General features: G+C 42.5%; 1 protein-coding gene and 1 pseudogene across 1 annotated transcript; one reads left to right on the top strand and one right to left on the bottom strand.

Annotated features, from left to right (window-relative positions):
- Window positions 1-12400: 12400 nt before the first annotated feature.
- Window positions 12401-14168, bottom strand: LOC147450454 (uncharacterized; annotated as a pseudogene).
- Window positions 14169-14657: 489 nt separating this feature from the next.
- LOC147450453 (putative phospholipid hydroperoxide glutathione peroxidase) lies at window positions 14658-36724 on the top strand. Its single transcript, XM_086519686.1, has 6 exons — window positions 14658-14836; window positions 16425-16501; window positions 16574-16635; window positions 16754-16872; window positions 17693-17863; window positions 36478-36724. The coding sequence occupies exons 1-6, from the start codon at window positions 14771-14773 to the stop codon at window positions 36505-36507; spliced, it is 525 nt and encodes a 174-aa protein (XP_086375812.1). The 5' UTR covers window positions 14658-14770; the 3' UTR covers window positions 36508-36724.
- The last annotated feature ends 35365 nt before the right edge of the window (window positions 36725-72089 follow it).

Raw genomic sequence — 72089 nt, 5'->3', positions numbered from 1 at the left:
ACCAAAAGATTTTATTTTTTAATTTTTATTTTTCTTACAAGAAGGCATGTATACCCTTTCTATACTAGAACATAGATTAAAATCTCAAATGGTACATTGCCTTGTACCAAAGGTAGGACAAATGGCTGATCTGGTGCCATAACCTCAAAGAAGCGCTCCCCTCCCAGCATAGTGTTGATGATGTGCTAGTAGTGAGCCTTCCAATCCAGTATTACCTTGATTGATCGTACTCGTATCAGAATGTGTGATCAACCTTGAGGTAGGTTGTACTGATTCATGTGAAGCTTAGAAGTACTTAGTCGTCGTCCAAGCTTGTGGGAGAGAATGGTGCCCTTTCCTGAAATAGACTTAGTAGATCCCTAGTCTCTCTAGTGAGAGCATGAGCATGTGCTTCCGTTTATCTGTGCTGCAACATCAGGTGCGACTTGGAAAGTGACTATGATAATTACCTCGGTGACTTGAGTTACCCGATTCTTGAAGTAGAGTAGTGTTGACTCTCTACTGTGCAGAGCTCCCTCCATCTTGTTGTTGCGGGTTGGTCGTAGGTTGCGGACATGGTCTCAACCTCCTTCTTCTTCTCCTTGGCACACATGCTATGTATATCCACTGAGTCTGACGTGTTGTTTGTCTTTCCCACTGCAAATCTATCACCGTTACGCCTGGCACTCGAGCCTCAATGGAGATGCGAAGTTCGTCCAGCTGTGCTTGGAGCTCTTCTTCTTATGTCGTCCAGTTAGCAAACCCTGCTAACCATTCATCCATCCACAAAAGGTTAGGGTTTACAGTCTTGTAAACTAAAGGCTTTCATGAAAGGATCATGCATGGGGACGCCAAGAAAATGATATTCGGAAATGACGTGCCAGGTGGGGTGGCCTTGTTACCATATACATGTAGTAGTGATGTGTGTGAACACGCTAGGACCACCGGGGCATTTTTTCCTTCTTTAGGAGGTTTTTTCCCCCCGTGCATTGTATATACGCCCATCACTCTAGGGCTATCTATCTTTCCATTGCACACTAAGTAACAAACTCTCTATTGTGTGCCTTGAGTTTCCTTTGTCTTCTCCAAGTTGTGTCTTCTCGGGCTTAGTCACTAGCAGCTCCAGCTCACACCTACCACTTTCTCCAATTTTTGTGAGCTTTGGCGTGCATTCGTAGGTTGACAAAAATTTCGGGAGGGCTCGTAGAGCTTAGTCTGCTGAGATTTTTGATTTGGGCTCACTTCGGCCTCCGTTTCCACTATAGCCAAGTCTGTGCAGACAATTTCGTCATTTTGTACAGAATTTTTGTCAGTGCCAAATACTGCATAACAGGTCCCATACAGTCTATTGCGGGTTGTGCTATATAGCATGTGCTGGTCTCACTCAATTTTTTCTTATTTCGGGCAGTTTTCACATCAGGTGCAGGCATTTTCCATGGCTGACAACAACATAGATGTGTTCAAGATGTTTGCTGATGAGGATAGATTGGATGGGGACAATTACCTTATGTGGGCTTACATCATGCACATGTTCTTGTGTTAAAGGGCGTCTAGAATATTGTGCAGGCGATGTTGGTGATGTTGCATGCGATGTTGGCGATATTGGTAGGGTTCTGAGGATGTAGGCGATGTTGAGGATGTTGTAGGTCTTGCTACAAGGATTGCTACTATTAGAGTTGTTTTGCCTACGGCTAAACAAGCTCATTGGGATGTAAAGGATGCACAGACTCATGCATTGATTGCGTTCTCTGTGAAGCGACCATTACTCCTCTCATTCGTTCAACGAAATCTGCAAAACAGGCTTGGGATATTCTAGCAGGTCTTTATGCAAGCCGCAATGAGGCTAAAATTGCTTTGCTGCGTAAAGAGATGGAATCGAAGATTATGCATGAGGAAGATGATATGGACACTTTCCTTGTTGGTGTCAATGATATCAATGAGTAGCTTATTTTTGCAGGTGAAGTCATTTCAGACAGTTCCCTTGTGTAGAATGTTCTTGATGCCTTACCAAATTCTTACCAGACTTTTGCTAGTACTTGGAGGCTTATGACCCAAGGAAATCCTGAAGTTGTCAAGCTTGATGCATTATGTACATTGCTATTGCAAGAGTCACTTTCCATTAAAAAAAGGACTAGGCAGCATTTATTGCTTCTTAATGAAAGGGTGCTAACAGCAATGCAACCACTTCTTATGGTTCTGCTGCGAGTGGCAAAACTTCTGTTCCTAATTCTTTTGCTGGCAGCAATTTGTCTATAAATTTTGGTGATAAGGGCAACAAGAAGATGCGTTGCCATTATTGTAAATCTAATGATCACTTGATCAAGTAGTGTCCTAAGTTGAAGGCCAAAGAGGCGAAGAAGAAAGAGGGTGGTTCCACTACAAATGTTGGTTCCACTACAAATGCAACCATTGTTGAGTCTTTTGTGAAAGGAGACTGTGTTGCTGATGTTGATACAGAATGGGCTTTTAGTGCAAAGTACACTTACAATCTTGCTATCCATGATGCATACACGTCAGTTTGCTGCAGATTCACATGTGTGGTATTTCGACAGTGGTGCTACAAAGCACATTACCTCACATCGTGAATCGTTAACCTCTCTCGAGTCTGTCCCTCATGGGAATTCAGTCACTTGTGCCAACAATGCCTCTTATCCGGTTCAGGGAGTTGGAAAGATTGTGCTTACTGCTGCAAATGGTAGTTCTTTCACACTTGTTGATGCACTTTATGTACCTGGGATCAAGAAGAATCTTTTGTCTGTATCTGCACTTGCTAGACTTGGACTTTGTAGTCAAATTTGTGGATGACAAATGTACAATTCATGATCTCAGTTTTAGTGATGAAATTGTTACATCTGGCCTTTTGTGTCGTGGGCTATATAAGCTCATGTTGTATGACAAGTGTGGACAAAATTTTGCAAATGCGGTTGCAGAGGGATGTTTCAGATAAAAAAAAGTGGCATGTAGGTTTTGGGCATCTGAATTTTGCCAATTTGTTGCGTTTGCAAAAATCTGATATGGTTGCTTCTTTGTCGCCTCTTGAAGCACCTGTCAAACATGTTTGTGAAGGCTGTATTTTGGGTAAAATGCAGCGTTCTAAGTTTCCAAAGGATGGTTCAGTTAGGGCCACATGCAGGTTGCAGCTTGTGCATAATGATGTTTGTGGGCCCTTGCAAACTCCGTCCTTGGGCAATTACCTATATTGCGTGACTTTCATTGATGATTACTCCAGGCACGCATGGGTATTTCCGCTTAAAGCGAAGTCCAAAGTTTTTATGTGCTTCAAATTTTTTTTGTCTATGGCTGAAAATGTATCGAAATGTACTATGAGCACCCTCCATTCCGCTCGAGGGGGGGAGTATATGTCTCATGAATTTAATGCATTTATGGCTAGTCGTGCGATAAAACACCAATGTACAGCGCCTTATACACCTCAGCAAAATGGTGTTGCTGAGAGGAAAAACAGGTCACTTATGGAAATGGCACGATGTATGGTCAAAAGTCAAGCTTTGCCGCATTCTTTTTGGCTTGAGGCCATCATGTTTCCACTTATGTACTAAACAGGTGTCCTATGAAAGCTATGCAGTCTATTACTCCATATGAAGCATGGCATGATAGAAAGCCTTTTGTTGAGCACATGCGTGTTTTTGGTTGTTTGGCATATGCTTTGGTGCCACAAACATGACGCAGAAAATTGGAGAATAAGGCTATCAAATATATTTTTGTTGGTTATAGTGCTAAAATCAAAGGTTACAAGTTGTATCATCCGCAAACAAAGCGTATTCTGGTTTCACAGGATGTAGTGTTTGTGGAAGATTCTGTTCAACCCTTGCTGTCATGTACTAGAGACAGTAATGTAAGCTCACAGGACATTTATAACAATTTGTTGCCTCTTTTCAGTGGTGGAAGTTCGAATGTAAATTCCAATGAGTCAAATGTACAGCCTATGGGGGTTTCTGAAAATGTTACATATCAGCCTATTGCTAATGCAGATATACATGATGTACTTGATGAGGAAAGGCCTGAAAATGAGCAGGCTAGAGACATGCCAAAATGACTGGTGCATACATTGCGTGACAGTAAATTGGATGCACCTTTGTCTAGTCGTACTCGTTCAGGCTCTGGCCATGCATTTTATGCATCAGATTGTTATGCTTTGGCTGTGTCTAGCTTACATGATGTTGAGGAACTTCTGTCTTTTGATGAAGCACATAATTGAAAAAATTGGATGGCTGCCATGCAATCAGAATATGATGCACTTATAGAAAATGACACATGGACTTTATGTGATTTGCCTCCTGGCAAAAAGACCATTGGTACAAAGTGGGTCAACAAGTTGAAATGCAAGACAGACGGTGAGATTGATTGCCATAAGGCTCGACTTGTTCCAAAGGGTTATGCACAGCAAAAAGGCATAGATTATGAAGAGACTTTTGCTCCCACTTGTCGTATGACTACTGTGCGTTTACTATGTGCCTTGATAGCTCATTTTGGTTGGAATGTACATCAATCAGACATTGTTACTTCTTTCTTGAATGGTGACATATTTGAGGAATTTTATGTAACGTAGCCTCGCGGTTTTGTCAAGAAAGGAGAAGAGGACAAAGTGTGCATATGTAAGAAGGCTTTGTATGGGTTGAAGCAATCTCCTCGTGCTTGGTATGAGAAAGCTGACACTCATTTGGTTAAACGAGGCTCTCGTAACAATCCAATAGAAAGCACATTGTATGTAAAGCGTGTGGGTGGTATACTTCTCATCGTGGTTCTTTATGTAGATGATTTGGTGATCATTGGACCAAATGAGAGACATATTGCTGAATTTAAGGCTGATTTGAATGCTACTTTCAAGATGAAAGATTTAGGGCCGTTGCATCATTACTTGGGTATACAGTTTAAGCAGTGTGATGGTGGTATTGCCTTGTGCCAGAAAAGTTACATAGAGACATTGCTATGTAATGGACTTGAGGATTGCAAACCTATTGCCACTCCCATGGAAATAGGTTTAAAATTGAGTCTTCATGATGTTGGCAATCCTGCATATGTCACTCTTTACCAAACTGATGTTGGATGCCTCATTTATGTATGCAACACCAGGCCGGATATTCAGTTTACAGTCTCACAGGTTAGTAGATTTATGCATAGCCCAGGGTCTAAGCATTGGCAAGCTGTCAAGAGGATTTTATGCTACCTTAGTGGCACTCCACATCTTGGCTTGTTTTATCCCAAGGGGAGAACTTTCCACCAGACTTACATGCTTTTTCGGACTCAGATTGGGATGGTTGTTTTGACACGCGAGTGTCCGCAAGTGGTTTTTGTTTCATGCTTGGCAGTTCATGTATATCATGGTTGAGCAAGAAACAACCTACTGTGATCACTTCCAGTTGTGAAGATGAGTACATGGCAATCTTCACAGCTACGGTTGAATGTGTATGGCTCAGATGCCTTATGGCTGATTTGGGTGTTGGACAGGATACTGCCAACACTATCTACACTGAAGGTCAGAGTGCATTGGCAGTTACGAAGAACCTATTTTTTCATGCTCGCACAAAGCACATCAAGGTGAATTACCACTATGTCAGGGAGAGTCTCTCAGCAGGAGAGATTAGCTTGGATTATGTGCCAACACAGGACAACCTTGCAGATCTTTTCACAAAGGCATTGTCTCATTAGAAGTTCAAAGCTTTCCGCAAAGATTTGGGCTTACTCCCCTTTGTGGATTGATCATGTCCTCAGGGCATGGCACTTCCCTTTACTCATGTGCCAGCTCTCGTTCAACGCATCACTCCAGGGGGGATTTGTTACCATATACATGTGGTAGTGATGTGTGTGAACACACTAGGACCGTCGGGGCATTTTTTCCCTCTTTAGGAGGTTTTTTTTCCCGTGCATTGTATATACGCCAATCACTCTAGGGCTATCTATCTTTCTATTGCACACTAAGTAACACACTCTCTATTGTGTGTCTTGAGCTTCCTTCGTCTTCTCCAAGCTGTGTGTGTTTCTCTGCAACCCTAATTCCAACAGGCCTCTACACAACACCTAGCTTGATATCCCCAAGCATCATCTCAGAGGGGGGGGGTAGCACCTAAGGTGTGTTATCCTATAACTCTAAAGGGGCACCACCTAGCATAAGCACGGCTAGGATGCTATCATAGCCTCAGATTTGTCACTCTAGCACAACACACCCAAATCACATTCTTCTGAATCCTTGCTATGAGAGAGAGTGTGTGTGTGGAGGGGGGGGGGGGGGGGGAGAGATAGAGAGATTTCCCTTTTCTTATCGTTCCCTACTGTGAGAAGTCCCAAATGGATATACAACCATACCACCCACACCTACGAGTCGCCTTGAATTGTGACCGTTGGATTTTTGGACCGTTGTCATGGAAGGTTAGATGTGAAAACCACACCCAAGGGTTTCCATAGAGAAGAAGCTATCATCTAGGGGGTGAATGCTTACACCCGACTTCTGCCACACAATGCAACACCAATACACAGGTCTTGATGGCGAAGAGGTCCTTTCTATTGATGTAGTTCCGCAACAAGATTACAAGCTACTTGAGCTTCAAGATGCATTTTGGGCTAATCAAGAGATTTCTCATGAGCTAGATGTGTGCCTAAACCCATATTCCATGGTGCTAGCATCGAGTGCTCCTAATTCCGTATGCTTAGAGTGCCAACCTTCCCAAAACTACCACTTGTCTATCATGCTTGTGTAGTGTGTGCATAATGGCTATGGTGATGTTGTGCTTCTTTGTATTGGTGTTCTCCCTATGTTTGAGTGGAGAGCTCACCCTCCTTATATAGGATTTTGGGAGCGGTTACCTCTCTTACAAGTGGGGTGAGTGAGAGTGTGAGTGTGCCATGTGATTGCGGGACGTGCTCCAATGGAGCCTCTTCTTATTTTATTGAGTAGGAGAGAGGAGGTGAACAGAGTAGAGAGAGGGAATGAGACATAGGGAGTGGGATAGGGGTAGGTGAATTTACAAGTGCTAGCCATAGCTAGACTTAGGGTAACTTAATTTAAGGCTTTTTTTACAAGGGTGTTGCAGGGGGGGGAGTCGTAGAAAAGGGATGGAGTATGCTTCTGCCGTTGCCGGTGTTTTGTTGATGTCGAGATTGTTAAGTATGGAGCCTAATTTACCCTTGTAATTTTCTGTGGTAAAAGCGCACATTTGTAAGGCCCCCATTATGAGGAGAAGCCATCGTGCGTGAAGGAAAATCACTCACCGGAAACCAAAATTTTCACGGACAAGAATCAAGGGCAACTTTAAAGGCCTTGGGGGCGGAGGCCCCCGAGACTTTTTTCACCGGAATATTCTTTTTCGCCGGAATATTATGGCCGGACGGCGGCCGGAAAGTGGTCGGAAAACAACCGGTCGGTTGGCCAGTGGCCGGTAGTCAATGGCCGATGGTCGGTGGTCGGAAGTCAATGGCCGGTGGCCGGTGGTCGGAAGTCAATGGCTGGTGGCCGGTGGCCGAATTCAAAAGCGGACTTGTCTTCTCAAGGGCGGCCACACATGGGCGAATTGGAGGGTCCGATTTGGACTTATTCGCACAAGGGCGGCTACACATGGTTGTCTCTCATAAGAGAGGGCAGCCCTTTTGGCCTATAAAAGGAGGCCATTTCTACACACATTTCATAGTGTGAAGTTGATGCAACAAGGTGAGTGTGAGGTGGTGAGAGTGAAGCAAGGCGGGAGCTCCATTAAGGGTATAATCCCTTTGTAAACTACTTCTTGTTTTGAAGTACTAAAGCCATTGAGTGGCTGCTTTCCCGTGGACGTAGCCCACATTGGGTGAACCACGTATATCATGTGTACTCTCTCTCTCTCTCTCTACTCTATAATCTCGTGTATATAAATCTGTCTCTCTCCATTAAGTAATCTACTCAATTATCTATTTAGCTACGTCTTATTTCCTAACAACTGGTATCAGAGCAAGGTTTGCTCGTAGCTAAATTATCTCAAGGAAAGGATTCCTTGAATTGAGTGGGAGTTATGGCGGAGGAAGGGAAGCTCAAGATTGAGAAGTTCAACGGCAAAAACTACCAACATTGGAAGATGCAGATTGAAGACTATCTCTACCAGAAGGACCTCTATTTGCCACTAGGCGGTCTTGCGAAGAAGCCCGCAACAATGGCAGATGAAGCATGGATTGTCCTTGATCGAAAGGCACTGGGAACAATCCGGTTAAGCTTGGCGTCAACGGTGGCCTTCAATGTTTCGGAGATGAAGACCACGGAGGACTTGATGAAGTCACTTGACGACTTCTACGAGAAACCATCGGCATCCAATAAGGTATTTCTTATGAAGCGCTTGTTCAATCTAAAGATGGCAGAGAATGGTTCAGTTGCAGAACACCTAAATGACTTTAACACAAACATAAGTCAACTTCGATCAGTGAAAATCAATTTCGATGACGAAGTGCGAGCTCTCCTTATACTATCATCTCTACCGGATAGTTGGGACAGCCTTGTGATGGCTGTAAGTAATTCTATCTCTGGCACAAATACTCTTAAGTTTGATGATGTTGTGGGTGTTCTCCTAAGCGAGGAAATGCGAAGGAGAAGCACACGAGAATCATCAAGTGTTGCACTATCAGTGGAAACAAGAGGAAGGCCTAAGGAGAGGTTCAAAAACCAAAAGGGTCGTGATCGCTCAAGACGGAGCAAGTCACGAACAAAGTCAGTTCTTGAATGTTGGAACTGCGGCAAGAAGGGCCACGTCAAGAATCGGCATTCAAGGATAAGAAGCTAGAATGGAAAGCAGTCACAGGTTTGGTTTGGAGATCAGTCTCCAAGTGGGAGATTGTTAAGTATGGAGCCTGATTTACCCTTGTAATTTTCTGTGGTAAAAGCGCACATTTGTAAGGCCCCCATTATGAGGAGAAGCCATCGTGCGTGAAGGAAAATCACTCACCGGAAACCAAAATTTTCACGGACAAGAATCAGGGGCAACTTTAAAGGCCTCGGGGGCGGAGGCCCCTGAGACTTTTTTTCGCCGAAATATTCTTTTTCGCCGGAATATTATGGCCGGCCGGCGGCCGGAAAGTGGTCGGAAAACAACCGGTCGGTTGGCCAGTGGCCGGTAGTCAATGGCCGATGGCCGGTGGTTGGAAGTCAATGGCCGGTGGCCGGTGGTCGGAAGTCAATGGCCGGTGGCCGAATTCAAAAGCGGACTTGTCTTCTCAAGGGCGGCCACACATGGGTGAATTGGAGGGTCCGATTTGGACTTATTTGCACAAGGGCGGCTACACATGGCTGTCTCTCATAAGAGAGGGCAGCCCTTTTGGCCTATAAAAGGAGGCCATTTCTACACACATTTCATAGTGTGAAGTTGATGCAACAAGGTGAGTGTGAGGTGGTGAGAGTGAAGCAAGGCGGGAGCTCCATTAAGGGTATAATCCCTTTGTAAACTACTTCTTGTTTTGAAGTACTAAAGCCATTGAGTGGCTGCTTTCCCGTGGACGTAGCCCACATTGGGTGAACCACGTATATCGTGTGTACTCTCTCTCTCTCTCTACTCTATAATCTCGTGTATATAAATCTGTCTCTCTCCATTAAGTAATCTACTCAATTATCTATTTAGCTACGTCTTATTTCCTAACAGAGATGCCATGCGTTCGTCACTTTCGGGGCCGACCAGGGTGAGCTAGAGTGCTGTACGGCTATCCTTGTGTCAATTCTAAGTTTCCAAAGGATGGTTCATTTAGGGCCACATGCAGGTTGCAACTTGTGTATTGATGTTTGTGGGCCCATGCAAACTCCATCCTTGGGCAATTACCTTTACTTCGTGACTTTCATTGGTGATTACTCCAAGCATGCGTGGGTATGTTTACTTAAAGCGAAGTCCGAAGTATTTGTGTGCTTCAAAGAATATCTTGCTATGGTTGAAAATGTCTCGAAATGTACTATGGGCACCCTTCGTTCCGATCGACGGCGGGAGTATATGTCTCATGAATTTAATGCATTTCTAGCTAGTCATGGGATAAAACACCAATGTACAGTGCCTTGTACACCTAAACAAAATGGTGTTGCTGAGAGGAAAAACAAGTCACTTATAGAAATGGCACGATGTATGGTCAAAACTCAAGCTTTACCGCATTCTTTTTGTCTTGAGGCCATCATGTGTGCCACTTATGTACTAAACAGGTGTTCTACGAAAGCTTTGCAATCTATTACTCCATATGAAGCATGGCATGATAGAAAGCCTTCTATTGAGCACATGGGTGTTTTTGGTTGTTTGACATATGCTTTGGTGCTACAAACACAGCACAGAATATTGGATGATAAGGCTATCAAATGTATTTTTGTTGGTTATAGTGCTGAAAGCAAAGGTTACAGATTGTATCATCCGCAAACAAAGCATATCTTGGTCTCACAGGATGTTGTGTTTGTGGAAGATTCTGTTCAGCCCTTGTTGTCATGTACTAGAGACAGGTGCAAACTTATCCGCGACACCGTGATCCATAAACTTAACACACATGCACATTTCAATAAACGTGATAGCTTAGCGGTTAGAGTCAATTCCAAGGGGGGGGGAGAGGGAGCAAGTTCAACCCCGGATCTGAAAATGTGGGAATCTTTTGCATTCCCTAGGCAATTCAATGGTCACAATAGACCGGCCTCCCCTTTAAGTGCCACGGGGTCATATAAAGCATGGAATCAATGGCGCTCATTCAAAAAGAGGGATGCACGCAATCTGGCTCGTTGATCTTTAAAAACTAAACTTGGGATCCCGAGTTTAGTTTTGGGAAGAGGGATTACGGATGGCGGCGCTCTTAATGACTTGAATGATGTCATAGATTTTTAAGGATATTATGCTCCAAAAAAAAAGATCTTTCCCATAAAGTTACAAAAGTGGGAGTTAATGTCATCATAAATATGACGGCACCACCTACCAAACTAAACTCGAGAGGTAATTCTAATCTCGGGATCCCAAGATTAGTTTTTAGCAGTGACAGGGCGAGTTGGATTCACATTACTTTTCATGGCTAATCAAGCAACCCAAAATCTATATGCATGATATGGAGCATGAGTCTACAGAAAATGGAACCCCTTTTTGGAGAAGAAGCTAGTGATTATTCCTCTTCTTCTTCCAGCTATGAATCAATTGAATCCTCAAGTGATGATGGGTTGCACCGGGGGTCTTTGCGACCCTTTCAAAGTCTTGAAGCTAGCCATTCTACTTCTCAAAGAGGTACTCTTGATCCATTCTCATACGTGCCACATGTTTATTTCTACTTCAACAAAGACACATACGACCTTATGATTGAAGCATTTCAAGGAGATCTATGTGTAACATTGGAACATCTCAAAAGTTGTACCCATTTGGTGGATTTAAAGAAATGGAGAAGAATAAAGGATAATTTAAAGCTTGCAAGGAAAGAAGGTAACGTTCTTTGCCTTTGTCTTAAGATAGCTCCCAATCTTCGGATTGCATGCATTGAAGATTGGGAAAGTATTGTCCAACAAGCCCATCTTGATGAGACTCAAGGTAGACATCGTGATGTTAATGACACGATAGAGGAGGTGAAGTCAAAATGGTATGTTGGTATTCAAAAGCATGGCATTTCCCTTACTTACATTAGGGACTTTGTCAATGCATGCGAGTGCAATCAATGCATGTGACTTTGTCAATGCATGCGAGTCAAAACCATAACCATAACCGGAAACGCAAACCATAATCGGAGTCAAAAACACTTACCATAACCATAACCGACAACCATAACTATAAATGCAAACCATAACCGGATATGTAACTCAACACCATACCGGAAACGTAAACCATAACCGGAGTCAAAACCATAACCATAACCGAAAACGCAAACCATAATCGGAGTCGAAAACACTTACCATAACCATAACCGACAACCATAACCATAAACATCTTAACCGGATATGTAACTCAAAATCATACCGAAAACGTAAATCATAACCAGAATCACTTACCATAACCATAATTGAAAACCATAACCATAACGAAAACAAAAAACGCAATCCATAAGCGGAGTCGGAAATACTCACCATAACCATAACCGGCGACCATAACTAGAAACGCAAACCATAACCGGATATGTAACTCAAAACCATACCGCAAATGTAAACCATAACCGGAGTCACTCACCACAGCCATAGTCGGCAACACATAACCGGGAATCATGATCATAAACTACATAAGAAACCATGACCATAAACCATAACTAGATACGATGACCATAAATCGTAACTAGAGACCACACCAAAAAACATAACCATGATCATAAACCATAACAGAAAACCATGACCATAAACCATACTAAGGTTTTGTATCAAAATTAACTCCAAAGAGTTGTTAGCCAAGTCGTGTTTGAAGAGCATACATAGAGCAAGTCATACCATCACTACACGAGTCTAAAAGCTACATGTATAGAAAAAATCTATAGTCTATTCCTTTTGCAATGGCACCTCTCCAAGTGCTTGGGCCAACCATTCTCTAAGATCTTCTTTCAATATCTCCACATCTTCATGTTGAAACCATTTTCTAGAAAGCTGCCATAAATACAAGTAGTCAAAAGCTTCTATAAACAACTACATATAACTACATACAAAACAAACACCATAATGGATTACCCAAGAACGTGGCGGACAACCGACCAAGCCACCCTTGATAAGCATGCGCATACATTTCATCACATACCATCCACAATCATGAGCATTTGGCTGTTGTGGAATTTACACCAAGAAACAAAACAAATTACATTTGAATGCCAAAAGATACATTGAGATTTTGTAAATTACTCACCTCAATAGTTTCATATCCTATCGACTTTATTGAATCCAATAGCTCTGACTGTACAACTTGATCCGTACAATATTTTCCAAAATGTTCACATGCTCTAAAACAAGGAAAACAAGAAGCTTATGCAATGAGACTAAAATTATTTAGCATACATAACTTTTGCAAGTATACCTTTGTAGAACATCCCAATATTCGTGAGCTGAGCATAGAATGGACAAGGAATCGAACATTAAAAAGCATGACCTTTTTCGAGGAAGTCCATCGAGACGTAGACGATGCGGGTTGTACAAAACGATAAGAGTCCAATGGGATCTGAACATAGGTAGGGTGTCATAAATTTTAATAACATACCAATTACAACAAAAAGATGATGAATCCTATTATTACCTATCAACAATTGGAAAGAAGGTGAAACTATGGCTTCCAAGATCTGGAGAACCAAAGAAGTTCTTCATGGCCAACTTCTCTCGTGTTTAGATGCGTGAGTCCCATGATGCTAGCTCATCTTTGACAAATTCATCTATCCATGACTCCTTTGTTATTTTTCCTTTTTTCTTATGTGCACAAAGCGTCCATCCCCGCTCTCCCTGTTCTCTTTTGCTTTTCTCGTATGCCTTTCTAGCATTCTTAAGCTTTTGCTCAACATTGAAAAATCGAGACTTGCTTTGAATGCGTGACCTGGAAGAAGTGGGTTTGTGAATTTTTGCGTTTCCCTTTGGCCGACCTATTGGAAGCGGTGGTACGACTACATTTTCACATTGATGCTTTCTTTCAAGGTGGCGTTTCATATCCACTCTCTTCTCAAAACGCTGACGTTTTCTTATACATGCTTCAGAAGCTAAACAATACCGCCACCACCTCCCGAATTCATCTTGGTTACATTTGAAATAGTTATTTTCCTTCACAATAAACAAACTCTAGATAATCAGCAGAAAGTCTCTTTCTCTCTCTCCACACACACACACACACCCTCTCTCTCACACACAGAAGTGCTTTCTATCTCTATCTCTCTCTCCAATACTCATATACACACCTTTACTCTCTCTCTCTCACACACACAATCTCCCTCTCTCTCTCTCTCTCTCTCTCTCTCTCTCTCTCTCTCACTCACACACACACACACACACACACCTGGGGCGGATCGATATGTGAAGAAGGTGAGTTATCCTCCTCCATTTCTTGCACCGGATTCAATCTTGGGTTGCTGCTTTGCCGAAATCCATCCTCGGGATCCTCTTTCACCCTGCTTGCATAGCGGTTTGAGCGCCTACTATACGCCATGAGAGTAAGCGAGTCGTCTTCCTCCATTTCTTCCACTAGATTCAATGGAGAGTTACTGCTTTGCCGGAAGCCATCCACAGGATTCTCTTTCAGCGTGCTTGCATAGCGGTTTGAGCGCCTAGTAAATACCATGGGATCCCTCTTTTTTTACCTGAGAAGACTCTCCCTCCTCCCTCCCTCTCTCTCTCTCTCTCTCTCAACTTGAGGCTCCTCTCTGTGTGCTCACGTTTCTGCTTTTGATAAACGAACTCTCTAATTCAAAGACCCTCTCCAATTTTTGAATTAGGTGCAATCTGCTGAAAACTAAACTCGAGATCCCAATTTTAGTTTTTAAAGATCGACGGACCAAATTGCATGCGCCCCCTCTTTTTGAATGAGCGTCGTTGATCCCATGCTTATGACTCCGTGGCACTTAAAGGGGAGGATAGACCGATGATCGTAGCCATTATCCCAAAAGGAGGTGTCAATTAGTGACATGTGAATGTGGGAAGGGTTGCAAATTTCGACGTTGGATGCTGGTCCCATGCTGCCTTTGAAAATTTGTGGATCCCCTGATTAATGATCGCGGGATTTTTTGAGATTTATTCACTAGGCAGCTTTTCGAGGTCGTCACTTCCGACACGAAATGCAGTGCATTGACAGCTCCTTACCAAACATTTCAAGGACACCGCTTTTACTTCAGCAAGGGAATGCAAGCCTCATAGGAGTATTGGACTCCGGACCTTCTCGTTACAATGGGCGCTGGCTATTCTTCTGCCGAGATACCCCAGAAGAAGAGTATTCATGAGTTCACAGTCAAGGTATCTCCCCCTCTTTCTCCCGCTCTCTTTCTGTAATTCCGCGCGTGCGTGCGTGTGCGTGTGAGAGAGAGAGAGAGAGAGAGAGAGAGAGAGAGAGAGATTCTCTGAAGTCCTTGCTTCGTCAAACAAGCTATTATAACCACAGAAGGAACTCATTCACAACTGACGAGGCTTCTATTAGGCTGGAAGGCACATGAGCTCTCAAGGCTCTACCAGTCTTCTGTTTTGATATCATAGGAGAAGAGCATATAGGAACATGGGCCATGTCAGATGATGGTCACTCGACTTGTGAGGTAGCAGGACCTCGGTACCTAACCGTGCTACACAACGTATGTTGAAATTTAAGCAGAAGCATTGATATTGAAGGTCCAGGAAATTTTTGCTTCATTCTGGCCCGCAATTATTATTCACATGGGATGTGTGGGACTAGACAGGCTGTAAATGATCAGACTTGTGTTTGTACCACGGGAAGAAGGAAAGTATTTGACAGCAACGCTCATACAGGGATTAGAAAATGGCATAAGAAATTGATTTTGCATGGACTAGGGAAACAAGAACATAGTGTTTGAATGTATTGACCTGGAGCTCTTGCAGTGAGCGGCAGCATTTGTAAGTTTCTCTTTGGGAAAAGTGAACTGCTCTATTGCGTTAAGGAGCAGGAGGATGAATGTTTTAATTCTTTGATAAAGTAATTCTTTATCAAGGACTAAACTCCATACAAACATGCACCGAATCTTTGGCATTGGTGGGGTGAGGAGGGATGTTGTACCTATTGTCCAAGCTAAGCATGACAAAGGTGTCAGGTGATGATTACTCTTTATTGTTTGGACAAGCAATGGAGGCGCTTAGTCGTTTTTTCTCAAGTCGTTTGTTTTGCATAGTTCATCCTAAATCTTTCATGTTTTGGGTTTGTGCTTTATTTCTTGTCTAAGGGAGAACGGCGTTCCATTTTATCTTATGTTGGTGTTGTTTTAAGAGTTTGAAGTGTAGGCATCAATTCTTTGCTTCTTTATGATGTTCTTGGTGCAATGAATACAACTTTAAAAGCTTTTCTCATTTCTTTGCATGTGCACACTCAGTGGTTCTCGTTTGCATTCACTTGTTTGCTCATAAACATTTGCATTAGCTCGAAGGGAATCTTCAGCCTTTTCTCCATCATTGTTAGGGATTCTCATCTCAAAGTGTAGTGTGGTGTAGGTTTTGATCAAAGCTATGATCTTAGTTGCTATCGTGTCCTTGGTAGTGTGTGGACTTTCTGTATTTTAGCATGTTCTTTATGGTTTGTCCATCAAAAGGTACTGATAGATAGTTCAAGAGAGACTATGATTAGTAATTCTAGCATAATTGCTAGAAGTCGTGAAAACGTTTGTGGTGCCCAAACAGAGAAATGGATTGAAGTCAGGAAATAGGAATAGGTAGTAAACTGTGGCAGGAATATCTTTGCTAATTTTTTAGCATCTGATGGGTGCAATAAAAACAAACAATTTGTATTTATGTTCAAGAAGTCAGTTTCAAATCAGTAGCGTCTAAGTTATTGTTCAAGGCTCTCAGTTTTTTACTGAAGTGAGTATTTACTTGCCTCTTAAAGAACGCAGCTGGCAATGATGTGGATCTGAGTATGTACAAGGGCAAGGTGCTTCTTGTGGTGAATGTTGCATCGAGATGGTAATATCATGCTTGGGCCTTTGTTTCTTTCTACGTGCCTTTTGAAGTTTCAAACTCCACTGTTATTTTCAGTGGTCTCACCAATGACAATTACACTCAATTAGCGGAGTTGCATGCCAAATACAAAGATAAAGGTAAGTTCTGCAACAATGACATCAATGATGTTTCTTTGTACCTTCACTTCATGTATCTGTGTGTGTGCATGCTCATCTTCTTGCACATGTTCAGTTCTTAGTGGTGTACTTATAACAGGTTTCGAGATCTTGGCCTTCCCTTGCAATCAATTTTTGAACCAAGAACCTGGCAGCAATGAGAAAATACAAGAATTTGCTTGTACAAGATTCAAGACAGAATTTCCCATCTTTGACAAGGTATGGAAGTGATGAGATTGCTCTAGCATAGCTCATTTTCATTATTCCCCTTAGTTTTCATATGAAATTCCTGATTCTTTTGTTGCTAGTTTGTCAATGCTTGTTGTTTGAGATTCAACTGGTCCAATTTGTAGTGCTGAATGTGTGACGTACAGGTTGGTTTGCAAGATTAGCCCAAAAGTTTTTGCTAGTGCTTGCTCCAAAAGGAAATTTGGAGATGCACTGTGAAGGAGTCGAAAAGAAGTCTCTGCTTTGCATTAAAAGGTTTTGGAGCTTCTGAGCTTTCACCACTTGATACTTCGACCGATGGCCATATGAGCTTTCACCACTATGATCTAGAGCTGTTGCTTTTTATACGGTTTTTTATCTGTTTATGCCATATTTATGTACAAAAAAACTCTTTACGGCTGACCCTTTACTCTTTGGGCATTTAATCACAAAAGTGATTATTTGCTTTCATACAGTTTCCACACTGCCAGCCAAGGCCGCTTCCTTTTGGCTAATGTGCAAGCTCTGTATTTTGTGCGAAATGCCCGGACAAGGCATTGTTCTTGTCTGCACGATTTTCAGTTTTTGAAATTCTGTTGCACCCTTAAGTGCACGTGCAATGGTTTTGTACTTCGTTCGTTCTGGTTGTTGAATGCTTGGACAAGTTGTTGCTTCCAAGTTTCATCTTAATGATTGCAATTGTCGACATTCTGTTGCCATGTTTCTAGTGCTTGTGAAATGCACTTGTACTTCGTTCCTTCTGGTTGGTGATATGTGCACGTGTAATGCACTTGCACTTGTTCATTCTTGTTGGTTAATTTGCTCTTTGCAGATCAATGTGAATGGAAAGGATACAGCCCCCGTTTACAGCTTTTTGAAAGCAACTTCAAAACCAGGGAAATTTGGGTCTCGAATAAGTTGGAATTTTACCAAGTTCCTGATTGATCCAGATGGCCATGTAAAAGATCGCTATGGACCTAGTAAACCGCCAATGAAAATCGAGGTACCTCTTCTGTGTTTTGTTGGAATTGTTGTTTAGTACTTGTCTGTTCTGATTGATAGCTACAAATGTCTCATTTACTTTGGAACATTTTCATTGCCTTTTAATCGTTTGCTGGTTGCGGACAGTGACACTTTCTTGCGAGACTAATCCTCTGCTATTTGAGGAAGCTTAGACTAATGCTTTGAACTATTGAGTCAATAAAAATTGAGAAAGGTGATGTAGAAGAGGAGAGTAACTTGTTCACATTTTTTTTTTCAAGATAAATTTGTTTTAGTGCTTGTAAGAACTTGTTTGTGGATTAAGGTGTTCTTTTAAAACTTTTAGCAGCAAGATGGTTGCAAGCTTTACCTCCAACATTTGTAGTATATATGCTCCTAGAAAATTTATGTTTGCCACGCCCATGTGCAATGACCAAGGGCTAACATAAGCTATGGTTATGTAACCCTGCTTTTTGTTTTCTTTTGAAATCACGGATTGATGTTGTAATTTTGAGGGATGATTGTGCCCTCCAGCTAGCACGAACCATATCGGATTGATGTGTCAGATGTAACGTTGTAAAGGCATCGTTCAGCAAGGTTATATGTGTTGGATATACTATGGGGCCATGCATGTCTGACACAAACTTGATTGGATTGATTTGTCAGTAGCTACAATGTAAAGGCATTGTTAGCAGAGTACATGTACTAGATATACTATGGAGCCATGTATGGCTTGGCAAAAACTAACTCTGAATCGATGTGTTGGGAGAATACCCCTTAGGCATGACTTGACAGGGTATGTGTGCATGTCTGGTACAAACTTGATTGGATTGATTTGTCAGTAGCGACAATGTAAAGGCATGGTTAGCGGAGTACCCATGTTCTTCGAGAACCAGGGAGAGGGTCGACTACACAGAGTCACAGTAGAGGCTCCACAGGTTGCAGAGTGCCGTTTTCAAAGGATACAAGTAGTGGGCATCTGTGGGAGGACTTGTGTCATAGATCCTGACCCAGCAGACGTTGAGACAGGCCACTGGAGGCTTTGGGCTTGGGAGAGCTGCCCTCTGGCACGAGTGTAGTGGGACCTTGGAGAGTGGTTTTGGAGAGACCCCTTCTCTTCAACCGACCACCCTGGGATCCCTTTCTTTCACTGTTCGACTGGGACGTCACACACTGGTAGCATGGAGAGAGGCTCGTCTTGTTGCAACACCTTATTAGCAGGAGGAGGGTCTCACAGCTGAGTTCTTGTCAGGCTTTTGGGAGTGGTTGTGGGACTCTAGATAGTCGAGGCGAGTCTTCTTGTTCCAGTGGCTAGCTGCACCATAGTTACATGGGACGGCGGGTCGGGGTCGGGAACGAGGTCGGGATGGCAAAAGTCAGGAAACGGGGACGGGGGTCGGAACGGCAAAAAAAAAAGAGAGTTTTTTTGGCATTTTTTGACCTACACACATGCCACACACATAGAGCATCACTTTGACCATAAATTTACACTAAATAGACCAAAGAACACGAGTCATATAGGCTGAAATGTGCTAATAAAACATCGATGATCGATGGATACAAAATGAGAAGTGCATGCCACAAGGGCTCAAGAGTCAAAAAGCCTAAAGGACTTAGGACAAGCCTGAGGCCTCAAGGATAACAAAAAGTACAAAGGGCTATGTAGTAGGTAGAGTCGTAGACTCAAGAGTCTAGACTCGAGAGTCGAGTGATCAATGATCATCAAACTCAAGAAGTGCTCGCCTGTTGAATCTCCACATCGTCGTCGTAGTCGAGGTCGTCAGCAACGTATGAGGGCTCCGGCTCGGGAGGCTCGCATTGAGGCTCGAAATCCTCCTCTAGCTCCTCCAAAAGAGTATCGGCCATAGATGGATTCTCTTGTGCCATCTCCCACTCAGTGAAAGGATCTGCCTTGTGTGATGCTCTTGGCAAGCATGCGCAAGTTAGCGCTCACAAACACCAAATCATTGGCCCTCTGAACGCCAAGGCGATTCCTCTTCTTAGAGGCAATGTGGCTGTACACACTCCATAGTTGCTCCAAGCAACTAGTGGTACATGCTTGGCTAAGGACACGAACAGCCAAGCGCTGCAAATGTGGGCCATCTCCTCCATAGTCCTCCCACCACAAAACCGAGCCAATCTTGTTGTGATCAAGCTGTGCATCTACACATCCATAGGAGCCCTTCTTTTGCCTGTAGTTGAGTAGCTCGTCTCTAATCTTGCGCCTAATGTCACTGCTAGGCTCAAGGCGCTCCAATGCAAGCCGCCATCCTTTGCTCACCTCCTTGTCGGTCTCTTGACGCCTTCCTTGAAACTCAGGGTCAAGCACATAAGCTGCCGCATGAAGTGGAGAGTAGTATCCATTCCACCTCGACTCACACAAGCCATGAATCTCCGCATACTGAACAGGGTCAGGCACAAGCTTCTCAAGTGCCTCTATCATCCGATCCATGGCTTCGTAGACTTTGCCAATGCATGGCTGCAAGCCATCCACCACTCGAAGTAGATGTAGAATAGGCTTGACCATGGCGTCAAGAGTCTTCACCTCCTCCCACCAAGCGGCGTCGTCGGCCCATTCTCGGCATTTCAATCCTACTGCTGATGTAGACTCCGGCATGGCCTGGAACTCATCACTGAGAAAGAGGCCCCTTAAGGCTCCGCCACATGTAGACAAGCGGCCTAGCATAAGCCAATTGAATGCAAATCTTGTCTCTGAATATTTGAGCAAAGACAACTGGCTCCTCTTTGAGAATTCATGGCGCACTTTTTGATGGTTGAGCACAAAGGAGACAATTCGAGAGGCGTCACCAATGGTGGGTGAAATCCATGACAAGTTCCCTATGTCCTTGAGGAGGTTATTGAGGCAATGCGCCATGCAAAATGTGACATGGATGCTGGGATACATGCCCTCAATGATAGCTCCGGCTGCCCTATTTGACGCCTCTCCATCTGCAACCATACAAAGGACATTCTCCGGGCCGGTGATCTCTATGGTGCTTGTCCACTCCGCAGCAAGCATCTCGGCGGCCTTGCCACTATCGGATGCATCATGTGACTCCACAAAGTACATCTCCCCCCGAGAGTAGGCCACCACCCCGTGAATGGACCGCTTGCGGGTGTCGCTCCATCCATCTACAAGAAGAGAGACGCCATTGGTCTCCCACAAATCCTTTGTTGCTTGGGCCGCTTGCTCCACGGCAAGCTTCTCTTTGTCAAGAAGGGTGGTGCGAAGCCTCTCCGATGAAGGTGGCACATAAGAGGAGCCATATTCCCCTATTTTCGTAACCATGGTTCGAAAGTATGGAGACCTATCCACACAAAATAGAGCATGTTGCGTTAGTATGGAGAGTCCAGAAATTATAACCCATTATGAATACAAAATGGAAGATTGCAATGTGCATATGCCAAGGGAAACTCACCGCGAAGCATGGAAGGCAATGTGGTCGTGGAAGAAGAATCGGGCAACCGACCTATCTACCTCTTCCTTCAATTTAGGATTCCAATTTTGGTTGAGAGTGGTTTGGCGATGCGGAAGGGAAGAGGACGGTGTAGATCCATGGCTCTTGAAGGTTCGAGAGATGTCGTCAAGGTTGGCTTCCCTTTGCTCTCGCGGTGTCGCCGTGGCGGAGGGATCAACAGCAACAAAACGGCCCCTCTTGGCCGCTTCCGCAACCTCATACACCGTGAGTTTCTCGAGAAGATCCAACCTCTTCTCGGGAGCTACATGAGGGCAAAACTTCACCTCGTGACCGGGTTCATGAAGAAGATGGGCTCGCACTTTGTTTGAACCACCCGATCTCTTGTATGGACATAGCTTGCACGTCCATGGTCTTGCACCGCCACCTTTGCCACGCGAGCTAAAGTCGACTTCATCCCACCACGACCACGTTTGCACGGCGGCCTCCTTCGAGAAGAAGCGGCTTGAGAAGTGGAGTTGGCTTGAGATGACATGATGGTGGAGAGACTCCAGAGAGTAGAGCTTAGAAGTTAGAAGGGTTAGAGGAGAGCTTGTGTGGAGAGAGAGTAAAGGAGAGCTTCAAAGTGGGTAGAAGAGGGAGAGGAGAGCTTCAAAGTTCAAACTTGAGCCTTGAGCTTGAGGGAAATGGAATGAGCTTGAGCCTTGAGCTTGAGGGAAATGGAATGAGCTTTGAGCATTGAGACTATGAGTATTAAGAGGCCCAAGGGAGCCTTTTATAGCCTCCCAAGGGCCAAGGCTTAAAAAATATGGCAGTTGGGGCTGCACAGAGCCGTTGCAAACGGTCAATAACGGTCACTTTTTTGAATCCGACCCTTGCCGTCCTCGTCCGGTTCGTCCGACCCCGGTCCGGCCCCGGTCCGTCCCCCCTGCGACCCGCTCGTCCGGCCCGTTTTCCGTCCGTCCCTCGGCGTTCCCGGCCGTTCCCGGCCCGGTTACGGCCGTTCCCCGGCCCTAGGGCCCGTCACCCCCGTCCCCTGTAACTATGAGCTGCACACAGAGCTATAATAGTGGGGAGCTAGCTGGTTGGTACATAGTGGCCTTTCGACAGCCTATGCAACTTGCGACTATCCTTTGGAGAGTCAACATCACTGTCCGTTGGGACTTCCCCATGGCACAATAGTTTTGGCTTCAGGTTCTTCGGCTGATGCCATCTCTTTCCACAATGAGACAATACACTTGGTGTGTTGCTGCCTGGTCCACCCTCACTTGCCCTGTGCTCCAGTTTGAGCTATCTTCCATCAATAGGATGATAGTGATCTAGGGGGTCGACCTACACTTCAGCCTGTTACAGAGCTTACGCCCCCGGAGTGGTGTAGAGAGAGGTGTGTTGGGAGCTCGTTTGTGGCCTAAGACTCTGGTTCATTTGGCACGCCCGTTGCTTCTGCATCTTCGAGGCTCGCCCTGTCCCACCGGGGCAGAGAGTTCTGACTTTTGACTGGAGTTGATCCATACTCTCAGGGTCAGCTCGAGAGACTTCAGGGCAGCTCCGACCGTATGTGGGAGCACATAGAGGCTTTCCTACGACTCTGGCACCTAGGGCCCTTCTTCACCTTGGCCTAGGATATATCCAAATGGCACTATCGACCACCTGTGTGGCTCTTTCCTCCTCCTAGTGATTTAGCCTCCTTGTACATGTTTTGTTTACTCACTAGGAGAGTCTCCCCATGCTTTTGATGTAGCCCTCTCTAGTAGAGGTGGTTTGTAGCCCTATGGGTAGTTCTATGAACTAATGGAAGGATCTTTTTCTGGAAAAAAAAACTTTGGTTGTTAGAGTACACCATGATCGTCTGTTGGGGAAATCCCATCTCCAAAATTAGCCTCCATAACCACGCGGACTCACATGTAGCACTGCAAACAACCCTGTATTTTGACTCTGTGAAAGATAAGGCAATTGTTGGCTGTTTCTTGCTGCTCCATGAAGCTACTCTTGAGCCAAAAGAAAAAGTGTAACGTGTAATCCATCGTTGTCCATATGGATCTCCACCCCTATGTGAATCACTCCAATGAAATTACTGTCTACTGTTTCTTGCTGCTCCATGAAACTACTTCTGAGCCAAAAGAAAAGGTGTAACCTGTAGTCGACCATCGTCCAATAGTTGATTGTTTCTTGGTGCTCCATGCAACTACTCTTTAGCCAAAAGAAAAGAGGTAACCTGTAGTCGAACGTCGTTCATTTGGATCTCCACCCCAATCTGAATCACTCCATGAAACTACTGTCGATTGTTTCTTGCCGCTCCATGAAACTACTCTTGAGCCAAAATAAAAGGTGTAACCTGTAGTCGACCGTCGCCTAATAGTCGACTGTCGACTGTTTCTTGCTGGTCCATGCAACTACTCATGAGCGAAAAGACAAGGTGTAACCTACAGTCGATCGTTGTCCATCTGGATCTCTGTCCTAATCTCAATCATTCCATCCTCGTAGAATGAACTTGAAGTCTGTACCTCTAGCCGAGTAGTGAATACCTAATGACTTGGTTGCCTTTAAATACGGTAGGGTTCGAAGAGCCTGCTTCAAATGTGGCTTGGTAGGTCTCTGCATGAAAGAATTGAGAAGTCTCATGGGGAAACGATCATCAAACAGGGTTATGAGAACCCAAATAAAAGAACCGACGAGTTTTCAATTCTTTGTAGCATCTGCAACATCTGAGGGGTCAAAGGTGCAATGGAAAAGGGTGAATCGGGTGATAATCTCGATTGCAACCGCGAGCAAACCTCCTCTTGGGACCGAACAGCCAATGGATCTTAGATCTATCGCAATAGATCTCTTGAGTCCTCGTACTCAAGCTCCTAGCACGAACCGCCCATCGTACGGTCACGGGAACCACCTGTAGGCAATGACGCGACGTGTAAGGTCTCTACACGTTAGGGAGAGGGAGTGCTAGCAAGAGAAAGAGAGATCTACAGTTCTCCCTTTGCTCCTGCGGCACATGGACACATGCAATGCTTTCAAATATCCGAAAATGAGAGACGTCAGGCTTTCTACCAAAGTAAGCCTCGAACAGGGCCTTGCCTGGAAGTGAAGAGATTGGAGATCGGTTTATGGTATGAACTGCCGTTGCAAGTGCCTCCGCCCATAGAGACTTTGGAAAGTCTCGATGCTCAAGCATAGTCCGCGCCATCTCAACCATTATCCTATTCTTCCGCTGCACAACTTCATTCTCTGAATGCTATCCGGTATTTGCAAGCTCTGGCTTGATGCCATTGTTCGCACAAAATGAATGAATGCTTTGGAGGTAAACTCCCCGCCTTTGTCCGATGGAATAGTCTTCAACACTTTATTGCTCTCCTTCTCCACAAGACCGTGCAAAGGCCAAATGCCTCGGATTTGTGCCGTAGAAAACATACCCAAGGGCTGAACTCGTTCACCAGTAACATGAAATAGAGAGCTTTGCCAAGGGAAGCAGTCTGCATAGGTCCACAAAGGTTGGTGTGAACCAACTCCAAAATGGCAATAGCTAAACCAACTTCAAAATGGCAATAACTCGGCATTTAGCAAGCCTTTGAATAGCATCTCGATGTTGCTTCCCACAAATGCAAGTAATGCATTTCCCATGCTACTCCCAACATCTGGTAAGCTTGTAAGCATCTGCTCACGAAAAGCAAGCCGAAGAGCATCATTGTTCTAATGACGAAATCTGTAATGCCAAAGATATCCTGATTGTTGAAGAAAGAGCATGGAGCTTGTAGAGTCCGTTCTCCATTGAGCCCCCCTTGACCTCCTTGTAGGAGTCACGATCCTGAATAGATATTGCATCCTTTGTAAAAATCACCTCCATGCTTAGCTTGCACATGAAACCGGTCCGTGGGGCGGTAGGCTTTGGCTTTTACCCGAAATTCTTTACTTTAGACACACACAAAGATCACTTTTGAAAGATAACCTGCGACGGGAATTAACACTTAAGCACACACACGGCTCAGAAGCTAGAATGCTTCGAGTAGATGCTGACAACCTGTAGGCCCTAAAATTGGCGCCCCTTTTGGTATTTCTTTATTCTTTAAGAGGGTAATTGTAACACACCGCCTACGCTACTGTCTCTGTCGATGGGTGCCCACTTGCGGAAACTGAATTGAAATGAATGTGAGAATGTATATGTAGATAAGAAACTGAGAGAGAGAGAAAAAGAGAGAGATGGACTGCGGTAACGCAATTGCGTTACCCAACTGCTGTATTAGAGATCCATACACGAACTACTGGAATGCTAAAACGCAGGTTCGTTTCTTGACTATGATGCGGGTGCGCGGAGCGTAACTACTGAGTGAGAGTCCTTCGCGAGGAGGAAAACGCACAAGGCTGAATGCTTGAATGCTTGATGAATCATGATGAAAAGTGTAGGCTGAGGTTGCCTTATGTATGCCTGCATGGTTTTTGCCCGACCAACATTTGGCAAACACGACATTTTAATTTTAGCCTAATTTATGAATGTTTATTTAATTATGCTCTAACTTGCTCGTCCGGACTCAGAATCGAGTTCCGAAACTTGCGGCTAAGTGCTCCTTTTTTGTAGCTCACTTGGAGACTCTCCAGAGTGGCATACGGCAAGTGAAGGATAGTCCTAAAATGCATGTTCGTGCACATAATATAAATGTTTGAGCGTGTCATCGTGCATCGATAGGTGGTGCACGTGACAGTAATTACAAAGAAGAGTCTTGGGAATTCTTTACTTGTATCTAGCTAGATACCATGTGTTCTGGCAAAAGTTCGGCAGCATAACAGCCCCAAAACTTGCCCGAAACCAATTCCCCTGCTGGAACTCGCTTCCACTGACATAAACTCTTTGATTCCTTCCCAAAAACAGTAAATTCAGCACGCTGTGTTTACTGGTTTTTGCCCCGTTTTCAGCCCTAAAGAGTCCCTGAACTGCCCTCTAGCAGTGGGGCACTATTCCCAAGGGTTTTGGTGTCTATATGGCTGAAAAACAGTCAAAACACAGCCACATAACCAACGCTGAAATCGCACCTGTACAGTGAGGTTATCACCCTCACCGGTGCCTGCTTTTGGAGCAGCAGTCAGCTACTCCTGTTCTTGCTGAGGGAGGCTCTTGCCTCAGCAAAAACGCATGTAACCACACAGCTGTACATGAGTCAAATGAAGAGCTCTCTTGTGGGGCATCACATTACTGCAAGTAGGGAAGAGAGAGAGAGCAGTGTGGGGTGTGCAGGACATGACTTCTTGCACCACACTTTACATGAGAGGGAAAGCTTGCAATCAATAGCTCTTAACCTGTGGCAAGCTGCAAATGAAGCTCCTCTCAGCTTAAAATTCAGTGCTCATTTTTCTGCAAGAGGAAGTGCACTAAATTGTGCCACTTGGCACGTTTACACAGTTTCCCGCTTTGGGCTTCCCGCTTAAAAATCTCTCGACCGGTTGCCCAGTTGACTTTGCAGTAGAGTTCTAAAATGTTCCCCTTGTCATTCCGGAGGTAATGGCGCTAACATATTTCATGGCCCAAAATAGGAGTTCCCTATTTTTTACAAGGTTGCATCCGTAAGTACGTACGGATTCTATTCGTTCCGTACGTCCGTATTGTACGGTTCAATATGTACGGATAGGTTTTGTACAGGTGTTTAAAAAATAAAATAAAATTCAGCCCTATTTAAGCCGATTTTAGTCCTCATCATCATCTTCAATCCTATTTCAGCCCTATTTCAGTCCTTATCATCATCTTCAGCCCTATTTGAGTCCTCATCATTATCTTCATCGTCCTCTGATGATGATGATGGCTTTTGAGTGTAGTGCTGAGTGTGCGGTTTTTAGTGCTTACTAGTTATTAGAGTTAGGACTTCAGACTTCAGTCTTGGATTTATCATTTTTTCATGATTCATTATGTATTTATTTTGATGCTCTTAGTTTTATGTGACCATGGTAGCAGACATTGATCAATGGTTAGCTAATCTGAGCTTTTCGTTTTCATTGTTCAGTTAGAGTCATGGACTCCAGTTTTTGGATTTGTAACGGTATACTGTTGATTTGCTAGTCTTTATTTGAAGTCTTGGTGAATGCATAAGTAGATGTATGACTCTCAGTTTTAGGCTTTGTGAAAAAAAGGACGAATTTTTACGTACCTAAAAACTCAATCCATTCTGTCCTACGTACCTTACATACCGAATTTGTACCGAACACTACGTACCTAACTACCTTGAATTTTTAGGATATGCTTCCGTTGGGCTTCCACTGGTCTTTTGACCATCTATCCCCATTGGGGCCGCATCCAAAAATGCAATGTGCCCAACTGTCGGGTACTTTCTTTTAGTGACCCCACCTTGACTTTGTGCCTTTATTGAGTTCACTTCCTAGTATCCACCAACTTGCTAAGTGCGACGGCGGGACCTACATGATCTTGAATTGAGCCTAGATATCCTCTTACGATATGAATTCCAATGCCGACCAACTTCCCGTCTGCAGGTTAAACTACCGTTCACATTGGCCATACAATGTCCGACCATTTGCAACTTCAAAAAGAGGGTCTCAAAAATAGAACAAAAATCATTGGAAAGAAACCAACAACTAAGGTTAGCAGTTGCCACATCCTCGTGACATAGTTAACAGTTGCCACGTCCTCGTGACATACCCCCCTCTTGAAATCGCAAACGTCCTCGATTGCATACCATAAATACATGCTACTGATGATCTTGTGTTGTTAGCACTCTTTTATCATTGCACGTATGTATCCATAAGAAAGGTCGTAACACATAGATATAAATGACTTAATGAGACCTTCATACTTTTGTCATTTCCATCTATTACACTGAATTCATATGTACATTTAATGTGCTAGCTCTATCATTGCCCCTCCTTTGCACACGTTGGGTTGGGACATAGGTAGGCTGTAACCCAAAGGCTTCAAGGTAAAGCTGCAATACATTTGGTGACTCTGATAGTTCATGCTCTTTCATCCACTTTGCATCCATAGGTGAATAGTTCTTGAACTTCACCAAGTAGCGTCTTGCAACCTGTTCTTTTAACTTTTCTGTCCTTATGTGCCAAAACTTGCTTAGGTATGAGGATCTCATCAAGTTCCTCAACTTCTGGTTGATCCTCATTTGGCATATCTTCTAGCACATCACCCACGAAGGGTCTTAAAAGACTCACGTGAAACGCATTATGAATCTTCCACGTATCAAGCAATTTCAGCATGTAAGCCACATCACCGATCTTGTCAAGCACTTGAAAAGGCCCATAGTAACGCATCTTGAGCTTAGGAAACAGTCGTTCCTTGCCCTTCATCTTCTTTAACCTTGCCTTCTCGAACCTTAACAGAACCCAATCACCAGGTGATAATAGCAATTCACGACGGTGACGATCATCAGCCTTTTTGTGCTTTGCTTGAGTCTTCTCCAAGGCAACTTTAATTTTCTTATACATTTCATCCATGTTCTCAACATATCGATCTGCCTCAAACATCTTGTCCTTTGTATGCAAAATGGGAGGAACTTTTTTCATAGTTACATGGGACGGCGGGTCGAGGTCGAGAACGGGGACGGGATGGCAAAAGTCAAGAAACAGGGACGGAGGTCGGAACGGCAAAAAAAGAGTTTTTTTTGGGCACATTTTCTATCCATCGATCATCGATGTTTTATTAGCACATTTCCGCCTATATGACTCGATCGATGGATAGAAAATGAGAAGTGCATGCCATAAGGGCTCAAGAGTCAAAAAGCCTAAAGGACTTTGGACAAGCCTGAGGCCTCAAGGATAACAAAAAATAGAAAGGGCTATGTAGTAGGTAGAGTCGTAGACTCAAGAGTCTAGACTCGAGAGTCGAGTAATCAATGATCATCAAACTCAAGAAGTGCTCACCTGTTGAATCTCCATATCGTCGTTGTAGTCGAGTCGTCAGCGACGTATGAGGACTCGGGAGGCTCGCATTGAGGCTCAAAGTCCTCCTCTAGCTCCTCCAAAAGTGTATCGGCCATAGATGGATTCTCTTGTGCCATCTCCCACTCAGTGAAGGGATCTGCCTTGTGTGTGATGCTCTTGGCAAGCATGCGTAGGTTAGCGCTCACAAACACCAAATCATTGGCCCTCTGGACCCCAAGGCGATTCCTCTTCTTAGAGGCAATGTGGCTGTACACACTCCATAGTTGCTCCAAGCAACTAGTGGTACATGCTTGGCTAAGGACACGAACAGCCAAGCGTTGCAAATGTGGACCATCTCCTCCATAGTCCTCCCACCACAAAACCGAGCCAATCTTGTTGCGATCAAGCTGCGCATCTACACATCCATAGTAGCCCTTCTTTTGCTTGTAGTTGAGTAGCTCGTCCCTAATCTTGTGCCTAATGTCATTGTTAGGCTCAAGGCGCTTCAATGCAAGCCGCCATCCTTTGCTCACCTCCTTGTCGGTCTCTTGATGCCTTCTCTGAAACTCAGGGTCAAGCACATAAGCTGCGGCATGAAGTGGAGAGTAGTTTCCATTCCACCTCGACTCACACAAGCCATGAATCTCCGCATACTGAACAGGGTCAGGCACAAGCTTCTCAAGTGCCTCTATCATCCGATCCATGGCTTCGTGGACTTTGCCAATGCATGGCTGCAAGCCATCCACCATTCGAAGTAGGTGTAGAATAGGCTTGACCATGGCGTCAAGAGTCTTCACCTCCTCCCACCAAGCGGCGTCGTCGGCCCATTCTCAGCATTTCAATCCTGTTGTTGATGTAGACTCCGGTATGGTCTGGAACTCATCACTGAGAAATAGGCTCCTTAAGGCTCCGCCACATGTAGACAAGCGGCATAGTATAAGCCAATTGAATGCAAATCTTGTCTCTGAATATTTGAGCAAGGACAAGTGGCTCCTCTTTGATGATTCAGTATATGCCCGGTCTACAAAATGTGGTAGCAGATGCTTTGAGCCGCATGCCTCAAGCAACCAATTTTGCCATTACAAATGTGCAGATGGAAATTCCTGCGTGTTTCAAGAATGAATATTTGACAAACAAAGACTTTGGAGATGTTTTTCGAGCCCTCAAATCTCTAAGTCCCACTCCATCAGAGATGAATATGTTTGCAGCATATACAATGGTGGATGAGTTAATCTATTACATGGATCGTATTTGTGTTCCACACAAAGGCTTTTTGAGGAAGATTTTGGTACAAGAACATCATGAAGTACCTTTTGCTGCACATCCTGGAATTAACAAAACATATCGGCTTTTATTAGCAACATATTTTTGGCCACAGATGCAAGCAGATGTTATTAAATCTGTAAAAGCTTGTCACTCATGTTAGATCATGAAAGCTTCTCGACAGTTACCTCAAGGTTTACTTCAACCTTTACCCGTGCCTAACGAAAGATGGAAAAGTATTAGCATGGATTTTATTACCACTTTGCCTCGATCCCCTAAAGGCAATGCTCAAATTCTTGTGGTAGTTGATCGATTTTCCAAAATGGCACATTTTATACCTTGCAAGAAAACAGTTTCTGCTCCGGATGTTGCAACACTATTCGTACAACATATTTTCAGATTACATGGATTACCAAAATCTATCATATCCGATAGAGATCCAAAGTTTACAGGACATTTTTGGACATCACTATTCAAGTCTCTTGGAACCAATCTATTGTTCAGATCGGCCTACCATCCTCAAACAGATGGTCAAACAGAAAGAGTGAACCAAATTTTAGAAGAAATGCTTCGACATTACATTCAAACTCGATTAGCATCTTGGGAGGATTATTTGCCACTTGTGGAGTTTGCTTATAACAACTCTCCTCATTCGGTAACTCGAATGACACCATTTCAAGCAGCATATGGACATACTCCTCTTGTGCCTACAAACTTTGTTCTTCAACACAAAGTAGCGTTAGCAGATCAATTGGTTCAAGAAATGCAAGATGTCCTTCTACAGATTCGAGATAAATTGCTACATGTCCAACAAGGTTATCAGAAGCAGGCAAATAAACATCGTCGATATGCAGAATTTAAAGAAGGTGACTTAGTCTTATTGTATGTAGCACCTCATCGCTACAAAACAGTGAAGTCAATCTTCCCAAAATTACGACCTCGCTTCTATGGACCTTTCAAGATCATCAAGAAGAATTCAGTTCTCAACTACAAGTTGGAACTTCCACCTTCATGGGGAAAAATTCATCCAACTTTTCACATTTCCTGGCTCAAACAGTATATTCAAGGAGATTCGCTTGTTACAGACTTATCTTCTTATGAGTCAGAAATTGAAGATGAACACATTATTCTTGTCCTAGAAAAGATTCTCAATGTTCGTTAAAAAGAAACTAGACAAAAGATCCATAACTGAATTTCTTGTTAAGTGGATGGACTTAGATGAGTTAGATTCTACTTGGTAAACTGATGAAGAAATGCAACAATACCCTCACCTCCTCCAAGAATTCTTCGAAAAACGGCAGATTTTGTGGTGCGTATGCCCTATCAACTACCTCATTTGTGCTAATTTTTTTCAATTTCATGCTTCTTTTAGTGCTAGGCTTCATTATGGCTGAGTCTGCCCTTGATCTCCGGAGTCATGACAGAAACTCAGTACGCTGAACTTCGTGTTGATGTATGCACATGTGTGTGTGCGTGTGGTGTGTGTTGTGTTGGGGAGCATATGTTAGTACCTAGTTCTACACCCACTATTGGGCACTGACGACGTTAGTGGGGATGTCGTGGCATTTAGTTGATACTATGCATGATGGAGCTGATGGTTATATCGTCTTGTGGGTGACTACCATGGGTCTATACCTTGCACTTTCCTTCAAGGGTGAATCTGGGCTTATCTTGGATTCATCTAGGTATATTTTATTTTAAGAGGGAGGGAATGTCACGTTTGTGACTTAACTACATTACAATACTTACTCATTGATGCAGATACGCGAAGTGCCATGCCAAGGAGAACCCCTGCGCTTGGATGGTCACACCCCTTCGTCCAAGAGACGTGCTCTTCGTCAAAAGCCACACTCCTTCGACGACTGGTCACACCCCTTCGCTCTACGGGTGCGACTCTTCGCCCAATGGTTGTAGCTCTTCGCCGAAAGGATGTGTCTTTACATCTAAAGTCTCGTCTCTTCACCAAGAGATGTGTCTTTTCATTTATGTCTCTTCGTCTCCTATATAAGGAGCCCTTGTATCACACTTTCAATCAATCAATCAAACACAGAGTCTTCAGAGTCTTTCTTTGAGTTGAGTTCAGTTTCTTAAGTCTTAATCATGAGTTTAAATACTTAATAAAGGATTAGTACCTAGAATCCTCACACGAAACCAATTCCCTTGCTGGAACTCGCTTCCATTGACATAAACCCTGATTCCTTCCCAAAAACAGTAAATCCAGCACGCTGTATTTATTGGTTTTTGCCCCGTTTTCAGCCCTAAACAGTCCTTGAACTGTCCTCTAGCAGTCGGGCACTATTCCCAAGGGTTGTGGTGTCTGTATGGCTGAAAAACAGTCAAAATACAGCGCATAACCAGCGCTGAAATCGCACCTGTACGGTGAGGTTATCACCCTTACTGATGCCTGCTTTTGGAGCAGCAGTCAGCTACTCCTGTTCCTGCTGAGGGAGGCTCTTGCCTCAACAAAAACGCATGTAACCACACAACTGTACATGAGTCAAATGAAGAGCCCTCTTGTGGGGCATCACATTACTGCACGTAGGGAAGAGAGAAAGAGAGCAATGTGGGGTGTGTAGGACATGACTTCTTGCACCACACTGTACATGAGAGGGAAAGCTTACAGTCAGTAGCTCTTAACCTGTGGCAAGCTGCAAATGAAGCTCCTCTCAGCTTAAAATTCAGCGCCCATTTTTCTGCAAGGTGCACCAAATTGTGCCACTTGGCACGTTTACACAGTTTCCCGCTTTGGGCTTCCCGCTTAAAAATCTCCCGATCGGTTGCCCAGTTGACTTTGTAGTAGAGTTCTAAAATGTTCCCCTTGTCATTCCGGAGGTAATGATGCGAACAGATTTCATGGCCCAAAACAACAGTTCCCTAATTTTTAGGAGATGCTTCCGTTGGGCTCCTATTGGTCTTCTGACCATCAATTCCCATTGGGACCGCATTCAAAAATGCAATGTGGCCCAATTGTCGGGTACTTTCTTTTCGTGACTCCACCTTGACTTTGTGCCTTTATTGAGTTCACTTCCTAGTATCCACCAACTTGCTAAGTGCGACGAGGGGACCTACATGATCTTGAACTGAGCCTAGACATCCTCTTACTATACGAATTCCAGTGCCGACCAACTTCTCGTCTGCGGGTGAAACTACCGTTCACATTGGCCATACAATGTCCGACCATTTGCAACTTCAAAATAAAACAAAAATCATTGGAAAGAAACCAACAACTAAGGTTAGTAGTTGCCATGTCCTCGTGACATAGTTAACAGTTGCCACGCCCTCGTGACAGCACACCTCGTGCACAGACATAAGATGAAATCCAACGCTTTGGAGAATAAAGTACCTTGAAGGTATGCATACCCCCTCTGCTGTTAGGAATGAACATAGATCCCTCGATGTAATAAAGAATTTTAGAATCCAGATTTGTTGCCAATGAAAATAGTACCACAATGTCGGCACATGTTGGACAAAAGATCCTTCAAAGGTGCCATGTGTCGTGAGGCACCACTATCGAGAATCCTATACGACCATCTCGAACCGCAAGAGCCGTTGCAACCTTTGATGTTCCTAGAAAGTCTTTTGAGGGTAGAATTTCTATAGGAACAAAGGTTGATGATTGCACCATCGTTGCCGAAGAAGTCGAAGCATCTCCAACTCTCTTTGGACACTTCCACCAATAATGGCCCGTGTCCCCACAATGATTGCAATGCTGATCCTCTTTCAAGGCTTCCTTTTCTTCTGCCCAGTTCAATTTAGTTAGCTTAGGAAGTGTTCTGGCACTTCTGTGAGTCTGTTCGCAGACCATGCATGTCCAGGCACTTAGAGTAGATGCATATCCTCTGGTTGCACACAACATGATCATCAGATTATAGTCAGAACCCATCAGGAGCATTTTTACAGTGCATAGACCTATTTTCCCTATTTTAACAGTTTTTCACTTATTATTATTAAGTGACTTTTGTTGGGAAACTGGGTAGGGCAATTTGCCTCAGCAAGTATATAAGAAACCTAGCGCTAGCACTTTTTGGCAGAAGAGGCAGTAGAGACCTTGTGTCCAACAGAGCACCTTCTTAGCAAGAAACCCCCCCCCCCCGGGCGGAACTCCTAGCGTTTTCAGCCAACAAAGAAGCTAGCGTTTTCAGCTTTGCAGATCAGCCATCGTTTTGCATTTGCAGATCCATCTGGCGATAACAGGACACAATAGGACCATAGTGTTTTTTGCAGATTTACACCAGATCAGCCCTAGTGTTTTTGGATCAGCAAGACAACCTAGCGTTTTGCAGATTCTCTGCGACAGAACCAGCAGATAGATCAGCGTTTTCAGTTTTCAGCATAGAGACACCGCAGAACAAGTCCCGAACGTTGCAGATCTCACCTTTCCGCAGCAGATCCTCGTCGCACGGTCAGATCAGCCGGCGTTTGTAGCTTCAGCCCGGAAAACGCAGATTTCAGCATCTGCGTTTTCAGCGCGTTGTCGTTGCATCGTCGTCATCGCCGTCGTTACCGACATAGAGTCAGAATTCAACAGATAAAGATTTGCAGATTTCAGCCATTAACGTTTTCAGATTTCAGCCCGTCTCGTCGTCGTCCTTATCGTCGTCGACATCGTCGGCAAGTCCATAGCATTGTAGAGATTTGTGCAATCAATAGTAGACCGCTCTCGCCATAGAGAGTGGGGCCTTCGGAGGAGGGTTTGACAACATTCTGGTGTCATATTCTTCTCTCTCTATCTCTCAGTCTCAGCACCTTCATTCACAGTGTTTGCCACTTTGTTTGTGATCACCTGCACTCTCTCACTAAAGGAACGGAAGGCTCTCCCTTCCGTAAGTAAAAGGAACCCTTGAGCACAATCCGGAGCACTCATCTTGAGCAAAGTTCAACATTCACTTCCGCTGCACCTTACATATGTCATTTTCCTTTTCTTACATCCTCAAATCACAAGGTTTTGAGTTTTCCCCGTAAAGCAACACGAGTATCCAAGGACCTAATAATTGTGCACCTCTAATCAGCTGTGTTTGCTTGATACATTGGTAGTGTCCACATTATTGTGTGTGTAAGATTTAGGGACCTAACTTAGTCTACACCATTGTAGTCGGTCTGATGATGATGATGATGGAGAGACCTCTATTCACTATGGTCTCCAGGATACCCAATGTAAGAGTGGAATTGAGCTATTTTGACTGTGGTTAAGGCAGTCACTCGATTAATATCTTGCATACAAGGCTTGTGGGACCTTCGAGGTGATCATCATACTAGATTTGCCCGTCTCTGCAGTAGACATGGGGCCCGGGGGCAGACTCTAGATTTTTGGATGCACAAATGTTAGCTGGTTTTGGTTGCATGGCTTTACTACAGGCAATTTGCCACCCGTTTAGAACTCCTTGGATGCAGTGTCGCTCGCATTCACTTGTTCAAAGATCAACAGCATTATCAAACAAGCTCCCTTCCAGATTGGTGCAAAGAGGACATGGGTGACTCCCTGGACTTGGGAGCTTTCTACAAACATTATTTCTTTACAGAGTAGGGATTTATTTTATGGCCTCTGTCACTGGTGATGGATTACAGTAACGACAGATGCGCTGGGCTTCTTGCTGGAGTCATGAAGGCATTATTGCGGAGCTTGACACGTGCTCTAGTAGAGGACCCATTCAGAGGCAGGTGACAGATTTCTTGTAGAGCAGCAGCTTTTAGCAGGAACCCATGACACGTCACGTTTTAGCTCATGGGACTCCTGGATAGAACTACAGAGATTAATGAATCTTGACGGCCTCGTCTTATGAAAGACATATTTACCATCGCCACATCCAGTCAATTATTGAGGGGCATAGAGTAGCTCCTACAAGGTTCTTTACAAAGGAGGAGATTGATGCCATGATGCAGTGGCCCATGAGGTAGTTACATTTAGCATTTGCTACCTAGTCTTTTGTTATATTGTACTTGACATTGTACTGGACATAGAGTTGTATGACATTGATGCAATTTTTTCTGGTCTCATAGGCCTTTTAGGGTACTTTGCTCTCTCTCTCTCTCTCTCTCTCTCTCTCTCTCTCTCTCTCATATAACTAGGTGAACAAAATTCTGGGTCTTTTTTATGCAGAATGACATCAAGAGCCTTCTAGGCCTGTGAGAGTTTGCAGAGCTGATGATGGAAGCTGGATGTCAAGAGAATGGCTCCTATATATGCAGTTAGACGCCGCGTTGCTTGTAGAAGGGCATTCTATTCTTTTATTTGTGAAATATGGACCTAAGAGCTGTTAGTTGTACAAACTTTGTGTCTTTGAACAGATGTGTTGTGGGCCTGTTTATTTTGATTTCACTTGTATGCTTATTGTGTCATTGAAGTCTATGGGTGTGTATCTGGTAGTTGGCTGCCATTCTGTTAAGGGCCAACCACATTGAGAATGTTCTTGTCAATGCTGTTTATATCTAGGGGACAGGTCCAGGAAGCATGTAGGGTAATTAGAATGGACAGACTTACATGCATATGTCCGCATGCGTGTGCACGAGTGCTTCGATTTTTGGGTTTTTTAATTGTGCTTTTTGACAATTTTTCATTCTTGGACAATTGAGTGGTGTGTGTGTGTGTGTGTGTGTGTGTGTGTGTGTGTGTGTGAGCAGTGTGGGCTGTATCATTTAGACCATATGATCTTTGTAACTTGTGCTCTATACCTTTTGTAAATAGCATGGACTCGTCTGATCATCTTTTAAGCTTCTACAATTGTGCCCTTTGAGGAAGTCATTCCATTCTTCCAAAGCAGCTGGGACTGCAAGTAATATTTCTTTATGCTTTTCCAAGATATACGCCAGCATTCACATTGAATTTTTTTGGGAAACCTTGGATGGCATGTTAGGCAAGAACTGAAACCTCACAAAACCTTAAAACCCTGTTTTGAAACTCCATGGCAACTATGCATGTAATGAAAGAATATATATGTAAGGAGGTCTGAGAGACTTTTAAAAACCAAAATAGTTTTGGTCAGTTTATTGAATATCTAATGGATATTTTCAGGAGCATGTCTTTGTTGGGGTCGGCTTTGGGGATTTATCTTGAGTTTATGCCCTCGAGATGTTTATTCTGACTAACAAGTATTTGAGAGAGAGAGAGAGAGAGAGAGAGGGGGGGGTGCATTATCAAAAGGATTCAAATCATCAAAACCTACGGTAGGTATGAGCTTGTATTGTCGACTCCTATAATGAACTTGCCACGTAAATATTCCGTGAATAGTAGCTTTTAATGCTCTCCCTTCAGATATTGTTCTCTTCTTTTCCAAGAATTGGTCTTCATACTAGCTAGATAACCTCTGTCCGAAATAGGGTTTTTGGTCCCACTTATTCATGCATCCACCCATGTAGCATAGTTTAAAAAATGTTCATAGGCCATCATGGAAAAGACTACAGCAACTTAATGCATGAAAAATTAGCAAAGGAAATGTGATCGGATGCTCCAACTTTGATGATTTAAGACAAAGAAAGAGAAGAAAATGTATCTCTTTTCCTCGAGACCTTTTCAACTCACTAAATTTGTACAAAATAAATGTTGCAGTTTTTATGTTATTTTTGTTGTGGGTAATATCTTGAATGTTATTCGTGATGATGAAGAGAATGTTTCAAGATTAAGGGCGACAATTTATTTGCCATATCGTGACTATTTTCAAGCAAGGATACAAGATGCAAGGATTTGTTCAAGTGTTATTTGTAGATAAACCCCTAGAGGGCTGGGCATACCTGCAAAGCACAAGGAAAAAAATCTCCTAGTGAGGGAAAAAGGGCCTCGGCGGTCCCAAGTGTTTGCACACATCACTACCACATGCATGGTAACAAAATGTTTAATGTAAGTGACACTAGCATGGTGAGAGGGAATCAAGGGTGGGCACCATTTTGGGGGTCGTGGTATAAAACAAGGTTGTCTACAGTAGACGAAGGCATTGCCTTTATAGAGAGAGAGAGAGAGAGAGAGAGAGAGAGAGAACAATGGAAGCTCCATAGAAGATATGTACTCCATAGTAGTTACTAGTATGGGACTCGGAGAGATAGCGACAGTGTGCAGAGAGTGATACATAATGAGAAACACATGTTAGAAATAGAACGATTGCCACACGCACGCATGTTCAATACAGTGTATCAATCACTCTCTCACAAACACAAGAAATTTTGTGCAAAAGTAGTGCAGAAATCGCACTTGGTGCAGTAGCGCCAATATGTATAGAAAAACATGCTTTCGTAAAAAAATCATGTCGCGAAGTCTTCACGCGCGAAGCCTAGACTATCTTCTACACCAAAAAAAAAAGCAATTGCATGGATGTCTTCCACATAAAAACAACACCCTTGCAGGACGAATCTTGATTGGCCGAAGCCCCTGTGGCCATGGCGACAAAATTCCTCCCTTGCCTAATGGCAATGCCAATAAAACCCATAGATTGGCACTTTGAATTTACTAAAAGTTGCCCCGAATACCTAAAATCACACAAATTTCCAAAATTACAAAATTTCTACCATTTACAATGAGTCCGCTTATCAAGTAGTTTTTGAATTATTTCAAAATGGCGTATAGGTGAGGTGATTACGGCATCAAGCTCCTTAGGGTGATGTCCCGGTCTCAATTTCAGAGGTTTGAGGAGTTGACGATGCCTAAATTTATTTTTGGCTCAATTTTACAAATCTAAATCAAATGGCAACATGTGTATGTGACTCAGTGACGAAAGTGATGTTACCACTAGCACATGTCAGTTAGATTAACCTTGAGCTTGTTTTCAAACGTTTTCTTGGAAAAGGGGGGGGGGGGGGTACCTTTTACAAAGTATTGAGTGTCACTACAATGCAATCAAGTTTGTGGCTAGTAGTTAAAACGCGATTTTGTACATAGTTCGGCAGTGAATCACTAAATCATGGGAACATAATTGGGAAATTTTTAGAGTATGTGCGATGGGAGATTTTTGTAAGGAGAAGACAGGGCCTTAGGAGGTGGGAAAAGCTTGAACTTCTAGTTGTGGGGCATGTGGATTTTGGTTGACAGTGTCTCATGCATGGGTTGGTGAGCAAGAAATGTTCATTTTTTTTACTATGTATATGTTGTACGGACGGTTGCAAGAATGCACGTGAGGATTGGAGAAGATGAAGGAGGAGCTCAAGACCACACAACCCAAAAAGTAATTACTCAGTGAGCCCAAGGCTCTTTTCGCAGTATTTGAACGCAGAAGCCACCATGTGGCATTAGATTTAAATTTTTTAAGACATCAGTGCCATGAAAAGCTCTAAAAAAAACTCCACACGAAAAGCTATCAAGTGAATAAAATAAAAAAACCACTCTGCGGTGCTCAATTGCTCTCGCACATCAGTTTGATCTTCTCCACAAGTAGTTTGTAGGTTCCCCAATACCTAATTATAAGCCTTAGCGATCATAGCAGCTTTGTGTGCAACCTTTCGGCAAGAGCTGAAACCTCACAAAACCTTAAAACCCTGTTTTGAAACTCCATGGCAACTATGCATGTAATGAAAGAATATATATGTAAGGAGGTCTGAGAGACTTTTAAAAACCACTAAATAGTTTTGGTCAGTTTATTGAATATCTAATGGATATTTTCAGGAGCATGTCTTTGTTGCGGTCGGCTTTGTTCAGGATTTATCTGAGATGTTTATTCTGACTAACAAGTATTTGAGAGAGAGAGAGAGAGAGAGAGAGAGAGAGAGGGGTGCATTATCAAAAGGATTCAAATCATCAAAACCTACGGTAGGTATGAGCTTGTATTGTCGACTCCTATAATGAACTTGCCACGTAAATATTCCGTGAATAGTAGCTTTTAATGCTCTCTTCTTTTCCAAGAATTGGTCTTCATACTCGCTAGATAACTTGTGTCCTGAATAGGGTTTTTGGTCCACTTATTCATGCATCCACCCATGTAGCATAGCTTAAAAAATGTTCATATGCACAGATATCTTCCACAACTACAACAACTTAATGCATGAAAAATTAGCAAAGGAAATGTGATCGGATGCTCCAACTTTGATGATTTAAGACAAAGAAAGAGTATCTCTTTTCTTCGAGACCTTTTCAACCCACACTAAACTTGATGTTGCAGTTTTTATGTTATTTTTGTTGTGGGTAATATCTTGAAAGTTATAGGTGACAATTTATTTGCCATATCGTGACGATTTTCAAGCAAGGATACAAGATGCAAGGATTTGTTCAAGTGTTATTTGTAAATAAACCCTAGAGGGATGGGTGTACCTGCAAAGCACAAGGGAAAAAACCTCCTAGTGAGGGAAAAAGGGGCTCGGCGGTTCTAAGTGTGTTCGCACACATCACTACCATATGCATGGTAACAGAACGTTTAATTTATTCAATCAATATTGTGGTTGCCTATGTGCACACCTCCTCTGTAAGTGACACTAGCATGGTGAGAGGGATTCAAGGGCGGGCACCATTTTGGGGGTCATGGTATAAAATAAAACCCATAGATTTCCAAATACCTAAAAGCTGCCCCGAATACCTAAAATTACAAAAAATTCCAAAATTACAAAATTTCTAGCATTTACATTGAGTCCGTATTTAGGATATCAATTGATTTCTTAATTATTTCAAAACGGCGTATAGATTAGGGCAACGAGCTCCTAAGGGTGATGTCCCGGGTTCAAGTCGCAGAGGTTTGAGGAGTGGGTGATGCCTAAATTTATTTTTGGCTCAAATTTACAAATCTAAATCAAATGGTGACATGCGTATGTGACTCAGTGACGAAAGTGAGAGCATATGTGACTCAGTGACATGCGTATGTGACTCATTGACGCAACTTTCCACCTCCATAGCGTTGTGAGAATTTGTAACTATACCTTTTTTAGCATAGTTTTCAAACTAAGCCCGTTGCGTGCCGGTGAGTTCTCCTTTCTCTCCCCTGTCTGCGCCTCACACTCCCTCTCACTACAGGCTGCTTCCCGTCGCCCTCTGAGCTGCCGTACCTACCGCAGTCAAATGCTGTCGCAAATTACCGAAAACTAAGCCTCGCGTGACCATGCTCTAATACAAGCATAGATGTTACCACTAGCACATGTCAGTTAGATTAACCTTGAGCCTGTTTTCAAACATTCTCTTTTCTTTCTTGGAAGAGGGGGGGGGGGGGGCGGGGCGGGGGGGGCGCTACCTTTTACAAAGTATTGAGTGTCACTACAATGCAACCAAGTTTGTGGCTAGTAGTGAAAACGCGATTTTGTACATAGTTGGGCAGTGAATCACTAAATCATGGGAACATAATCGGGAAATTTTTAAGAGTATGTGTGATGGGAGATTTTTGTAAGGAGAAGAGAAGGCCTTAGGAGGTGGGAAAAGCTTGAACTTCCAGTTGTGGGGCATGTGGATTTTGGTTGACAGTGTCTCATGCATGGGTTGGTGAGCAAGAAATGTTCATTTTTTTTTCTATGTATATGTTGTACGTACGGTTGCAAGAATGCATGTGAGGAGTGGAGAAGATGAAGGAAGAGCTCAAGACCACACAACCCAGAAAGTAATTACTCAGTGAGCCCAAGGCTCTTTTCGCAGTATTTGAACGCAGAAGCCACCACGTGGCATTAGATTTAAATTTTTAAAGACATCAGTGCCATGAAAAGCTCTAAAAAAAACTCCACACGAAAAGCTATCAAGTGAATAAAATAAAAAAACCACTCTGCGGTGCTCAATTGCTCTCGTACAGCAGTTCGATCTTCTCCACAAGCAGTTCGTAGGTTCCCCAATACCTAATTATAAGCCTTAGCGATCATAGCAGCTTTGTGTGCAACAAGACCCAGAGGCTAGCTGAACAGTATGTCCAGCTTCAACTACCTCATTCAACTCGTTTCTGCAAGCGCAACTAGTTATGGACAGCATTATGCCGCTCCAAGTATATAATCGGATGCAGATTGAACAACCTTGTGCTCTCGGCCATCCTTCAATGTTCATGAAAATGATATGCAGCAGGTCGCTATGCCTAATTCTCAAGATTCACGCCAATTCTTTTCTACGCAATTTGACTATGCGATAGTAAGTCGGGCAGAAATGGAAAGGAGTACCAGAGACCTTTCAAACCCTGGTTATATTTCGTAGATCATCAAGCTGGAGGGTACTTCGGATGCTTGCCGATGTGATGAGCATTCTAAAAGATCAGATATTTCGTGCGATCAACCAATGGCAGAGGTCTGCTCTAATGCTACTGAAATAGAAGGTAATCAGATTTCAATCGATGATCGGTTGGCCTAATCTGGAGTCGAACCACCAAAACTCATTGCCTTCGCAGGCCCGTTCAACACATTTTTCTGTTGATGCTATCAGGGTGTTGGCAATGCAGACGGAAGAGGTCGAAGAAATGGAAAGAATAAACGTCGAAGTGGACATGAGGACAGAAAAGCTTACGATGGTTATCCTCAAGTCATTAAGACAGCGGCTTCAGTGCTAGCTGCTTGCGCTTTTAGCAGAGTGTGAGGGGATTAGTGGCAGACAGCTCAATGTCGAGGGAAAGGCATTGGGGAATATTGCCACTAGTGCAAGTCATGGTCTGATGAGTTGTTGACTTCAATCACACTCCTTGTCCGGCTTTGTTGATAGTCTATTTGAAAATTTGATGAGGCAAGCATTTCAAAACGATCTACAAACAAACAGAAACATCTCTCATGACCAATTCAACGCAAAATATGGTGTCTGTGGACTTGGTTAATGTGTAGCTCCAAAGAGATGCAGCAGCATTGCAGCAGAACTCAAGTAGTCAATCATGCAGGTGCCTACGTTGCCGACGAGGATCAAAAGAATAGTCAAAGGGCAGAAGCGGAAGCTAATTATTTTTTCCACACAAAGAGCTTTGATGCTGGAGAAGCCGAAGAACAAGGATTGCGGAGTAATGGCATTTCTGGAGACAAGCATACCAATATGTTAGCACCTATTAGCCTCCATCAGTAGTTCAATGCTGGCCATTCAACATCTGGGTGGGATAGCAACATTTTTACAGACAATATGGCCAATATTGCGGCATGTAAAAAGATTCTCTTTCTAAACCGCGTGCAGGCGGCAGCCAATGCGGCTGCAGTTGAGATTAGCAACAACAATATACTACAACGTTGCTCTTCAACAGATGCATACGAAGCAGGTAATGTTGGTGGTGTTGTGGATTTGAACGCATAGTAGTTACTGTTCGGAGTTCCCTTCTTGCCAATAACCATGATTCGGTGGCGGATCCTATGAGCAAAGGTCCATGTATGCAACAGCTATCGGATCAAGTTCAGATGGTTGCAAATGTAGACATCAATTTGGTATCGATACATAACATAAGTTAGTCAGCAAGGAGGCGAGAAGACATAATTGCTTATCGAAGCAGCTTACAACTGTGTGTGTGTGTGTGTGTGTGTGTGTGTGTGTGTGAGAGAGAGAGAGAGAGAGAGAGAGAGAGAGAGAGAGAGAGAGAGAGAGATAGATAGATAGATTTTATTTTCGTCCTCGGAGGTCAAATATGACCTATGGGACCAAAGTTACATGTGATGTAGTATGTGTATGGCTGATGAGTGACTCTCGATGCTCCAAAATTGTAGTGATGAGAGTCGCAATGGAGAGCCCACACTTTGGCTGGGAGAGGAAAGTGTGTAGGTCTAAGTTATGGCTGAAAATGTGAGAGAAGCAAGTTCGGATGTGATCAAAAGCTGAGCACTCTAGTAGTGTGTGGTACTCAGACTCTCGAACTTGCAGTGAGCATAATGTGCACAATCGATTTGACTCTTCTCCATTGCCCCAATGCCCTATCTCGCATCGAAGGAAATGGGAGCTAAGCCGAATTGCTGCGATAGTGCGTATCGCGGACAAGGGAATAGGCTCAAGCATGTAAGTGTGAGTACGGTTTCCTCTCTCAGCGAAGAACATGGTTTTGTAGTTGGGGGCAATATAGGTGGTGTAATGTATGAAGCGTGACCCACCGGATTTCTCCCAAGCCGTAATACATTGGCGTTGTAGAAAAGCTTCATTCACTTGAGAGTCAATTGAAGCATCATGTAGCAAGTGTAATGCATCCCATCTCCCAAACCACTTCTTTATGTCTTGCATCCATCCCGTGCTCAAGATCTTGCTTTTATGCGTCTTTTGAACTTTTTTGCTTGCTTCCCATGCAATTGTAGGAAGTCGATGTGAGGGGTTTTGACGCATCTTTATCATGTACTCCACAACCCTTTCCATGCCCATAACCTCAATTGGAAGAGATCCCGACTCAAGAAGTAAGAGCATATATGGTGTTTGTGTCTTAACTTGGAGAAAGTTTGTAAGAAAACGCTTTTGGACATTCTCAAACTCTTTCCAAGTAGACTTTGAGATGCTCCCGCCCCACACTTCAACTCCATAAAGAAGAACCGGTGTCACCAATGCATCAAAAAGATACTTCTTGAGAACCCAACACTTGATGTTTCCCGCATTACACATGTTCTCAAATGCATAATATGCTCTCTTTCCCGCTTCCAAACGACGCATAGCACATTCATGCCACTTGTGATTGGATGGAACCTCAAGGCCAAGGTACTTAAAGCTCTCAACAACTTCAAGTGTCTCGTTGTTGTACACAATGCATGGCTTCTCCTTATGGTTGGTTTTCACAAGCATAACCTTTGTTTTGGATTCATTTACAATCAGCCCACTATGCAAGCAAAAGTTCTCAAGGACAACCATAAGCTTTTGTGCATCTTCTAAAGTGTGTGCTAGAAGCACTACATCATCCGCATACAACAAAAGCATGATTACCGCATTGCAAATAGTGACCTCTTCAATGCCTTCTTCTTGCATAAAGTCAAGTACCATTTGTTCCAATTGATCGATGCATAGACCAAAGAGAGTTGGTGATAATGGACATCCTTGTTTAACCCCAATAGTGGTTACAAAAATTTCTGAAATTTCTCTTCCCATGCGCAATTGACAAATCACCTTCTCATAGATTCGAGAAACCGCAAGCATAAACTCACTTGGCACTTGGAGTTCTTCCATCCTTCTCCACAAATTGTTACGTGGAATCATATCAAAGGCTTTCTTAAAGTCCACAAAACAACAATACAATCGCTTGCCTTTCAACCGACTTTCCTCCATGAGAACACGAAGAGTGACAAGATGATCAATGGTGCTATGGCATCGACGAAAACCCGCTTGTCCCTTTGCACGCTTGTCATTCTCTTCAACCCAATCACTCAATTTCATCTCCATTATGCACCCAAACAACTTTGCCATAAGAGACCCAATCATTATAGTCCGGTAGTTGCTTACATTCTTTACATCCCCTCCTTTATGCAAAGGCTTAACCCAATTAGTACTCCAATCATAAGGCATACCATGTTGAAGTGCAAGGTTGAACATATCACACATCCACTCATGGGTAAAATCTCCCGTCCATTTGATCATCTCCGGCTTGATACCTTGAAGATCTCCCGCTTTGCGAGTGGCCAACTTTTCAAGCCCACCGCATACATCCTCAATAGTAAAAAAAGACGGCATACATGGGAGTGAACCATAAAATGGCATTTTTTCAGTATTTTCTTGCTCATATAATTGCCTACAATGTGTGTACATATCCACTAGACTCAAGTTACCAAAATTCTCAACCTGCTTGCCTCTCAAGTTTCTCCAAAATCTTCCACATGCATGTGCCTTTTCTTGGACTTGAAATTCTTGTTGCTTTACTTCCCATCTTCTTCTCTTCTTTTGAATCAATGCCTTGTATGTACGCAAATGACTTTGATAGTTGTCTTTGTCCATAGTTGCATCAAGCTTTATCAAGGACTTTCGAGCATCTTGACATTCTTTATCAAACCACCTTTTGCGTGATCTATCTTTGTGGATACCATGGAGATGCTTTATGGCAAAGCATTCTTCCGCACAAGAACAAATAGCTTTCTTGAAAGCTTCCCATTTAGTTTCCAATGGTGCATCACATTGAAGCTTTGTCATCCATAATTTTTGCTCAACCATTTCAATGTACATTGGTGTCCGTTTGAAATCCATACATAGTGATAACTTCTCTTTCCTTTGGCTGAGATTATCATGCTTAGTTGCTTCTCCACATGAAAGGTCAATACATAAGGTGCGATGGTCGGATTCCGGGGTCCATTGACCAAACATAAAACTCTTTATGCGATACATGATGGCTTCAGAGAGTAGCATATAGTCAATCACACTATCCCCATTATGTCTTCTACATGTAAATCCATTGGTTCCACTCCACAAAGATACACCATTGGCAATGAGCATACCCGTGCTATTACACATGTGTAAAAGTAACTTTCCATAGTGATCCGGCTCTTTCTCATCCATTGAAGTACGATCATACAAGTGAAATTCCTCCAACTCCCTTGAAATGTATGGCATATCAAATCGTTGAGTATCATGTTGCAATGTTTTTGTGCGAGCATTCATATCCCCAAATACAATAACATCACCTTCACCTTTGAAATAAGCAATGTCCTCTTCCAAATCAGAAAATGGTTGATCTCTATCCATGCAAGCATAAAAGGGAGAATCATGATGAGGAATGTAGCAACCGGCTACAAAAATGGGTGCTCTTTTTGGTGTCATAATTTTCAGCCATACATAACGTTTGTACTTGTCATCTTTCACAATTGATACAAAATCTTCCAATCCTTTCTGAACCATGCATGCTAACCCTCCTTGTCCTCTTCGTTGCTTGAGATTCTTTGACCACATCAATGAATGTACATTGTAATCCTCCAAGCCGTTAATCCTTTGTGTATCATGCTCCCAAGTTTCAACAGGAAGTACAACATCGGCTTTGCTTGTTAGTTCATCAATGCCAACCCCCGCATTCCATGGGTATCCATTACAATTCCAAAAGCACATTTTCAATTGTAACTCGGTCTCATAGGTCACGCATCCCTATTTGCTTGAGAGACTTGCCTCCTCCTTGGGCACATTTTCTTCATGAGAGATCTCTTTGTTTTTATTATTCTTTTCCTCATATGCCTTGTGACGCATATTTTGTTGCTTAATAGTGCGATCTTCACATACAAAACATTTTATATCCCTCAAATAGATCCAACTATTATCAAGGATAATCTTTCGCTTGGTCTCATCCGGCATGGTGCATACAATTGGCCGTTTTTTCGAGCGAGGAGCTCCTTGCTTCCCCACTCTATGCGCTCCATAGACCATAACTCCGGACATGCCAAAGTGGGTTTTGAAGAAATCTTCAATAACAATGGCAAGAGAAGGAGGTGTCTCTAACTTCTCTTCGGGAATTCCACGAATAACAATGTTCTTGGAACGTCGCTCCCGTTCCTTCAACTCCTCCACATCCACATTCTCAACATTCTTTGTTTGAACCATAGCTTGCATGAGTGAGGAATTAGAAACCACATTGCTACCACATACATCAGCCCAAGACTTGTTTGTGCATACATTTTTCATGTCTCATACATCCCGGTTCATAGTGTCAAATTTCTCCTCTTTCAATACATGGTCATGCTCTACTTTGCTCATCCGCTCCTTCAAAGCATTCAAGTCCACAAGAGAGCGTTTACATTCCTTGACTTCCTCTTCAAGTTGCATCAAACGTGTTGTTTGCATCTCAAGTGTCCTCTTGAGATTCTCATTCTCAACCACAAGTACCCTTAGTGTGCCATTCTCCATTGCAAGTGCTCGTAAGTCTTCGCCTTGTTTGTTTACGGTCTCTTGCAATGATACCAAGTACGCCATAATCATGGTTTCCGATGTCGTTGGTTGGGTGGTTGTGTTGTTATCTCCATACTTAGGAGATTTTGGATCATTTTCCACAATGGTTGTGGACCTTGTTGAAGAAGAAGAACCCTTGCGAGTGCCGGAAGACATTGTATGTAAAATAAGAGATGAGAATCAATTTTGTTGAACCTGTTCACTTCGGAAATGCTGCTACAGAAACGCCTTCCATAACTCTGAAAATTTCTTTCTTTACATCAATGCGTAGAGGACTTCGTGCTCTTCGATTGAGGCTATAGATCACCCAAATCGGAGTTCGGATGAAGAAGTTATGATCAAAAGAGTGGACTGCTGTCTACTAGGTCAAAAAACGGCTGCACTGAGAGAGAGAGAGAGAGAGAGAGAGAGAGAGAGAGAGAGAGAGAGTCATAAATTTACTATAGGCGCTTGGAGAGAGCTGCAGCCAGTGTTTGGTTGGCTCTACTCGCCGTTAGTACACGGGGAAAGAGAGAGAGAGAGAGAGAGAGAGAGAGAGAGAGAGAGAGAGAGAGAGAGAGAGAGAGAGAGAGTGTTGTGTGTGTGTGTGTGGGTGTGTGAGTGTGTGTGTGTCTATGTAAGTAGAGAGAGAGAGAGAGAGAGAGAGAGAGAGAGAGAGAGACATATATTCACAACACTGTATGTTCCAATTGCACAAGCGCTATACACTCAATGTTGATCAACATCTGCACATGAGTTACACACGCAACTTTTTGCATACGATTGCTTGCGAAATGTATGTGATGTATTACAATAGTGAATATACAAGTAGTGAATGCATGTGGTGTATCACAATAGTGAATTCACCTTGTGCATCTTTACTTTATCTGTAAATAATTTATACCATAATAGGTGTCTAAATAATTGAGGCCATACTATATATGTCCTCGTTTCTCTAGTACTAGGTGTCAGTGGTAAGTTCTCAAGACCTAGAAGATTACAGTTCAAGTGTCAATAAGCTAAAGAGCAAACTGCAACCAACTTGAAACAAGCTTACCGTCCATATGCTAGGTCATGGTTTGAAATCATTGCATTGTATAAAGATTGGAGCTTGCAATGTGACATCTTCGCTCACAATCTAGAAATATGTCTTTGTTACGCGACGGCATACCTTACATATATAGCGGTAAACAAGGTTGATAGATAAATGAAATAGACACTCCTGTTGACCTCACTTCTGTATTATTGTTGGGTGCTTTGTCATCGGAGCATCAGCAACAAGGCTTAGTATCATTGTATCTACAGTCCATTACCAATTCAAGATATGAACCACGAATCAACATTATCCTCTCTCTATTCATGAGACCGACGAGCGATATTTGAACATAAAAGAGGCAGATATTATAATTATAGAAGAGCTATCCATGTTAACCCAAACGACTTTTGACCTTATCGTAAGACAAAATATCAATGTAACAAGCAATAAATTGGCAGATCCCTTCAACAACAAATGCGTTCTCTTGCTCATGATCTTGCCCAACTACCCCCAGTTTGTAGTCACGCACGGGAGCTTTGTAACACATGCCATATCACAAGCTCGGTCCATTGGCTACATACAACTTTGTACAAGATGCCATGCTCTATAAGACATGCAACGGACCCTGGATTGCTTCACCATTTTTTGTGAAAGAAAACGAGTCATAGATGAGATCAATTGTACGTTGGGTGCATGTATTATAGATGAAGCGCATGTGCATGACTACATAACTCTATTACGATGATCTGTACTCACATGTCGGACGTCCAACACTATAACAATCTTGCCTTGAATAAATTGTACAATCAAATTGACATTACAAAACTTGAAATGAAGACGAAAGTGGGTTACATAAATGTCCTTCAGTAGTGGCTCCTAGACCCTAAGTTCAAAGAGCTGGATTCGATCGGAATTTGCGTATATTGCATGATCACTGAAAATATTGACTTGACAATCGGTGCGGCAAACGGTGCAACATGCATTGTCAATGCCATAACACAGAACACAGAAGATGAAGTTACATATATCATTGTCTTCATTCATTGTACTGGGAATAACTACAAAAGAAGAAAGATAAAACACAAACAACTATAAAAGAAGAAAGGCAAAACACACTCCAAATTCAACTTCAAAAATATGAGCCATTGAATGAAAAATTTCTTTTTGAAATACTTTCCTTTTGCAAGAATTTACATGTAGCATGTATACTAGAAAAAACATTCATCTGTAGACATAGTAGTACAACCTCGCTTGGATATAATCTCAAGTGTAACTTTGTCTCCTCCCAATTGATGCACTTAACTATGTCTCCTCCCATAAACATTATAGCATTTTTCAACTATATATCCGTTTCACGCAATGCCGCCCTTCCGAAATTAGTCTTGCTCTTGTTCCCTTCAATGCTAGCTGTTGAAAGTCAAATTGCATATGTCTAGTTATATTCTATGGACATTATATAGCAAGGCCCACCAAGCCAGACTAGTTACACCAATACAAAGACTTTTGAAGTTTTGAATTTTGCATCGTATTGATTGGTCATGTTTTAATCGTGGACACTCTTTGAGTAAACTCTATGTTTACAACATGAGTGAGACAACTTCTGCTGGCTCCAATGACAATGCTGCCACGATCGCAAAAAAGAACTTCCTCAAAGTCATCTATATATATATATATGTAAACTCAAATGTGGAATCACCTTCCTAGTCCCTTTCTTTTATAGTCGGCAACTTTTTTATTTGTCATGCCTTCAATCCTTTATTTGTAGTATTTCTAGATATCTTTTGTACGTGAAGCATAGAACGCTTGATATAGAGAAAAGAAATGAGATTTTGTAAGAATATTACTCTGTATCCTCTCTCTCTCTCACTCTCTCTCTCTCACACACACACACACACACACTCACACTCATGTATTCCCATGTAACATGTCAAAGTCTAGGGTCGGGGGGCAAGCTCCTTGAGCCGTACATGTGTTGTTGATCATAAGGCGTAATTTCAGGTTGCATGCTGTCGATGCTTGCCAACTCAGCAATTGGAACACTTAGAAGCCAGGACACTCTGCAGCCTCTGTCTTGCTAACACATCATCCCACGAAACGCTCTGTAGTGCCGACACATCAGCAGGCGGAATGTTGAAAGTGACATGCCTAAGGGTGGGTTCAGACTAGGCGGCGGAAGAGAAATACAAAGGGGCGTGGATGCTCCATGGTGAAATCTGATTGGTTTGAGTTGAGGCACTCTTTCGCCGGGCCCTCCATTTTTCTTCCAACCCCCCCCCCCCCCCCCCCTCCTTCGGAAGAGTTGATGGCCTCTCTCAGCCCCCTTTACTTTTTTGCTTTTCCTCCTCCACGTTGTTCACACTAGGCGGCGGCAGATTTGCGAAGGAAGGTTTCTTCCGCCGGTTGAGTCTGAACCCAGCCTAAATTTCATGCCATATTTGCAGCCAAAATTTTTTGTAGGATGGGGCAATCATCGTATGCCAAGTCAGTGCTGGAATTGTCACTTGCAACCTTCGGATTGGGGTGTCGCACTATCAGCAATGTCACCTACGCTGTTGACGACCTCCTCTCCCCTATGCTTTTCACGGTCGGGAATGGTCCTGAAGTGACCTTCCCCCCTAATAAGTGCTTCCATGTGGCTCCCGTCGTTCACCAGTTGCCACGAGGTCACACTTATTACAGGGAACGGTCACTTCAGGACCATTCCCTACCCCCTCAATACCCTAGAAAAGATAAAATTGACCTTAACCTTTGATGATGTTTGTATTCAAGGGGAAAGTAAAGAAAAAACAAACGCTTGCACACAGTGGAAAAATACATGCATGACTCAAGGATTGCTTTCATAGAATTTGCTATAAGGTTTCATAATTTGATCACACATGTGGAAATAGTAGAAAATCATTCCCTGCATAAGGGGACTAAGGGCTCCTAAACGTACACTTGCTAGGGTGAAAAATACCTCTTTTGGGTGCTTGAATTGTCGCAAGAGCGGTAGAATGCCTATAAAATGCAAATGCCATGAGAGTAGCTTGCTAAATGACCCAGCTAAAAAAGTTGCTCCAAGCGTATCATGTTTTTGGAAGCACATGTAGTATAATTCAAATGCTAAGATGAGCCAGCCAATCAGCCTTGCACCGATAGCATCGAGGATGCCGCGTGCCATAAGATGCTTTGCCTCGGTTGTAATTTCTCATTGGCATATTACACGTTATACTAGCCTTAGTAGGTTGTGTTCAAAGTGAGAATCAACACTGTGAACACAACCTATTGAGTGAAGTAGGGGGGGAGAGTAAAGTAGCTCGAGTGTAGCTGAGCACATTTTACCTACGAGGTAATGGCAACAACGTCCACACATGGTATATCAAGCACTAGGTGAGGGCATTTTCTACAACAAGTGAAGGCTACATCAAAGGTGCAATACAAAGATGACATCTACTATGGAGAGAGAGAGAGAGAGAGAGAGAGAGAGAGAGAGAGAGAGAGAGAGAGAGAGAGAGAGAGAGAGAGAGAGAATATAATCACATGCCTGTCACCTTTCACATGCGGGCAGCCCTTGAGGATTTGAGGAGGATGGATGGAGAAGCTTTTCGCAGGTCTTGCAATTTGCTCTCTATTCTTCTATAGGTTTCAAAGAGAGTCCATAATATCCAGCTCTGCGGATTTGGTGAGATATTGAGGGGCTTGCCATTGTGGCAAGAAGCCACCATTCGGTTTCAACAGATTGACCAAAATATAAGTTCGCGTAACCAACTAGGCATCGAAACCCTGCATCGATAAGTTTGGAGGTTGTGTCTCTACCACTGCACTATTCCACACATGCTGATGCCTACATGAAACAAGCAGCTCCCTATGGCTTGAATTGATGTGCCCCCCCCCCCCCCCCCCCCCCCCCCACCCAAAAAAAAACAATGTAGGACCGATTGTGCGGGTCACCTCCACCTTCACAGGCAATCACCCTGATACTTATGCCAAATCTTCCATTGTAAACCTACCGTGTTGTCCTCCTTTACCTTTGTCTAGGGTAGAAGATGCAAAGGAAAACCCAGGTATGGTTGGTCAAACTCCTCTGATGTGTGCCAGAGATCAGAAGGTGAGGTTTGTGGATGATGTTCAAGCGGATACAACATGGGAAATTGATTTATCCTACTCAAGGTATGAGGAATTTGATCTCTTACATGTGGCTAAAGAGGTGAAAGATGTATTCAAGGAGTAGGAGGAAATGCAAGCCAATGTGTTGGATAAAAGCTAAAGAGAGGATTGTGGGCCTACAAAAGTGGACATGCAGGCAACGGTGCTATGTGGTGCCATGCAAATAGCTATGATTGCGAAGGTTCTATGGAATTTGCTATAGTGGTGCACCAAGTAGTATAGAGTTTTGTCCAGAAAGACGGAGTAGTTTTGACTACAAAAGAAGAGTAGGTGATTGAAGAGTAGGGTTGGTTTATCTCGATGGGCCAGTTTGATGAGGAAGGGCTTGCTGACGCTGAAATTGAGTGCACTGCAGATATGAAGGAGAGCATGGAGCCAAAGATAGAGGAGTTTCCTATCACAAGAGGTATCCTCCATGGTGGATAAAAGAGGAAGCCGAAGGTGTGGATTTGCTTTCAAAGGAGGTACGAGATCATGGTTGAAAGGTATACTTGTAAGTGCAGCTGTGCAATCTGTTATCCATCAAGCACGTGGTTATCTTGAGGAGATCTATGCTTTACATGGTTGGGAGGGTGGGTCAAAAGTGTTTGTAGAGTCGCATGTGTTTATGAAGTAGGATGGTATGCATAATGGTGCTCTTTTTGAACCACGAAGGAGACAGGATGATGATCGGAGTGGTGCAAAGGTGCTATGGGATTCTTGTGTGGATGGATAGCTACATGCTTGGGTACGACACTATTGGATATTATTGTAGATGGATAAAAGAGAGCAAGGCCAAATATTTGATCCAAGAGTTCAAAGTATGTAGGAGGTTAGGAAACCCACTTGAGGACTGGCAGGAGTAGGGCTTTGTATGTATTGGTATATTTCTTGGTTTGCTCACAATTTTTGTAGTTTCTAGGTGAATAAATGACTTTTTTGGTTGAACATAACAAGGGCTTGGGCAATGATGGTGCAACTAAATGTGGTCGATGTTATGAAGAGTGCAATGCAAGGATATGTATATTCTCAAGGGACTGCTAAAGCGATTGAGCAACTGTGAAGATTGAGAGCAGACAAAGGGCAGTAGATATGTATGCTTCATGTGGTTTTTAGGACCAGAATGTGTTGCTAAGGTGGACTATTGAAGTGTGCAAGGTGCAAAAATGGAAGTGCCTAAGGTGTCGCTAAATATGGTCTACGGGATGGTCCATACAGTTTCCCAAACAGAGCTACGAGTGAAAGATATGGCAACTTAAAGTTCAAAGAGTTTGCAAATTGTAGGAAATAAGGCAATTGCAGATGGGAGGTCAGAGTTGAAGGGAGTGCATGGGCCTAACGTGCTCATCTTTTGGCTCATGTCGGTCTTTTTGGATCGGCAATTAGAGCTCAAACAACCAAGATATGACTAGTTGAAGTTCCATCGGGGGCCAATTGTGTGCTAGATTGACTGCCTCAATAGATGTGCCATTGGGAATTTTCTCAACATTTCCACACGGTTTTATGAGGGATATGTGGTATATGAAGGCTTTAAGAATCAACGGCACATCACTTTCAGTTCGGATCATCAAGATATTGACGGTTGAATCAACATCACTCCCTGGCAAGGTGACGGTCATTCCAGTTTTGGTGGCCTCAAGTTGTGGGCTTTGGGGTCTTGGAATGTAGTAGGACTATTTCGGATTGGAGTCAACATGATGAATTTTTGACCGAACTTTGTAGCTTGGGGATTTGATCACGAATTAAGAGATGGTAGTGCAGGGAAGTAAGGGAAAAAATTCAAAAACTCAATGGTCTTTGTGAAGGGTTTTCAACCCTAGGAGAGCTTGGAGGGGTGACTCTCCTAGGTCAGCCACATGGCAACTAATAAACCCACACGTGGGGGTGCAAGGGAAAGAGCCGTGGTATATATACTGGGGTATTACCCTCATTGTGCATAGCATGGTGGAGAGAAGAGCGTTGTGCGAGCTTGGCTACGGTGTGCTCATGGCGATGTTCGTGCGGCATTTGTCGATGCTAATGGGCAGACCGGCAGTGTTTGGGTGGCACAGAGTGGCGGGTGATTGATGCCATTGGACTTCTATAGAGTGATGACAAGGTAGGATGTAAAATCCACAAAACAATAAGCACAAGTGAACATAGTGAGGAAACCTATCTAATTATGCCAAAATTACACTAGCATAGGCCATCGCTCACCATCAACGGTGCCAAATATTGGGGGTACTATCGTAACATAGCTCCAATGACGAACAATAACTGTCAATCCCGAGTGATGAGCTACCCGGCTAGGGCATGGAAATACTCACCAATTAGTGAGCTAATCATGGCAACATGAATGGCAACTCTATAAGATGAACTTTGCGGTCTATTGGAGGAGCTAAGCCACAACGTTTGGAAATCTTCACATCCAATTCTCTTCACCTCAAATCAACCCAATTACACACACTCACGATCGCAAAGAAGCACACATCACTAACCCCATCATGCAACATACTAATCACAAGCACCCATACATAGATCTATTAAGCATCCGCTCTCCAATCAAACCTACATGCCCACACAAAAAATAGAGGGCAATCACATAAGACTAGAGTAGGATTAGCCACCAATCAATTACAATATAGCTAATCAAGCATCGTTAGTAATCACAAGAGAGTATGAGAGAGGCATAATGAAAGAGAATTAAGCATTGATTAGTGTTAATCAAGTTGCATGAGCAAGGAGAAGCTCAAGAACTCCATAGCCACACACCTCATGAGATCTCACTAAAGAGTGGCCTCAACAAATGAGGCTGAGAACCCTAATTCCATTTACACACTGCCTTATATATCTAGGGTAAAAATATGCAATGTTCGGGCACCCAAGGCCTTTAAGGCTCCACAACTTAGTTAATCTATAACTTAGGTACACTAATTGACCTATTCTGTATAGCTTGGAACTCTCATTGAGCCCGTAACACGTTACAATTATAACAATGGCTTGAAATAAGGAAATTACAATATATGGCCTTTTGGGAAAATATAAAAATTGTGTAACTCTAATCTTCACTGCTTCTTTATATTTATCTTTGGTGTGCATACATCATTTGTAAGGCTTGGGCCTTTAACATCTCTTGTTAATTGACGTTGGCTCAGTTAACAAGCACATTCATTGGATTCCTTACCCTTAAGAACCAAAATTTGAACTACATGTATATCACCTCAGATCCATGGAAGCCATGTGCTGATGTTGGTAGATCAATTCCTCATTTGCATGGATTTAACACTAGCAATTGCCCAAATATAATGTTAGCTTTTTGGTTTTGGACATCACTCACCAAATCATACTCCAAATGACCCCTCCCAAGTAAAAAATCGGACTTCTTAATCTTGCGATGTCGTCTCCTCTTGCTAGTCTCCTCTTGCTTTATAGAGTGTCGGAAGAGAATCATGAAGGCGCATGTGGTGGCCATTTTGCTCTAAAGATCACCTTGCATAAGATTTTGCAAGAGGGGTATGTATGGCCTAGTTTGCACAAGGATGTTCACCATTGGTGTAGGTCTTGCAATAGGTGTCAAGCATTTGGGAAGAGAGTGTTGAAGCCAGAGCTACGAAAAACCATTATGGCGTTTGATGTGTTTGAAAAGTGGGGGATTGATGCAATAGGCCCGTTACCTATCACAAGCAGGGGAAAAAGCTATATTTTGACGGCAGTGGACTATCTTTCTAGATGGGCAGAGGCTATAGCAGTAAAACAGATCAGTGCAAAGGATGTGGCAAAATTTGTGTATGATGAAATATGTTGCAAGTTTGGGGTGCCACTAGAGCTACTTTCAGATAAGGGGCCAGGATTTAGAGCTAAACTGCTAGACTTCTTATGCGCAAAGATGAAGATTAGGCACCAGCATACCACTCCTTATTACCCACAGTGTAATGGCTTAAATGAAAGATTCAATGGTGAGTTGGTACAAATTCTTTCGAAAGTGACAGAGCACCAAGGAAAGAATTGGGATTTGGAATTGCCTAGTGCATTATGGGCTTACCGTACTTCGGTGAAGACAGGTACAGGGTTTACTCCATTTCATTTGGTGTATGGAAAGGAAGCACTATTGCCTGTGGAGGTAGAGTTGCCTGCGGTCAAGATGTTAGAGAAGTTTCTTGGGCCGCCTAGTGATGCATTCAAAGAGAGGCTCTTGCAGTTACAAGAGGTTCAGTTGGATAGGATGAGCGCATTGGAGCATTATGGGCAGATGCAGGATAAGGCTTTGGCAAAGATAAATGAAAAGGTCAAAAGTAAGGGTATCAAGAAGCATGACTTGGTTTTGCGCTACAACAGTAAGCTGGACAACACCTTCCAAAAAAGAAGTTTCAAATTAAGTGGGAAGGCCCTTTCAAGGTAGTGGAGTGTTTCTCGAATGGTACATATCACTTGGCTAACCTGGATGGGGTTCTACATAAGTCAAGGGTAAATGGATTGCGTCTTAAATTGTATCATGCTAGATTGATGATGGTGGAGTAGGATGAGCTGTCTGTGGAGCAAGTGATGTCTGTGAGGGATGAGGAGACTTGTGATGAGGCGAGCCTCATATCTCTTTTTGCTGCTGCTGATCATGAATGATCTAGCAGGCTAGGGGATGGGCAAATTATGTCAGGAGTTTTTTGGAGTTTGAGATTGTGCATATGTACATATCCATGCATGGTGCATCAAATAAAGAATTGCCCATTTTTCATAGCCAGGTGGTTACGTGGGGCCCACGTGTGTACAGGTAGGACAGGGTGTACATAGTGCAGCGATTTTCACTATTATCAGTACCAGTGTGTTTTTTCTACAATAAGGAGGAGTTAGTAGCGCGTAAAACTTCTCGAGGAAGCTATCCGCGGGCCGATGACATGAGGTAAGCAGGTGCGTCAGATGGCATCGAGTGGCGCCAGGAGGTCGAAAGGGGTCAATACTTGCACGCGGAGAAGTATGGACATGACGTGGGTGTTTTCTTGTGATACTTATGCAAAAAGGTCATCATGAGGACCACTTTTTGGGGCCACTTCACGTGGTTGCAGGATGCATTATTTGGAAAAACTGAGTGCCAGGTGTGCGGATGATGCAAAAAGGTGACAACTATGCACTGCGAGGTCAGTTTTTGGCATGTTTGGGGTCCGTTTGAGGTCATCTAAAAGGCCACGGGTGCCCAACTAATAAAGCTAAGTGTGGGAATTGAAAAAACAGAGATAAGAACAGAAAAAACGTGGAGAAGAGAGGAGGAACAGCTGCAGGTGTGTTTTTGGGGTTTTTGGAGCCTGTTTTGGCCGTAAACTGCTCATCCGAGGTCGGATTTGAGCACTTTGACATTGTAGACTGGGGTTTTGGGCCGTTCCGGACGCGATGGCGATGTCCAATTTGCCAAATTACTCACTGTTTTTCTGCTGTTTTGGCTGTGTAAGTTTCTCCTATGAGCGAAGCTTCTGCTCGAGTTTGTGATTGTAACTGGTACATTTTACCCATATTGTGTGTGCTATTTGCTCCATTGGTGTTGGCCCAAGCTCTATTGTATCTAAACATCAGAAATTCTCCTCTTTTGAGCTGAGATTTTGGGTGTGTGTGTGTGTGTGTGTGTGTCTCTGTGTGGAGTGGGCAAGTGGATAGTCTCTCTCCTCTCACTCCATTGGTGTGTTCCCTGTCTCGGCCAGGTGGGCTGTATAAGCCGAGTGGTGCCCCATAGTGTGTGTGTGTATCTTCCCAAGAGTGTGTGTCGGGTCATTATAGAGGAGTTGTGTGTGTTTTCATCCCGCTCACAACGGGCATGTCACTTTTGAGTCTAGCTTGTCTTCAGAGTACTTTGTGTCTTGGGATAGCACATTGTCTACTCGTTTTATATTAGACGAGCATGTAGTTTTTCACGTGACTCCATGTCGTGATTTGTTTTGCTCTTTGTCTAGTGGGAGACTTGGTTGTGTGCAATTTGCTGATGGTTCAACATATGACATAGAGGGTGCTGGAGATGTATGCATGTCTTTACCTAGTAGTGCGTTGCTTATGCTACAAGATGTATGCTATGTACCAGGACTCAGCCAAAGTGTCATTTCAGTGCGTCAATTGTAGAGTAGTGGACATTGTGTAGTACTGCTTGGAGAGCGACCATTTTAGATGCGTAGGGGATCACTAGTGATAGCGAGAGGTTCTAGGAGTGGTTTGGTATAACCTTTGCATATTTTTGACACACGAGGCGATGTAGTCTCTGTGTATTTGTAGCCATGTTTGGAGCGAGAGATGAGGCATGTCTCTTTTGTGGATGTGTTGCATGGAGAGCAGGTTGTGCATTTGTCTTGTGTTGATGTTCACGTAGACAGTGGTATCTTTGGGGATGCACAACTTTGTCAGTCATCAGTTGAGGTGACATCAATTGAGCCAGAGACCGATGCATTGTTCTATGATGCATCTGATACGTTTGAGGGCGACAGTGTCCTTCAGACAGCTATGTGTGATTGCAATGGTGTTGATTTTTTGGTTTTGCAGTCGTTCTCAATAGATATGCCTTTGCCAGATGATGTTGACATGGTGATGCATAGTCAGAAGGTTCCTGATGAGGATGCATATGGCACTGAGGTTGCTGACAGGAATAGGTTGGCACACATAGTGCATGTTTTGTCAACTTTTGGGTCTCTCATGTCTGACCTTTTGGTCTCGATACCTGATCTTGCTTATGCAGCTGGTGCATTTGTAGTGGGGAGTTGTCAGTCATGTGATGATTGACATTGGCATTGTGCATTGTGGATCCATGCAAGTCTTCACTCGACACTTGCATCAAGAGTGTCATCGTAGCTCTAGCCCTAGTGGTATGCATGTTGCATCTACACTAGAGCGGTTACAAAGTGAGCCAATGGGCATAGGTTGAGAGCCGTCTTCTCTCACCCCTTGTATATACTAGTTGTAGGCTAGTCTTCTTGCCACTTATCAGCACACAAACTTTAGTGGGAGAATGTTAGGTAAAGGCGGTGTGCCTCATCATGCTTTGCCCGTGTGTACCTGGCAGTGTCCGACCGCCCATATTTATCTCTTTACTCTCTATACATACAAAGAATAAGGAGCTCTCACTCATTCTCACATTGTGCTCATACAGTGAGATTTGGGAGCTCCACCCCACATCCTGTGCTCTCTCTCTCTCTCTCTCTCTCTCTCTCTCTCTCTCTCTCTCTCTCTCTCTCTCTCTCTCTCTCCCCCCCCGTCTCACTCTCCGCACACGCATCGCATTCGCGCACTCACATCAAACACATGCCCAAGTTCACCTTAGTATCCACTGCATGGCCCCCCCCCCTCTTGGGAGGCTAACCACTTGTCCCGATTCCAATTTAGAAAGTTGCTTGTCTGTCAATGAAAAGAGGGAGACCCTTTGGGTCCGCACGTGTGAACCTACCCCAATCATGCATCAAAAAATCACTGCCACCATCCACAATTAGTGCCAGATAGCACGTTTGCTGATTGATGCACCACCACAAATTGTAGCGCACCATCAGGTGCTACCCAAAGCAGCACCACAGTCACCCATGCAGTGTGCGCGCCTGCGAGGGGAGGGAGAGGAAACCATGATAGCTTCTCCCTCTCTCTCTTATTCCTAGTGGGATGGTATCCATGTAATATATATACCATCAATTCCTCCATCCGCACACCCATGAGGGTTTATCTTGCTACCATGTGGAATCACCAAAGAGTTTCCCTCCAAGGCACTCCAAAAAAAAACTTACAAAGTCAGCAACAAAAATCTTTTTCTTGTGCCACTTTGAATCTGCTCTAGTTTCTTGCTCACTCATCAGATGGAATGCCTATAAAAAACCTTTGAAAGCCTTGGTGCTAGACTTTGACTCCCATCATCTACTCCATATTTTGAATCTCTTGCAATCTAGAACAACGAACCACAAAATTGAAAAAAATCATATGGCCCCCACCATCGTGGCTACTCACCATCTTCAATTGGAGATATTTTGATGCTTACAACTCCGATTGATACCCTATCACTCCAACTAACTTCATACATTGCAAACTATCTCTGTAAACCCTAGAAAACTCAAAAGAAATTCTTTATGGCATACTTACTGATGCAACCAAGTTGGTATAGAACTAGTCTCCAACAAAACTTCAATTACTCATATCTTGGCCGTTTGGACTCCAATTGTCGATTTGAAAAAGGCCAACGTGATTCATAAATCAAGCACTTCAGATCTAGCACCATCACATACACTTTAAGTCTTTGTTGTATATCCTACTTAAAACCTTTTTTTTTATATAGTCGTTCGAAGCTTCATTTTGACTAGTTTTACAAGATCGAGCCCACTCACCCACACCCACATGTCTTAGGGGTGAACCATAGTGGGTGCGCTTAACACCCCTCACATTTACCACTAGGACAACTTATACCTACCATCCGTGAAGAGTTAAATACACCAAGTATCCATTCTTAGAGAAAATGTTATGAGGCTTTCACAGTGAGATCTGGAGGCCATTACCCCTCCTACCTATAACCTTTTTAACTTATACCTACTAGCCATGAAGAGTTAAATATACCAAGTATCTATTCTCACAGAAAATGTTATGAGGCTGTCACAATGAGATTTGGAGGCCATTACTCCTCCTTATCAAGTAAAAAGCCCGGGGGATTCACCATGGAAAACTTACCGCACCACGTAAGTGCAGGGGAGGGGTTTTTTTAAACAAGTTACATAAGCGTATAAGTTAGGGGCAGGTCCCAAGTAGTTTATCTTCTAGTTTTAAAAATAAGGGAGGGGGTATCATATTTATGGTGGTGGGAGGGGGAGGTAAGGAAAGGGAAAAATGAGAGGAAGTTTTTGTGTTTCAAAATTATGGTTTCCCAAAAGAGTCTGCCGTCGAACTTGTGAGTCAATAACTACAAAGATAAATGCAAGAACTAACATTGCTTTGTATCAATTGCTTTCTTTGTGATTATAGTTCATTTGTTGAGGGATGAAATCTATAAAGAGTTTTTATAGATACAAATTTATGCGGAGAACCTAACACAGCTTTATAACCATGTTTTTTGAGTAATTTAGATGGGTCAGAATTGGATGAGTAGCTACAGTGCAGGTTGAACATGCACATAGTTTGAAATTTAAACTAAGACACATTGAGGGTACATCTAGTTATCAACAAGTGGTTCCTTAGTATGTTACTATTCACTATGCTACACTCTCTTTGACTACTTTTACTCAGTTAGATCATGTGAGACCTAAATTGTATGTGTAAGATAGGGGTATGATAGTTTTCTGCATTGATTGTCGTATAAGAGTAGAAAGGGGGGTCATATTCCTTATATGAGTTGTATATAGGGGTTTTATCAAAGTTGTTCGCTCACAGGTGGCGTCCCGTTTTGTATATAGAGTGAATCCCCCGGGGTAAAAAGTGTGTTATGAGGCTATCAGTGTCAGATCTAGAGGCCATTACCCCTTCTGATCCAAGGGTTTTACCCATTTTTATCCCATGAATCCTTTTTGACAAACCACTTTCAAGCTCTAATATGTTCTTGTTTTTAATGATTTCTAAGGTCAAAAAATGGTATAATCACTTCTTAGCAAAAAAATCTATGGTTTGATAACTTCTTAGTTAGAAAATGGTTTACTCACTATCTATGCAATACAAATGGCTGGTATTAAGACATATAGTTTAGGAGTTACAAATGTTTAAATCATTCCTAGCCAATATCATTAGTACAAACGAGGTTGTAGAAGGTATTAACCAAGCATTAGGCAAGTTATGAACCGACAATCATCAAAGTACGCACCATTGGTAAGCCAGGTTTGAGACGAGACTCCCCCTTTATAAACTAAACGGGATAAAGTGAATAGTTTACCATCTCTAACATCAAAACATTATCGAGTAGGAAAGGCTAGCAGCCCCAAATCAGTCAGGTATTTTGAGCCGAGAAGTGGCCACTACCAGGTATTTTGAGGGAGCAAGTGGAATTATTTCGAAGCATTCTTTCTACTAAACAACTTACAATCTAAATTGGTGTTTGTAATCAAGAAATAAATCTAAGATTTACACATGTGTCATAAGCAAGATCCTCATTCAGCTATTATCAACCCCATTTGTGAGGTCCACTCTCAGTATCAACCAAAAGGTACGCCAAGCACTACCTATTAGTCTAGGCAACAATTTATGCCAAGAAAAACATATATATGAGGTAGAAATTTCCCATTAGAGTTAGTAAAACCATATGATAACATCCAGTAGGCATTATTTTTGCTAAGCCTTCTTGCCAAACCACTCACAGTTTATAGTGGTTTTTGTAACAAGTCACCATTATAGTATGCACAAATATGTGAAAACAATTTTGTGAGTAGCTAGGTATCATAACTCTACTAAGATCCTAAGAGAGTAGATGATCCAAGAAAACCCAAATTAAATATATTATAGGGTTATAGTATTTCATAGTACAAAAGTAGGAAATCTTAATAACACAATATCAACTAACCATTCCAAGCCAGCAAATGGTCAACATCATTGAGATGGCCAACATCACTTAAGCTACAAGAAACCAAAGAGATAGTAAAACTGTATGCTAATAGCCAGCAGGCAACATTTTTGAAAGAAGCCTTCTTTCCAAACCACTTACAGTAGTAACAATTCATGAATTTATAATGAACTTCACTTCTGTAGTAGTATTCAATTTAGTCAACCATTTCAGGATAAGATTGGTGAGTTACATTATGCAATATCAAGAAAATTTTATAAGAGCGGGACAACATAAACCCTATAGTAAATCATCAAGAGATGATTGATAAAATCCAAAATATTTTATTATGTATGCTCCATTAAATTCATCAGGATAAACCCTACAACAGATAATTACTGATATTTTCCAGTAATCTGAACCAAATAAGAACAACTAATAACTCAAAAAATTATAGAAATCGGCTCCATACATTGGCAACCTTGTCAAATGAAAAAGTGAGTCTATGAGCAATATAGATAACATCAATATAGGGAAGGAGCACATATTGCTTAATCAGTCCCAGCCACCAAAGATTTTGAATAAAATGTGGCTTACCATAGATAACTAATGAATGAAAATCAGTAGAGATTAGAAACCCCCCCCCCCCCCCCCCCCCCCCCCCCCCCCCTTTTTTTTGTAGATTTGTAATTATCAGAGTGCTATTTTTGTCATACTCATAAAGTAACAATAGCTCAACATTGGCAAGAACCAAAACCCACGTAGGTTAAGAATAATACCCTATTATGAACAAATTGGCAAAATAACCCGAAAAAAAATTTCCAGGACTGAGATCATCCATTAGTAGTGCAACAATAATATCCAGACAATATCAAGCAGATGTAATAGACCGATCAAAACTAGTTTACTTTGAATTCTATTCCAAGAATAATTTCCTCAATGTAGCTATTGTTACCTACCAATCATCAAGGCAGAAGCCTCACATGCAGAACCAGGAAGGGTTTCTTTTTTCAAAACCTAAAAGAAGCAACAGTTCGGCCTTAGGGAGTATGGCAAATGGTAACACATGAGATGTTAGATTATTGGGGGAGACCTTAAAACACATTTTAATGTTAACAATATACCAAATAAAATCATAGCAACCACAATTAAAAGGTCATCAGTTTGGCATCATGAAAAAACCAAAAGAGAGAGACTAGTTTTGCCTCATCTAGTAAAGAGAAATGCATTACCACAGAAGTTAAATACTTGTGGGGGGTCGATAGTAAAAACTAATATCGATACCAACCTTGAGAAGCTTCATATTTCTCAACGATTAAATACCTTGCAGACATCAAGGCAATAAACACACCACGACTCTCTTTCATTGAATGTAAGAAAAACAAGTTTCAAGGCTAAGTGAGGGGGAGATTTAACCCTCACCCCAATAAATTGGAGAAAATGGAAGCCCGAGCGGCCTATTTTACCAAAAGAAACATCCCCCAAGCTTTGCTTACAAGATTGGCTACAAGTCAAAGAATGCAGCTTATTGTGTAGGCAGGTGTACTACCGATGGTGCATGTGGGAGAGAGAAAAAAGAAGAGGGAAGATGGGGGACTAGAGATGGAGTATCCAAGCAATCTTATGGGGAAAATACTAAATCAGAGTCCAATAACGCTTGGGATGAGAGTCTCCTTTTATGAGTATGTACCAAAATTGTGCCAAGGGTAATAAACCCATTGAGAATAAGTTTTGGGCATTTTTCTCACCCATGAGGGCTAGTAGTATTGTCAGATGGAGTTTGGGGATGAGTTCCACCTAGTCTATACAGACAATATTTTCTACGCCAAAAGATAGGTTATATAAAAATGTATAGGGGTGAGATCAACCCAAAGCAAATCGACACCCACACTCAACTTAAGTCGATCTATTGTAGGAAGGGTTTTAGCCCTAAAGAAGATCTACAATTGTTTATGTAGTTAATGGAGAGGGTTTTTTGAAAAATTGAACAAAGCTAAGCATTGTAGTTTGACAATTATAGATAAAGTCATAATTAGTACTACAGTCTATAGGTTTGATATCAGGAAAACACCCTATAGGTCAACCATGATAAATTTATTAGCTTCAATAGCCCGAATCCCCCATTGGGCCAGTTTGGGTTAAATATACAAGGTATGCACAGTATAGCCATCTGCTTCATCTATTAAATACAGGCCCACAATAGTGTCTATAGAATAGCAAGCCGAAGTAATTATCTAGTGTAAGTACATATAATTGGCTTAATGTAGTCGGGTGTCACCATCACAGTCAACTGAAGCAAACCTTCCCATTAGCTACAATAGGCAGAATTATTTGGATAATGCAATTCCAACCAGCTCAAAGTGCCCAAGTGAGAGTGTGCCAAAATAACTATCTCCTATATCTATAGGTCAGGTGTAAGTGTGTGTGTGTGTGATGTTTGTATATGTGTGTAAATGATTTTACTTAAAAAATATTTAACATACAAACAAACAAACATATAGCATTATGGTTGTATTGAATCTCACTCGCTCTTCTCACATGAGACGCATGGGGCAGGTATTGGTTTGTTTGAGACTGACTATGATACAAATAAACAAACATATAGCATTATGGTTGTATTGAATCTCACTTTCTCTTCTCACATGAGACTCATGGGGAAGGTATTGGTTTGTTTGAGACAGACTATGATACCCGCGGTACTAAAAATTTTCAAAAAGTGGAGTACCTACTAGCTTGTAAATCTTGCAAAGAAAGTTAAATGCTCAGCCTTGTGAAGATAATGTATTTTCCTTCTTTTTATAATTTCTTCCTCAAATAGCTCATTGTGTAAATAATGTAGAAGTTCCTCCTTTGTATAAGTCCTTCCTTAAATAACTCAAGAAATATTTGCTTTGCTATTGTGATGGAATTCTCTCTCTCTCTCTCTCTCTCTCTCTCTCTCCCCCCCCCCCCCCCCCCCCCGTTTTGCTCTATCTAGCTCTAATAAATGTAATAAACTCCTCTTTATTTTGTCAAAGAGAGGCTCGCTATCTATGCCTACCATATGTTGTATGCCAATTTCAATGGAAATGTGACAAAAAATAATTGGACACATACGATGTATTTAATGACCACTAGCAATCACTAGTCAATTTTGTTAGCAACAATAGATAACACTTCATCGATTGTGCACAAGCAGGGGATGTGCATCATAATATTTCCCGTTTAATTTTTATAGATCTTGGTCTCATTGGAGTTCCAAATTGTATAAGCAATAGGTTAAAGGTCTCAATTTAATCCCATTGTAAAAAGGCTTAGAGTCCATGTTTATAAAAGTAGCCTATGCTAAATGATAAGGCATATTTGGGTGAGATTTTCTCTTTGTAGAGTGGATGGTCATCAAGTTCTTGGTCTTTCCATGCCTTAAAACTCTTATTTCTGTTTATGGATTCAGCGGCATGTCTTGCTCAACAAAAACTAATTCTGGACTGTTGATTTTGCTTAATCAATAACACTTTCTATATTTTTAATCCACTTTGCATTGATTATGTGTATGTGAAGCTGTATGAGTGAATTCTAGATCTCTAATCCCTGTCTAATTAATCTCTTCTAGCCACACCATTTGCCATGGTGTGTGAGAGATTTTCCTTCCTTATCTCTCTCTCTCTCTCTCTCTCTCTCTCTCCAAAGTGTGCAATTAGTGTTAGTTGATGCATAGTAGCATTGAGGGGTCAGACCGGAATGGTGGCACACTAATGTGAATTAGGCGTGTTAATTACATTGCTTGTGTATGTGTGTGATTAAGAATAATGTAAAGCCTGATTTCAGTTGTATAATGTGTGCAAAGTGATTAGTGAGTAGGTTTGTGTGTTTTATTAGAGGAATAGCCTTCCATGGCTTCTCTATATGATGGATAAAAGAATCCCTTGAATCCTCTATTTTGATGCATTCGATGATGCTCGAGCCTCCAAGCCTTAGCTAGGTTGCTGATCCACGGATTGATAATCTTGTTGGTTGTGGGTTGCTATTAGACTGATGCTATGATGACCCCCAATATTTGGCACCATTGTTGGGGATGATAACCTAAGCTAGTGAGAAGAGGATGTTTAAAATAGAGTAATTTCATCACTAATTTTATCAGTTTTGAGTGTATAACTCAAATTAGTGTGATCTGATTATGTGTATGTAAGTAGTTAAAGCTAATTTTGAGTTGTGAATACCACAAACTCCCATTTTCACTCTAATTGCACTAATTTCATACTTACCATTATTAATTTTGCTTCATTTTCATGCTAATTTTACTGATTTGATGCTAAAGTTTACTAACTTTTGACTAATTTTACTAACCTAATTGCTAACCTTTGAAGTTTAATGTATGTGCAATTTTTGTAATTAGAGGATGATTTCATCACTTAATTAAGTTTTTTGTTCTAATTCATGCATAATCTTTTGATTTGAGTCATTGATTTTTTGGTGTGCATTTGTCAGTTTTGAACCAAGTTGGTGGTGCACACACTGGTGTGTGCAATGATGCATTGTTGCATGGAGCAAGGAATGGCTTGGAATACGTTAATAATGTAAGTGCACTAACTTTCTCAATTGAATTTTTAATTGCTTAATTTGGCTCCAATGTGTGCTAATTATTTGTTGAATTAGGTGTGTAAATCAAGACCTAAAATTAATTCCTAATTTGAATGAATTGGAGTGAAATTTGATGGTAAATTTTGACTAATGAATCATGTGTGTCTCAAGATTACACTTAATTATTTGTTAAGCTATATATAGTATCTCTATATATAGCACCCTGGTCCCATAAACTCATCTTGTGTAGTCATTGGACACACTTTGGGGATTGCATATGATGGAGTCGTCTCTCTCTCTTCTCATCTACCTGCGCTCTCTCTTCCTACGATTCAACATGGTATCAGAGCGGTGATTGCATGGGCACGCTCGACAATCTTGAAGTTGTTATCACAAGGAAGATAAGCCATTTTTTATTTTGTTCATATCGTTTTCTTCTCGTGCTGTTATTTTTAGGTCTATTTTAAAAGGTGTCGCTGAACACTCCGAGTCCTACACACATGAACGGTGGCATTTTAGGGCTCTATTGTGAGCACGTTTTTAGACCATGTCCATGGCTGTCGCTGCAATCGCTGCGAGGCAGACATAGCAAAACCTGCGTATGCAATTTTAACTTGCATGCTTTTTTAAGAAAGTACATCGTTAATTTAAGATTAATAACGAGCGTGAGCGTCCAAGGTTGATGCCGCGCATGCCCCTGCCCAAATTAGCACAGTATAAGGGTTGCAGTCAAGTGTTTGCAGAGGTGGTGTTAAAAGCAGAATCAATGCGCCCTATTTAGAGTGTGGGCCAAACTTAAGACCAGAATAGGTGAGCTGTTGAGAGAAGGTAACAGAGAGCCAAGGTGGCGGCAAAAGCAGGAAGTGTGTGTGTACGAAAAGAAATTCAAAATATGATTAACATGCGGAGAGAGGAGGTTGCAAGCGGCTGCAAGAAGGACGTGTGTGTGCACGAAAAGAAATTCAAAATATGATTAACATGCGGAGAGAGGAGGTTTCTCTGACGCAGCTTTTAGAGAGTGCTGCATTGGAAGGAGATCAGAGGATCGTTCTGGGGCCCGTTACAGTGCAAGGGCCGAAAGCATGAAGGGAGGCTACCACCACAGGCCGCGGCTACATGATGAGAAGCTTGCTCTTAATGCCTTAAGGAATTAGCACCTCCTGTCTGCTCTCCAATTCAGGAAACAAAGCTGTAGATAGTGCTGCCTTTACAATCACAATGAACCATCTTGTCTTTGCAATCACGGCTATGGCCGACCGGGGGTGTGAAGAGCAAGGAACTCCAGCCAATTCTAGCTGGCATGCTATTTTAAGATTATATAACGTTATTTTATAGCCCGATTTGGTGCTATCTACTTTTCGCGCTACCCCGTAAATTTCGCATCGAGTCGTCCTCTTTCTCAATCACTGAGTCTTAGACCTAGACTATGAAATAGCTTGCAGGCCAGCTTGTAAATAGCATGGCGCTGGTCATGCTACGTTCAGACTCTTTTTAATTTGATCTAGCTATATAATTCTCAACATATAGATACGTTCAAAATATAATTCTTTGCTTCTCACCTGCTTGCGTTTGTCCAAACAATATCCATGCAGAGGGTTTCTCATGGACAAGTGAATTGAAGTTGGGTTCGTTGCAGGACCGAGGCAGCGCTAATGCCTATTCCAAGCAAGGTGTAGCCAGCTATGCTTGATGCTATTTCATGGACACCTAAAGCAAGACTTTCTCAGCCAACTGAGTTGGCGCATGCGTCAAAGCCAAAGTCGGGCGACGTTTTTGCCATGTTTGTCATTTGTAAAAGCCCTGCTAAAAGCACCGATAAACCTGTTATTATTACTTTGTTATATTTGAAATAGAATCCTATTGTTTACTTGGATGCTATTTTAAGAAAATACAATGCATCGGGGCTAATGGCCATCGAGAAGCACTTGATTACCATCGCCCACAGTTCTGTTGTAGCTTTGACATGAGGCTATGATGGGTGCCCATGCCGACTTAAGAGATTTATGTCCAGTTGTCTTGAGTTGACAATCCCATTATTAGTGGCCCACAAGAACTCGCGTACAAGGCTAGATTAGAGCCATTCTAACATCCCAATTAGGTTTACACAAGTGTTATTTTGAGTAAGCTGGTCTCTACTGTCACAAGAATAACGCATAACTTCCATGGCTTTGACTTCAATGGTGATGAGGAATGTCATATTTGGTTTATTCATGAGTAAGCTTGTCTTGATTATATGGTTGCTGCATCATCAGTGGTGGAGTTTTTCACTAATATTTGGTCAATTGATTATTTTACATCATGATTTTACTAATACTTTTCTCGATGATGTGATAGATGATGGATGCGACAGAGACTTTGTATGTGTACGTGAGAGCTCGGTGCCTTGTACTCATCATTGGTATTATGTTTGTGTACTTGAGAGCTCGGTGCCTCGTACCTACCATTGGCATTATGTTTTATTTCGTCAGAGAGCTCGGTGCCTCGTATTGACCATTGGTATTATGTTTATTTCGTCATATTTCAAGTGAAGCTGTTCTCGGCATCAATGATGAGATATGTGACAAAGTTTATACGTACTTGGGAGCATGTTATCGTCCTCTTGATTAGTACTATTGTTGTTATCGTCTTGTTGCACCATCGTCGTCATTGGAGCTATGGTTGTTATCGTCTTATTGTACCCTCATCGTTGTCAAGGATTTGGCAGTTGTGATTATACAGAACTAGTGTTTCATACCATTTTTGTATTGGCTTGTGTGATGTGCGTACATGTCTGCATTCTTGTTATATATACCCGTTGCATCATTATTTTTTTGTCTGTCGTCTCTAGAGCGGCGTCGCGAACCGTCTCTAAGGACAATGTGATGTGATTATTTCTAACCTTCACATTTCGATATGTTTCTTGAGTTGATGTTGTTTACAGAATTTAAATCACATCAAGCAGTATATACGGGGGCTCAAGGATATTGAAGTTGCTCTATGAAAGGATTTGCAGTAGCTCAATTGTCTATATCTTGGATTATAAGAAGACCCTTGAAAGGGAACATTGTGAAATAGGAGTGATGTAGCTCCTTTGAACATTTTAAATGTGAATTTGAAATATTTTAATATAACGGTGGGTATATATAGAGCTGTGGGTTTTTCCCTTGATCCCCCAAGGGTTTTTTCATCCATAGTTAGGGACCTTCATTTGAGTGGGGGTGTTGAGCTATATATAGTATCTCTATATATAGCACCCTGGTCCCCTCTATATAAACTCATCTCGTGTAGTCATTGGACACACTTTGGGGATTACATATGATGGAGTCGTCTCTCTCTCTTCTCGTCTACCTGCGCTCTCTTCCTCCGATTCAACATTTTCAACAAGAATTCATGTATGTATAAAGATCAATCTGTTGTGGTGCAAGAAAAAGAAAAAAACAGCCATAAATTCAAGTGTGTGTGCACCTAATCTTGAGTGTGTACATGCAAAAACATTTGAGCAAATTGATGATAAGTGTATGTGAAATCATGATTGATGTGCATCATAGGCAATTCTAACTAATGGATATGCCTAAATGCAAAAAAATTGGGCAAGAATTGTGTGTGTGTGTGTGTTTGTGTGTGTGTGTGTGTGTCCATTCAAGGTCACTTGATTTTCAATGATTGATGGTCAATTGGGACACGTAAATGATTTTTCATTGTTGAATATGCATCAAATGTGTGTGCAATCATTAAGGATAAGCCTCACTGCATTGCCAATTGAGCCAAATGTGAATTTTTGTGCTTAAGTTTGGAGTGTTTGCATTACTTGATTAGGTCAAATTAGGATTATTTTTTGAAAAATTAAGCATACATGTACTCATTTACTGCTTGATCGAGTATGGAATTTTAGCATAGTAATGAGAAATTGATGGATTAATTGCATAAAGGTTTGAC

This window comes from Adiantum capillus-veneris, chromosome 9 (assembly GCF_014529385.1).
Source record: "Adiantum capillus-veneris isolate H3 chromosome 9, ASM1452938v2, whole genome shotgun sequence".
NCBI lineage: Eukaryota > Viridiplantae > Streptophyta > Polypodiopsida > Polypodiales > Pteridaceae > Adiantum > Adiantum capillus-veneris.
Note: the sequence above shows the minus strand (reverse complement) of the source record. Positions and strands in the feature narration are given on the sequence as shown.

What these genes read in the sequence shown, in the direction of transcription:
- LOC147450453 (XM_086519686.1), top strand. Translation starts at nt 14,771, where the DNA reads ATGGGCGCTGGCTATTCTTCTGCCGAGATACCCCAGAAGAAGAGTATT. An exon ending in GTGAATGTTGCATCGAGATG is followed by an intron (nt 16,502 to 16,573) that starts GTAATATCATGC and finishes TGTTATTTTCAG; the next exon opens with TGGTCTCACCAATGACAATT. An exon ending in AATTTCCCATCTTTGACAAG is followed by an intron (nt 16,873 to 17,692) that starts GTATGGAAGTGA and finishes TGCTCTTTGCAG; the next exon opens with ATCAATGTGAATGGAAAGGA.